General features: G+C 40.0%; 2 protein-coding genes across 7 annotated transcripts in view; both read right to left on the bottom strand.

Annotated features, from left to right (window-relative positions):
• Nucleotides 1-34,853: 34,853 nt before the first annotated feature.
• kpna6.S (karyopherin alpha 6 (importin alpha 7) S homeolog) lies at nt 34,854-47,845 on the bottom strand. 2 transcript variants are annotated; one of them, NM_001091013.2, is made up of 14 exons: nt 47,774-47,845; nt 45,656-45,789; nt 42,857-42,952; nt 42,651-42,750; nt 40,759-40,853; nt 40,547-40,678; nt 40,307-40,395; nt 38,178-38,277; nt 37,653-37,816; nt 36,946-37,024; nt 36,586-36,711; nt 36,236-36,363; nt 35,974-36,152; nt 34,854-35,783 (listed from the first exon to the last, which is right to left on the bottom strand). In NM_001091013.2, exons 1-14 carry the CDS (start codon nt 47,775-47,777, stop codon nt 35,596-35,598), a joined length of 1,614 nt encoding a protein of 537 aa, NP_001084482.2. In that variant the 5' UTR covers nt 47,778-47,845; the 3' UTR covers nt 34,854-35,595. The 2 variants fall into 2 exon arrangements, with proteins under 2 accessions (NP_001084482.2, XP_041438990.1); XM_041583056.1 differs by lacking the exon at nt 47,774-47,845 and adding an exon at nt 47,696-47,732.
• Nucleotides 47,846-62,232: 14,387 nt separating this feature from the next.
• Nucleotides 62,233-71,706, bottom strand: part of tmem39b.S (transmembrane protein 39B S homeolog) — a 15,108-nt gene continuing 5,634 nt past the window's right edge. For all 5 annotated transcript variants that reach the window (XM_041583071.1, XM_018248185.2, XM_018248188.2 and 2 more), the window contains 7 exon segments: nt 69,903-70,122; nt 68,268-68,351; nt 68,030-68,184; nt 65,498-65,816; nt 64,716-64,903; nt 63,332-63,452; nt 62,233-62,558 (listed from right to left, as the gene is read on the bottom strand). In XM_041583071.1, the coding sequence (XP_041439005.1) occupies nt 62,340-62,558; nt 63,332-63,452; nt 64,716-64,903; nt 65,498-65,816; nt 68,030-68,184; nt 68,268-68,351; nt 69,903-70,122 (1,306 nt within the window). In that variant the 3' untranslated portion in view covers nt 62,233-62,339.

The raw sequence follows: 71,706 nt of genomic DNA, 5'->3' as shown, positions 1-71,706 counted from the left end.
TAAAAAGTATGCTCAGCTTGGCGTCTGAGCCGGCTACCGTTTTTTACCTACTACTTGTTAGAGAGAGAAAAATCAAGTTAAAGGTATGCTCAGCTTGTAGTCTGAGCCGGCGAGCGCTTTTTACCTACTACTTCTTAAAAGGGAAAAGTCAAATTAAAAGGTATGCTCAGCTTGGCGTGTGAGCCGGCTAGTGCTTTTTACCTACTACTTGTTAGAGAGAGAAAAGTCAAATTAAAGGTATGCTCAGCTTGGCGTCTGAGCCGGCGAGCGCTTTTTACCTACTACTTGTTAGAGAGAGAAAAGTCAAATTAAAGGTATGCTCAGCTTGGCGTCTGAGCTGGTTACCGTTTTTTACCTACTACTTGTTAGAGAGAAAAAAGTCAAATCAAAAGGCATGCTCAGCTTGGCGTCTGAGCCGGCTAGTGCTTTTTACCTACTACTTGTTAGAGAGAGAAAAGTCAAATTAAAGGTATGCTCAGCTTGGCGTCTGAGCCGGCTAGTGCTTTTTACCTACTACTTGTTAGAGAGAGAAAAGTCAAGTTAAAGGTATGCTCAGCTTGGCGTCTGAGCCGGCTAGTGCTTTTTACCTACTACTTGTTAGAGAGAAAAAAGTCAAATCAAAAGGCATGCTCAGCTTGGCGTCTGAGCCGGCTAGCGCTTTTTACCTACTACTTCTTAGAAAGAGAAAAGTCAAATTAAAAAGTATGCTCAGCTTGGCATCTGAGCCGGCTACCGTTTTTACCTACTACTTTTTAGAGAGACAAAAGTCAAGTTAAAGGTATGCTCAGCTTGGCGTCTGAGCCGGATAGCGCTTTTTACCTACTACTTCTTAGAAAGAGAAAAGTCAAATTAAAAAGTATGCTCAGCTTAGCATCTGAGCCGGCTACCGTTTTTTACCTACTACTTTTTAGAGAGAGAAAAGTCAAGTTAAAGGTATGCTCAGCTTGTAGTCTGAGCCGGCGAGCGCATTTTACCTACTACTTGTTAGAGAGAGAAAAGTCAAATTAAAGGTATGCTCAGCTTGGCGTCTGAGCCGGCTAGTGCTTTTTACCTACTACTTGTTAGAGAGAAAAAAGTCAAATCAAAAGGCATGCTCAGCTTGGCGTCTGAGCCGGCTAGCACTTTTTACCTACTACTTCTTAGAAAGAGAAAAGTCAAATTAAAAAGTATGCTCAGCTTGGCGTCTGAGCCGGCTACCGTTTTTTACCTACTACTTATTAGAGAGAGAAAAGTCAAGTTAAAGGTATGCTCAGCTTGTAGTCTGAGCTAGCGAGCGCTTTTTACCTACTACTTGTTAGAGAGAGAAAAGTCAAATTAAAGGTATGCTCAGCTTGGCGTCTGAGTCGGCTAGCGTTTTTTACCTACTACTTGTTAGAATGAGAAAAGTCAAATTAAAAAGTATGCTCAGCTTGGCGTCTGAGCCGGCTAGCGTTTTTTAACTACTACTTCTTAAAAGGGAAAAGTCAAGTTAAAGGTATGATCAGCTTGTAGTCTGAGCCGGCGAGCGCTTTTTACCTACTACTTGTTAGAGAGAGAAAAGTCAAATTAAAGGTATGCTCAGCTTGGCGTCTGAGCCGGCGAGCGCTTTTTACCTACTACTTGTTAGAGAGAGAAAAGTCAAATTAAAGGTATGCTCAGCTTGGCGTCTGAGCTGGTTACCGTTTTTTACCTACTACTTGTTAGAGAGAAAAAAGTCAAATCAAAAGGCATGCTCAGCTTGGCGTCTGAGCCGGCTAGTGCTTTTTACCTACTACTTGTTAGAGAGAGAAAAGTCAAATTAAAGGTATGCTCAGCTTGGCGTCTGAGCCGGCTAGTGCTTTTTACCTACTACTTGTTAGAGAGAGAAAAGTCAAGTTAAAGGTATGCTCAGCTTGGCGTCTGAGCCGGCTAGTGCTTTTTACCTACTACTTGTTAGAGAGAAAAAAGTCAAATCAAAAGGCATGCTCAGCTTGGCGTCTGAGCCGGCTAGCACTTTTTACCTACTACTTCTTAGAAAGAGAAAAGTCAAATTAAAAAGTATGCTCAGCTTGGCATCTGAGCCGGCTACCGTTTTTTACCTACTACTTTTTAGAGAGAGAAAAGTCAAGTTAAAGGTATGCTCAGCTTGGCGTCTGAGCCGGATAGCGCTTTTTACCTACTACTTCTTAGAAAGAGAAAAGTCAAATTAAAAAGTATGCTCAGCTTGGCATCTGAGCCGGCTACCGTTTTTTACCTACTACTTTTTAGAGAGAGAAAAGTCAAGTTCAAGGTATGCTCAGCTTGTAGTCTGAGCCGGCGAGCGCATTTTACCTACTACTTGTTAGAGAGAGAAAAGTCAAATTAAAGGTATGCTCAGCTTGGCGTCTGAGCCGGCTAGTGCTTTTTACCTACTACTTGTTAGAGAGAAAAAAGTCAAATCAAAAGGCATGCTCAGCTTGGCGTCTGAGCCGGCTAGCGTTTTTTACCTACTACTTGTTAGAATGAGAAAAGTCAAATTAAAAAGTATGCTCAGCTTGGCGTCTGAGCCGGCTAGCGTTTTTTAACTACTACTTCTTAAAAGGGAAAAGTCAAGTTAAAGGTATGATCAGCTTGTAGTCTGAGCCGGCGAGCGCTTTTTACCTACTACTTGTTAGAGAGAGAAAAGTCAAATTAAAGGTATGCTCAGCTTGTCGTCTGAGCCGGCTAGCGCTTTTTACCTACTACTTATTAGAGAGAGAAAAGTCAAGTTAAAGGTATGCTCAGCTTGTAGTCTGAGCCGGCGAGCGCATTTTACCTACTACTTGTTAGAGAGAGAAAAGTCAAATTAAAGGTATGCTCAGCTTGGCGTCTAAGCCGGCTAGTGCTTTTTACCTACTACTTGTTAGAGAGAAAAAAGTCAAATTAAAAAGGCATGCTCAGCTTGGCGTCTGACCTGGCTAGCACTTTTTACCTACTACTTCTTAGAAAGAGAAAAGTCAAATTAAAAAGTATGCTCAGCTTGGCGTCTGAGCCGGCTAGTGCTTTTTACCTACTACTTGTTAGAGAGAAAAAAGTCAAATCAAAAGGCATGCTCAGCTTGGCGTCTGAGCCGGCTAGCGTTTTTTACCTACTACTTATTAGAGAGAGAAAAGTCAAGTTAAAGGTATGCTCAGCTTGTAGTCTGAGCCGGCGAGCGCTTTTTACCTACTACTTGTTAGAGATAGAAAAGTCAAGTTAAAGGTATGCTCAGCTTGGCGTCTGAGCCGGCTAGTGCTTTTTACCTACTACTTGTTAGAGAGAGAAAAGTCAAGTTAAAGGTATGCTCAACTTGGCGTCTGAGCCGGCTAGTGCTTTTTACCTACTACTTGTTAGAGAGAAAAAAGTCAAATCAAAAGGCATGCTCAGCTTGGCGTCTGAGCCGGCTAGCACTTTTTACCTACTACTTCTTAGAAAGAGAAAAGTCAAATTAAAAAGTATGCTCAGCTTGGCATCTGAGCCGGCTACCGTTTTTTACCTACTACTTTTTAGAGAGAGAAAAGTCAAGTTAAAGGTATGCTCAGCTTGGCGTCTTAGCCGGCTAGCGCTTTTTACCTACTACTTCTTAGAGAGAGAAAAGTCAAATTAAAAATTATGCTCAGCTTGGCGTCTGAGCCGGCTACCGTTTTTTACCTACTACTTCTTAGAGAGAGAAAAGTCAAGTTAAAGGTATGCTCAGCTTGGCGTCTGAGCCGGCTAGCGCTTTTTACCTACTACTTGTTAGAGAGAGAAAAGTCAAATTTATGGTATGCTCAGCTTGGCGTCTGAGCCGGCTAGTGCTTTTTACCTACTACTTGTTAGAGAGAAAAAAGTCAAATCAAAAGGCATGCTCAGCTTGGCGTCTGAGCCGGCTAGCACTTTTTACCTACTACTTCTTAGAAAGAGAAAAGTCAAATTAAAAAGTATGCTCAGCTTGGCATCTGAGCCGGCTACCGTTTTTTACCTACTACTTTTTAGAGAGAGAAAAGTCAAGTTAAAGGTATGCTCAGCTTGGCTTCTGAGCCGGCTAGCGCTTTTTACCTACTACTTCTTAGAGAGAGAAAAGTCAAATTAAAGGTATGCTCAGTTTGTAGTCTGAGCCGGCGAGGGCTTTTTACCTACTACTTGTTAGAGAGAGAAAAGTCAAATTAAAGGTATGCTCAGATTGGCGTCTGAACCGGCTACCGTTTTTTACCTACTACTTATTAGAGAGAGAAAAGTCAAGTTAAAGGTATGCTCAGCTTGTAGTCTGAGCCGGCGAGCGCATTTTACCTACTACTTGTTAGAGAGAGAAAAGTCAAATTAAAGGTATGCTCAGCTTGGCGTCTGAGCCGGCTAGTGCTTTTTACCTACTACTTGTTAGAGAGAAAAAAGTCAAATCAAAAGGCATGCTCAGCTTGGCGTCTGAGCCGGCTAGCGCTTTTTACCTACTACTTCTTAGAGAGAGAAAAGTCAAATTAAAGGTATGCACAGATTGTAGTCTGAGCGAGCGAGCGCTTTTTACCTACTACTTCTTAGAAAGAGAAAAGTCAAATTAAAAAGTATGCTCAGCTTGGCATCTGAGCCGGCTAACGTTTTTTACCTACTACTTTTTAGAGAGAGAAAAGTCAAGTTAAAGGTATGCTCAGCTTGGCGTCTGAGCCGGCTAGCGCTTTTTACCTACTACTTGTTAGAGAGAAAAAAGTCAAATCAAAAGGCATGCTCAGCTTGTAGTCTGAGCGGGCGAGCGCTTTTTACCTACTACTTGTTAGAGAGAGAAAAGTCAAATTAAAAAGTATGCTCAGCTTGGCATCTGAGCCGGCTACCGTTTTTTACCTACTACTTTTTAGAGAGAGAAAAGTCAAGTTAAAAGTATGCTCAGCTTGGCTTCTGAGCCAGCTAGCGCTTTTTACCTACTACTTCTTAGAGAGAGAAAAGTCAAATTAAAGGTATGCTCAGATTGTAGTCTGAGCCGGCGAGCGCTTTTTACCTACTACTTCTTAGAGAGAGAAAAGTCAAATTTATGGTATGCTCAGCTTGGCGTCTGAGCCGGCTAGCGCTTTTTACCTACTACTTCTTAGAAAGAGAAAAGTCAAATTGAAAAGTATGCTCAGCTTGGCGTCTGAGCCGGCTACCGTTTTTTACCTACTACTTATTAGAGAGAGAAAAGTCAAGTTAAAGGTATGCTCAGCTTGTAGTCTGAGCCGGCGAGCGCTTTTTACCTACTACTTGTTAGAGAGAGAAAAGTCAAATTAAAGGTATGCTCAGCTTGGCGTCTGAGCCGGATAGTGCTTTTTACCTATTACTTCTTAAAAGGGAAAAGTCAAGTTAAAGGTATGATCAGCTTGTAGTCTGAGCCGGCGAGCGCTTTTTACCTACTACTTGTTAGAGAGAGAAAAGTCAAATTAAAGGTATGCTCAGCTTGTCGTCTGAGCCGGCTAGCGCTTTTTACCTACTACTTCTTAGAGAGAGAAAAGTCAAGTTAAAGGTATGCTCAGCTTGTAGTCTGAGCCGGCGAGAGCTTTTTACCTACTACTTGTTAGAGAGAGAAAAGTCAAATTAACGGTATGCTCAGCTTGGCGTCTGAGCCGGCTACCGTTTTTTACCTACTACTTATTAGAGAGAGAAAAGTCAAGTTAAAGGTATGCTCAGCTTGTAGTCTGAGCCGGCGAGCGCTTTTTACCTACTACTTGTTAGAGAGAGAAAAGTCAAATTAAAGGTATGCTCAGCTTGGCGTCTGAGTCGGCTAGCATTTTTTACCTACTACTTGTTAGAATGAGAAAAGTCAAATTAAAGGTATGCTCAGCTTGGCGTCTGAGCCGACTACCGTTTTTTACCTACTACTTATTAGAGAGAGAAAATTCAAGTTAAAGGTATGCTCAGCTTGTAGTCTGAGCCGGCGAGCGCTTTTTACCTACTACTTCTTAAAAGGGAAAAGTCAAATTAAAAGGTATGCTCAGCTTGGCGTCTGAGCCGGCTAGTGCTTTTTACCTACTACTTGTTAGAGAGAGAAAAGTCAAATTAAAGGTATGCTCAGCTTGGCGTCTGAGCCGGCGAGCGCTTTTTACCTACTACTTGTTAGAGAGAGAAAAGTCAAATTAAAGGTATGCTCAGCTTGGCGTCTGAGCCGGCTACCGTTTTTTACCTACTACTTGTTAGAGAGAAAAAGTCAAATCAAAAGGCATGCTCAGCTTGGCGTCTGAGCCGGCTAGCGCTTTTTACCTACTACTTCTTAGAGAGAGAAAAGTCAAATTAAAGGTATGCTCAGCTTGGCGTCTGAGCCGGCTAGTGCTTTTTACCTATTACTTGTTAGAGAGAAAAAAGTCAAATTAAAAAGTATGCTCAGCTTGGCGTCTGAGCCGGCTACCGTTTTTTACCTACTACTTATTAGAGAGAGAAAAGTCAAGTTAAAGGTATGCTCAGCTTGTAGTCTGAGCTAGCTAGCGCTTTTTACCTACTACTTGTTAAAGAGAGAAAAGTCAAATTAAAGGTATGCTCAGCTTGGCGTCTGAGTCGGCTAGCGTTTTTTACCTACTACTTCTTAGAATGAGAAAAGTCAAATCAAAAGGCATGCTCAGCTTGGCGTCTGAGCCGGCTAGCGCTTTTTACCTACTACATCTTAGAGAGAGAAAAGTCAAATTAAAGGTATGCACAGATTGTAGTCTGAGCCGGCGAGCGCTTTTTACCTACTACTTCTTAGAAAGAGAAAAGTCAAATTAAAAAGTATGCTCAGCTTGGCGTCTGAGCCGGCTACCGTTTTTTACCTACTACTTGTTAGAGAGAGAAAAATCAAGTTAAAGGTATGCTCAGCTTGTAGTCTGAGCCGGCGAGCGCTTTTTACCTACTACTTCTTAAAAGGGAAAAGTCAAATTAAAAGGTATGCTCAGCTTGGCGTCTGAGCCGGCGAGCGCTTTTTACCTACTACTTGTTAGAGAGAGAAAAGTCAAATTAAAGGTATGCTCAGCTTGGCGTCTGAGCCGGCTAGTGCTTTTTACCTACTACTTGTTAGAGAGAGAAAAGTCAAGTTAAAGGTATGCTCAGCTTGGCGTCTGAGCCAGCTAGTGCTTTTTACCTACTACTTGTTAGAGAGAAAAAAGTCAAATCAAAAGGCATGCTCAGCTTGGCGTCTGAGCCGGCTAGCACTTTTTACCTACTACTTCTTAGAAAGAGAAAAGTCAACTTAAAAAGTATGCTCAGCTTGGCATCTGAGCCGGCTACTGTTTTTTACCTACTACTTTTTAGAGAGAGAAAAGTCAAGTTAAAGGTATGCTCAGCTTGGCTTCTGAGCCGGCTAGCGCTTTTTACCTACTACTTCTTAGAGAGAGAAAAGTCAAATTAAAGGTATGCTCAGCTTGTAGTCTGAGCCGGCGAGCGCTTTTTACCTACTACTTGTTAGAGAGAGAAAAGTCAAATTAAAGGTATGCTCAGCTTGGCGTCTGAGCCGGCTACCGTTTTTTACCTACTACTTATTAGAGAGAGAAAAGTCAAGTTAAAGGTATGCTCAGCTTGTAGTCTGAGCCGGCGAGCGCATTTTACCTACTACTTGTTAGAGAGAGAAAAGTCAAATTAAAGGTATGCTCAGCTTGGCGTCTGAGCCGGCTAGTGCTTTTTACCTACTACTTGTTAGAGAGAAAAAAGTCAAATTAAAAAGGCATGCTCAGCTTGGCGTCTGAGCCGGCTAGCACTTTTTACCTACTACTTCTTAGAAAGAGAAAAGTCAAATTAAAAAGTATGCTCAGCTTGGCGTCTGAGCCGGCTAGTGCTTTTTACCTACTACTTGTTAGAGAGAAAAAAGTCAAATCAAAAGGCATGCTCAGCTTGGCGTCTGAGCCGGCTAGCGTTTTTTACCTACTACTTATTAGAGAGAGAAAAGTCAAGTTAAAGGTATGCTCAGCTTGTAGTCTGAGCCGGCGAGCGCTTTTTACCTACTACTTGTTAGAGAGAGAAAAGTCAAGTTAAAGGTATGCTCAGCTTGGCGTCTGAGCCGGCTAGTGCTTTTTACCTACTACTTGTTAGAGAGAGAAAAGTCAAGTTAAAGGTATGCTCAACTTGGCGTCTGAGCCGGCTAGTGCTTTTTACCTACTACTTGTTAGAGAGAAAAAAGTCAAATCAAAAGGCATGCTCAGCTTGGCATCTGAGCCGGCTAGCACTTTTTACCTACTACTTCTTAGAAAGAGAAAAGTCAAATTAAAAAGTATGCTCAGCTTGGCATCTGAGCCGGCTACCGTTTTTTACCTACTACTTTTTAGAGAGAGAAAAGTCAAGTTAAAGGTATGCTCAGCTTGGCGTCTGAGCCGGCTAGCGCTTTTTACCTACTACTTCTTAGAGAGAGAAAAGTCAAATTAAAAATTATGCTCAGCTTGGCGTCTGAGCCGGCTACCGTTTTTTACCTACTACTTCTTAGAGAGAGAAAAGTCAAGTTAAAGGTATGCTCAGCTTGGCTTCTGAGCCGGCTAACGCTTTTTACCTACTACTTCTTAGAGAGAGAAAAGTCAAATTAAAGGTATGCTCAGTTTGTAGTCTGAGCCGGCGAGCGCTTTTTACCTACTACTTGTTAGAGAGAGAAAAGTCAAATTAAAGGTATGCTCAGCTTGGCGTCTGAGCCGGCTACCGTTTTTTACCTACTACTTATTAGAGAGAGAAAACTCAAATTAAAGGTATGCTCAGCTTGGCGTCTGAGCTGGCTACCGTTTTTTACCTACTACTTGTTAGAGAGATAAAAGTCAAATCAAAAGGCATGCTCAGCTTGGCGTCTGAGCCGGCTAGCGCTTTTTACCTACTACTTCTTAGAGAGAGAAAAGTCAAATTAAAGGTATGCACAGATTGTAGTCTGAGCCGGCGAGCGCTTTTTACCTACTACTTCTTAGAAAGAGAAAAGTCAAATTAAAAAGTATGCTCAGCTTGGCGTCTGAGCCGGCTACCGTTTTTTACCTACTACTTGTTAGAGAGAGAAAAATCAAGTTAAAGGTATGCTCAGCTTGTAGTCTGAGCCGGCGAGCGCTTTTTACCTACTACTTCTTAAAAGGGAAAAGTCAAATTAAAAGGTATGCTCAGCTTGGCGTCTGAGCCGGCTAGTGCTTTTTACCTACTACTTGTTAGAGAGAAAAAAGTCAAATCAAAAGGCATGCTCAGCTTGGCGTCTGAGCCGGCTAGCGTTTTTTACCTTCTACTTATTAGAGAGAGAAAAGTCAAGTTAAAGGTATGCTCAGCTTGTAGTCTGAGCCGGCGAGCGCTTTTTACCTACTACTTGTTAGAGAGAGAAAAGTCAAATTAAAGGTATGCTCAGCTTGGCGTCTGAGCCGGCGAGCGCTTTTTACCTACTACTTGTTAGAGAGAGAAAAGTCAAGTTAAAGGTATGCTCAGCTTGGCGTCTGAGCCGGCGAGCGCTTTTTACCTACTACTTCTTAGAGAGAGAAAAGTCAAATTAAAAAGTATGCTCAGCTTGGTGTCTGAGCCGGCTACCGTTTTTTACCTACTACTTCTTAGAGAGAGAAAAGTCAAGTTAAAGGTATGCTCAGCTTGGCGTCTGAGCCGGCTAGCGCTTTTTACCTACTACTTGTTAGGGAGAAAAAAGTCAAGTTAAAGGTATGCTCAGCTTGGCTTCTGAGCCGGCTAGCGCTTTTTACCTACTACTTCTTAGAGAGAGAAAAGTCAAATTAAAGGTATGCACAGATTGTAGTCTGAGCCGGCGAGCGCTTTTTACCTACTACTTCTTAGAAAGAGAAAAGTCAAATTAAAAAGTATGCTCAGCTTGGCGTCTGAGCCGGCTAGCGTTTTTTACCTACTACTTATTAGAGAGAGAAAAGTCAAGTTAAAGGTATGCTCAGCTTGTAGTCTGAGCCGGCGAGCGCTTTTTACCTACTACTTGTTAGAGAGAGAAAAGTCAAGTTAAAGGTATGCTCAGCTTGGCGTCTGAGCCGGCGAGCGCTTTTTACCTACTACTTCTTAGAGAGAGAAAAGTCAAATTAAAAAGTATGCTCAGCTTGGCGTCTGAGCCGGCTACCGTTTTTTACCTACTACTTCTTAGAGAGAGAAAGTCAAGTTAAAGGTATGCTCAGCTTGGCGTCTGAGCCGGCTAGCGCTTTTTACCTACTACTTGTTAGAGAGAAAAAAGTCAAATTAAAGGTATGCACAGATTGTAGTCTGAGCCGGCGAGCGCTTTTTACCTACTACTTGTTAGAGAGAGAAAAGTCAAATTAAAGGTATGCTCAGCTTGGCGTCTGAGTCGGCTAGCGTTTTTTACCTACTACTTGTTAGAATGAGAAAAGTCAAATTAAAAAGTATGCTCAGCTTGGCGTCTGAGCCGGCTAGCGTTTTTTAACTACTACTTCTTAAAAGGGAAAAGTCAAGTTAAAGGTATGATCAGCTTGTAGTCTGAGCCGGCGAGCGCTTTTTACCTACTACTTGTTAGAGAGAGAAAAGTCAAATTAAAGGTATGCTCAGCTTGGCGTCTGAGCCGGCGAGCGCTTTTTACCTACTACTTGTTAGAGAGAGAAAAGTCAAATTAAAGGTATGCTCAGCTTGGCGTCTGAGCTGGTTACCGTTTTTTACCTACTACTTGTTAGAGAGAAAAAGTCAAATCAAAAGGCATGCTCAGCTTGGCGTCTGAGCCGGCTAGTGCTTTTTACCTACTACTTGTTAGAGAGAGAAAAGTCAAATTAAAGGTATGCTCAGCTTGGCGTCTGAGCCGGCTAGTGCTTTTTACCTACTACTTGTTAGAGAGAGAAAAGTCAAGTTAAAGGTATGCTCAGCTTGGCGTCTGAGCCGGCTAGTGCTTTTTACCTACTACTTGTTAGAGAGAAAAAAGTCAAATCAAAAGGCATGCTCAGCTTGGCGTCTGAGCCGGCTAGCACTTTTTACCTACTACTTCTTAGAAAGAGAAAAGTCAAATTAAAAAGTATGCTCAGCTTGGCATCTGAGCCGGCTACCGTTTTTTACCTACTACTTTTTAGAGAGAGAAAAGTCAAGTTAAAGGTATGCTCAGCTTGGCGTCTGAGCCGGATAGCGCTTTTTACCTACTACTTCTTAGAAAGAGAAAAGTCAAATTAAAAAGTATGCTCAGCTTGGCATCTGAGCCGGCTACCGTTTTTTACCTACTACTTTTTAGAGAGAGAAAAGTCAAGTTCAAGGTATGCTCAGCTTGTAGTCTGAGCCGGCGAGCGCATTTTACCTACTACTTGTTAGAGAGAGAAAAGTCAAATTAAAGGTATGCTCAGCTTGGCGTCTGAGCCGGCTAGTGCTTTTTACCTACTACTTGTTAGAGAGAAAAAAGTCAAATCAAAAGGCATGCTCAGCTTGGCGTCTGAGCCGGCTAGCACTTTTTACCTACTACTTCTTAGAAAGAGAAAAGTCAAATTAAAAAGTATGCTCAGCTTGGCGTCTGAGCCGGCTACCGTTTTTTACCTACTACTTATTAGAGAGAGAAAAGTCAAGTTAAAGGTATGCTCAGCTTGTAGTCTGAGCTAGCGAGCGCTTTTTACCTACTACTTGTTAGAGAGAGAAAAGTCAAATTAAAGGTATGCTCAGCTTGGCGTCTGAGTCGGCTAGCGTTTTTTACCTACTACTTGTTAGAATGAGAAAAGTCAAATTAAAAAGTATGCTCAGCTTGGCGTCTGAGCCGGCTAGCGTTTTTTAACTACTACTTCTTAAAAGGGAAAAGTCAAGTTAAAGGTATGATCAGCTTGTAGTCTGAGCCGGCGAGCGCTTTTTACCTACTACTTGTTAGAGAGAGAAAAGTCAAATTAAAGGTATGCTCAGCTTGTCGTCTGAGCCGGCTAGCGCTTTTTACCTACTACTTCTTAGAGAGAGAAAAGTCAAGTTAAAGGTATGCTCAGCTTGTAGTCTGAGCCGGCGAGCGCTTTTTACCTACTACTTGTTAGAGAGAGAAAAGTCAAATTAACGGTATGCTCAGCTTGGCATCTGAGCCGGCTACCGTTTTTTACCTAACTACTTATTAGAGAGAGAAAAGTCAAGTTAAAGGTATGCTCAGCTTGTAGTCTGAGCCGGCGAGCGCTTTTTACCTACTACTTGTTAGAGAGAGAAAAGTCAAATTAAAGGTATGCTCAGCTTGGCGTCTGGGTCGGCTAGCATTTTTTACCTACTACTTGTTAGAATGAGAAAAGTCAAATTAAAAAGTATGCTCAGCTTGGCATCTGAGCCGGCTACCGTTTTTTACCTACTACTTTTTAGAGAGAGAAAAGTCAAGTTAAAGGTATGCTCAGCTTGGCGTCTGAGCCGGCTAGCGCTTTTTACCTACTACTTCTTAGAAAGAGAAAAGTCAAATTAAAAAGTATGCTCAGCTTGGCGTCTGAGCCGGCTACCGTTTTTTACCTACTACTTGTTAGAGAGAGAAAAATCAAGTTAAAGGTATGCTCAGCTTGTAGTCTGAGCCGGCGAGCGCTTTTTACCTACTACTTCTTAAAAGGGAAAAGTCAAATTAAAAGGTATGCTCAGCTTGGCGTCTGAGCCGGCGAGCGCTTTTTACCTACTACTTGTTAGAGAGAGAAAAGTCAAATTAAAGGTATGCTCAGCTTGGCGTCTGAGCCGGCTAGTGCTTTTTACCTACTACTTGTTAGAGAGAGAAAAGTCAAGTTAAAGGTATGCTCAGCTTGGCGTCTGAGCCAGCTAGTGCTTTTTACCTACTACTTGTTAGAGAGAAAAAAGTCAAATCAAAAGGCATGCTCAGCTTGGCGTCTGAGCCGGCTAGCACTTTTTACCTACTACTTCTTAGAAAGAGAAAAGTCAACTTAAAAAGTATGCTCAGCTTGGCATCTGAGCCGGCTACTGTTTTTTACCTACTACTTTTTAGAGAGAGAAAAGTCAAGTTAAAGGTATGCTCAGCTTGGCTTCTGAGCCGGCTAGCGCTTTTTACCTACTACTTCTTAGAGAGAGAAAAGTCAAATTAAAGGTATGCTCAGCTTGTAGTCTGAGCCGGCGAGCGCTTTTTACCTACTACTTGTTAGAGAGAGAAAAGTCAAATTAAAGGTATGCTCAGCTTGGCGTCTGAGCCGGCTACCGTTTTTTACCTACTACTTATTAGAGAGAGAAAAGTCAAGTTAAAGGTATGCTCAGCTTGTAGTCTGAGCCGGCGAGCGCATTTTACCTACTACTTGTTAGAGAGAGAAAAGTCAAATTAAAGGTATGCTCAGCTTGGCGTCTGAGCCGGCTAGTGCTTTTTACCTACTACTTGTTAGAGAGAAAAAAGTCAAATTAAAAAGGCATGCTCACCTTGGCGTCTGAGCCGGCTAGCACTTTTTACCTACTACTTCTTAGAAAGAGAAAAGTCAAATTAAAAAGTATGCTCAGCTTGGCGTCTGAGCCGGCTAGTGCTTTTTACCTACTACTTGTTAGAGAGAAAAAAGTCAAATCAAAAGGCATGCTCAGCTTGGCGTCTGAGCCGGCTAGCGTTTTTTACCTACTACTTATTAGAGAGAGAAAAGTCAAGTTAAAGGTATGCTCAGCTTGTAGTCTGAGCCGGCGAGCGCTTTTTACCTACTACTTGTTAGAGAGAGAAAAGTCAAGTTAAAGGTATGCTCAGCTTGGCGTCTGAGCCGGCTAGTGCTTTTTACCTACTACTTGTTTAGAGAGAGAAAAGTCAAGTTAAAGGTATGCTCAACTTGGCGTCTGAGCCGGCTAGTGCTTTTTACCTACTACTTGTTAGAGAGAAAAAAGTCAAATCAAAAGGCATGCTCAGCTTGGCATCTGAGCCGGCTAGCACTTTTTACCTACTACTTCTTAGAAAGAGAAAAGTCAAATTAAAAAGTATGCTCAGCTTGGCATCTGAGCCGGCTACCGTTTTTTACCTACTACTTTTTAGAGAGAGAAAAGTCAAGTTAAAGCTATGCTCAGCTTGGCGTCTGAGCCGGCTAGCGCTTTTTACCTACTACTTCTTAGAGAGAGAAAAGTCAAATTAAAAATTATGCTCAGCTTGGCGTCTGAGCCGGCTACCGTTTTTTACCTACTACTTCTTAGAGAGAGAAAAGTCAAGTTAAAGGTATGCTCAGCTTGGCTTCTGAGCCGGCTAACGCTTTTTACCTACTACTTCTTAGAGAGAGAAAAGTCAAATTAAAGGTATGCTCAGTTTGTAGTCTGAGCCGGCGAGCGCTTTTTACCTACTACTTGTTAGAGAGAGAAAAGTCAAATTAAAGGTATGCTCAGCTTGGCGTCTGAGCCGGCTACCGTTTTTTACCTACTACTTATTAGAGAGAGAAAACTCAAATTAAAGGTATGCTCAGCTTGGCGTCTGAGCTGGCTACCGTTTTTTACCTACTACTTGTTAGAGAGATAAAAGTCAAATCAAAAGGCATGCTCAGCTTGGCGTCTGAGCCGGCTAGCGCTTTTTACCTACTACTTCTTAGAGAGAGAAAAGTCAAATTAAAGGTATGCACAGATTGTAGTCTGAGCCGGCGAGCGCTTTTTACCTACTACTTCTTAGAAAGAGAAAAGTCAAATTAAAAAGTATGCTCAGCTTGGCGTCTGAGCCGGCTACCGTTTTTTACCTACTACTTGTTAGAGAGAGAAAAATCAAGTTAAAGGTATGCTCAGCTTGTAGTCTGAGCCGGCGAGCGCTTTTTACCTACTACTTCTTAAAAGGGAAAAGTCAAATTAAAAGGTATGCTCAGCTTGGCGTCTGAGCCGGCGAGCGCTTTTTACCTACTACTTGTTAGAGAGAGAAAAGTCAAATTAAAGGTATGCTCAGCTTGGCGTCTGAGCCGGCTAGTGCTTTTTACCTACTACTTGTTAGAGAGAGAAAAGTCAAGTTAAAGGTATGCTCAGCTTGGCGTCTGAGCCAGCTAGTGCTTTTTACCTACTACTTGTTAGAGAGAAAAAAAGTCAAATCAAAAGGCATGCTCAGCTTGGCGTCTGAGCCGGCTAGCACTTTTTACCTACTACTTCTTAGAAAGAGAAAAGTCAACTTAAAAAGTATGCTCAGCTTGGCATCTGAGCCGGCTACTGTTTTTTACCTACTACTTTTTAGAGAGAGAAAAGTCAAGTTAAAGGTATGCTCAGCTTGGCTTCTGAGCCGGCTAGCGCTTTTTACCTACTACTTCTTAGAGAGAGAAAAGTCAAATTAAAGGTATGCTCAGCTTGTAGTCTGAGCCGGCGAGCGCTTTTTACCTACTACTTGTTAGAGAGAGAAAAGTCAAATTAAAGGTATGCTCAGCTTGGCGTCTGAGCCGGCTACCGTTTTTTACCTACTACTTATTAGAGAGAGAAAAGTCAAGTTAAAGGTATGCTCAGCTTGTAGTCTGAGCCGGCGAGCGCATTTTACCTACTACTTGTTAGAGAGAGAAAAGTCAAATTAAAGGTATGCTCAGCTTGGCGTCTGAGCCGGCTAGTGCTTTTTACCTACTACTTGTTAGAGAGAAAAAAGTCAAATTAAAAAGGCATGCTCACCTTGGCGTCTGAGCCGGCTAGCACTTTTTACCTACTACTTCTTAGAAAGAGAAAAGTCAAATTAAAAAGTATGCTCAGCTTGGCGTCTGAGCCGGCTAGTGCTTTTTACCTACTACTTGTTAGAGAGAAAAAAGTCAAATCAAAAGGCATGCTCAGCTTGGCGTCTGAGCCGGCTAGCGTTTTTTACCTACTACTTATTAGAGAGAGAAAAGTCAAGTTAAAGGTATGCTCAGCTTGTAGTCTGAGCCGGCGAGCGCTTTTTACCTACTACTTGTTAGAGAGAGAAAAGTCAAGTTAAAGGTATGCTCAGCTTGGCGTCTGAGCCGGCTAGTGCTTTTTACCTACTACTTGTTAGAGAGAGAAAAGTCAAGTTAAAGGTATGCTCAACTTGGCGTCTGAGCCGGCTAGTGCTTTTTACCTACTACTTGTTAGAGAGAAAAAAGTCAAATCAAAAGGCATGCTCAGCTTGGCATCTGAGCCGGCTAGCACTTTTTACCTACTACTTCTTAGAAAGAGAAAAGTCAAATTAAAGGTATGCTCAGTTTGTAGTCTGAGCCGGCGAGCGCTTTTTACCTACTACTTGTTAGAGAGAGAAAAGTCAAATTAAAGGTATGCTCAGTTTGTAGTCTGAGCCGGCGAGCGCTTTTTACCTACTACTTGTTAGAGAGAGAAAAGTCAAATTAAAGGTATGCTCAGCTTGGCGTCTGAGCCGGCTACCGTTTTTTACCTACTACTTATTAGAGAGAGAAAACTCAAATTAAAGGTATGCTCAGCTTGGCGTCTGAGCTGGCTACCGTTTTTTACCTACTACTTGTTAGAGAGATAAAAGTCAAATCAAAAGGTATGCTCAGCTTGGCGTCTGAGCCGGCTACCGTTTTTTACCTACTACTTATTAGAGAGAGAAAAACTCAAATTAAAGGTATGCTCAGCTTGGCGTCTGAGCTGGCTACCGTTTTTTACCTACTACTTGTTAGAGAGATAAAAGTCAAATCAAAAGGCATGCTCAGCTTGGCGTCTGAGCCGGCTAGCGCTTTTTACCTACTACTTCTTAGAGAGAGAAAAGTCAAATTAAAGGTATGCACAGATTGTAGTCTGAGCCGGCGAGCGCTTTTTACCTACTACTTCTTAGAAAGAGAAAAGTCAAATTAAAAAGTATGCTCAGCTTGGCGTCTGAGCCGGCTACCGTTTTTTACCTACTACTTGTTAGAGAGAGAAAAATCAAGTTAAAGGTATGCTCAGCTTGTAGTCTGAGCCGGCGAGCGCTTTTTACCTACTACTTCTTAAAAGGGAAAAGTCAAATTAAAAGGTATGCTCAGCTTGGCGTCTGAGCCGGCTAGTGCTTTTTACCTACTACTTGTTAGAGAGAAAAAGTCAAATCAAAAGGCATGCTCAGCTTGGCGTCTGAGCCAGCTAGCGTTTTTTACCTTCTACTTATTAGAGAGAGAAAAGTCAAGTTAAAGGTATGCTCAGCTTGTAGTCTGAGCCGGCGAGCGCTTTTTACCTACTACTTGTTAGAGAGAGAAAAGTCAAATTAAAGGTATGCTCAGCTTGGCGTCTGAGCCGGCGAGCGCTTTTTACCTACTACTTGTTAGAGAGAGAAAAGTCAAGTTAAAGGTATGCTCAGCTTGGCGTCTGAGCCGGCGAGCGCTTTTTACCTACTACTTCTTAGAGAGAGAAAAGTCAAATTAAAAAGTATGCTCAGCTTGGCGTCTGAGCCGGCTACCGTTTTTTACCTACTACTTCTTAGAGAGAGAAAAGTCAAGTTAAAGGTATGCTCAGCTTGGCGTCTGAGCCGGCTAGCGCTTTTTACCTACTACTTGTTAGGGAGAAAAAAGTCAAGTTAAAGGTATGCTCAGCTTGGCTTCTGAGCCGGCTAGCGCTTTTTACCTACTACTTCTTAGAGAGAGAAAAGTCAAATTAAAGGTATGCACAGATTGTAGTCTGAGCCGGCGAGCGCTTTTACCTACTACTTCTTAGAAAGAGAAAAGTCAAATTAAAAAGTATGCTCAGCTTGGCGTCTGAGCCGGCTAGCGTTTTTTACCTACTACTTATTAGAGAGAGAAAAGTCAAGTTAAAGGTATGCTCAGCTTGTAGTCTGAGCCGGCGAGCGCTTTTTACCTACTACTTGTTAGAGAGAGAAAAGTCAAGTTAAAGGTATGCTCAGCTTGGCGTCTGAGCCGGCGAGCGCTTTTTACCTACTACTTCTTAGAGAGAGAAAAGTCAAATTAAAAAGTATGCTCAGCTTGGCGTCTGAGCCGGCTACCGTTTTTTACCTACTACTTCTTAGAGAGAGAAAAGTCAAGTTAAAGGTATGCTCAGCTTGGCGTCTGAGCCGGCTAGCGCTTTTTACCTACTACTTGTTAGAGAGAAAAAAGTCAAATTAAAGGTATGCACAGATTGTAGTCTGAGCCGGCGAGCGCTTTTTACCTACTACTTCTTAGAAAGAGAAAAGTCAAATTAAAAAGTATACTCAGCTTGGCGTCTGAGCCGGCTACCGTTTTTTACCTACTACTTGTTAGAGAGAGAAAAATCAAGTTAAAGGTATGCTCAGCTTGTAGTCTGAGCCGGCGAGCGCTTTTTACCTACTACTTCTTAAAAGGGAAAAGTCAAATTAAAAGGTATGCTCAGCTTGGCGTGTGAGCCGGCTAGTGCTTTTTACCTACTACTTGTTAGAGAGAGAAAAGTCAAATTAAAGGTATGCTCAGCTTGGCGTCTGAGCCGGCGAGCGCTTTTTACCTACTACTTGTTAGAGAGAGAAAAGTCAAATTAAAGGTATGCTCAGCTTGGCGTCTGAGCTGGTTACCGTTTTTTACCTACTACTTGTTAGAGAGAAAAAAGTCAAATCAAAAGGCATGCTCAGCTTGGCGTCTGAGCCGGCTAGTGCTTTTTACCTACTACTTGTTAGAGAGAGAAAAGTCAAATTAAAGGTATGCTCAGCTTGGCGTCTGAGCCGGCTAGTGCTTTTACCTACTACTTGTTAGAGAGAGAAAAGTCAAGTTAAAGGTATGCTCAGCTTGGCGTCTGAGCCGGCTAGTGCTTTTTACCTACTACTTGTTAGAGAGAAAAAAGTCAAATCAAAAGGCATGCTCAGCTTGGCGTCTGAGCCGGCTAGCACTTTTTACCTACTACTTCTTAGAAAGAGAAAAGTCAAATTAAAAAGTATGCTCAGCTTGGCATCTGAGCCGGCTACCGTTTTTTACCTACTACTTTTTAGAGAGAGAAAAGTCAAGTTAAAGGTATGCTCAGCTTGGCGTCTGAGCCGGATAGCGCTTTTTACCTACTACTTCTTAGAAAGAGAAAAGTCAAATTAAAAAGTATGCTCAGCTTAGCATCTGAGCCGGCTACCGTTTTTTACCTACTACTTTTTAGAGAGAGAAAAGTCAAGTTAAAGGTATGCTCAGCTTGTAGTCTGAGCCGGCGAGCGCATTTTACCTACTACTTGTTAGAGAGAGAAAAGTCAAATTAAAGGTATGCTCAGCTTGGCGTCTGAGCCGGCTAGTGCTTTTTACCTACTACTTGTTAGAGAGAAAAAGTCAAATCAAAAGGCATGCTCAGCTTGGCGTCTGAGCCGGCTAGCACTTTTTACCTACTACTTCTTAGAAAGAGAAAAGTCAAATTAAAAAGTATGCTCAGCTTGGCGTCTGAGCCGGCTACCGTTTTTTACCTACTACTTATTAGAGAGAGAAAAGTCAAGTTAAAGGTATGCTCAGCTTGTAGTCTGAGCTAGCGAGCGCTTTTTACCTACTACTTGTTAGAGAGAGAAAAGTCAAATTAAAGGTATGCTCAGCTTGGCGTCTGAGTCGGCTAGCGTTTTTTACCTACTACTTGTTAGAATGAGAAAAGTCAAATTAAAAAGTATGCTCAGCTTGGCGTCTGAGCCGGCTAGCGTTTTTTAACTACTACTTCTTAAAAGGGAAAAGTCAAGTTAAAGGTATGATCAGCTTGTAGTCTGAGCCGGCGAGCGCTTTTTACCTACTACTTGTTAGAGAGAGAAAAGTCAAATTAAAGGTATGCTCAGCTTGGCGTCTGAGCCGGCGAGCGCTTTTTACCTACTACTTGTTAGAGAGAGAAAAGTCAAATTAAAGGTATGCTCAGCTTGGCGTCTGAGCTGGTTACCGTTTTTTACCTACTACTTGTTAGAGAGAAAAAAGTCAAATCAAAAGGCATGCTCAGCTTGGCGTCTGAGCCGGCTAGTGCTTTTTACCTACTACTTGTTAGAGAGAGAAAAGTCAAATTAAAGGTATGCTCAGCTTGGCGTCTGAGCCGGCTAGTGCTTTTTACCTACTACTTGTTAGAGAGAGAAAAGTCAAGTTAAAGGTATGCTCAGCTTGGCGTCTGAGCCGGCTAGTGCTTTTTACCTACTACTTGTTAGAGAGAAAAAAGTCAAATCAAAAGGCATGCTCAGCTTGGCGTCTGAGCCGGCTAGCACTTTTTACCTACTACTTCTTAGAAAGAGAAAAGTCAAATTAAAAAGTATGCTCAGCTTGGCATCTGAGCCGGCTACCGTTTTTTACCTACTACTTTTTAGAGAGAGAAAAGTCAAGTTAAAGGTATGCTCAGCTTGGCGTCTGAGCCGGATAGCGCTTTTTACCTACTACTTCTTAGAAAGAGAAAAGTCAAATTAAAAAGTATGCTCAGCTTGGCATCTGAGCCGGCTACCGTTTTTTACCTACTACTTTTTAGAGAGAGAAAAGTCAAGTTCAAGGTATGCTCAGCTTGTAGTCTGAGCCGGCGAGCGCATTTTACCTACTACTTGTTAGAGAGAGAAAAGTCAAATTAAAGGTATGCTCAGCTTGGCGTCTGAGCCGGCTAGTGCTTTTTACCTACTACTTGTTAGAGAGAAAAAAGTCAAATCAAAAGGCATGCTCAGCTTGGCGTCTGAGCCGGCTAGCACTTTTTACCTACTACTTCTTAGAAAGAGAAAAGTCAAATTAAAAAGTATGCTCAGCTTGGCGTCTGAGCCGGCTACCGTTTTTTACCTACTACTTATTAGAGAGAGAAAAGTCAAGTTAAAGGTATGCTCAGCTTGTAGTCTGAGCTAGCGAGCGCTTTTTACCTACTACTTGTTAGAGAGAGAAAAGTCAAATTAAAGGTATGCTCAGCTTGGCGTCTGAGTCGGCTAGCGTTTTTTACCTACTACTTGTTAGAATGAGAAAAGTCAAATTAAAAAGTATGCTCAGCTTGGCGTCTGAGCCGGCTAGCGTTTTTTAACTACTACTTCTTAAAAGGGAAAAGTCAAGTTAAAGGTATGATCAGCTTGTAGTCTGAGCCGGCGAGCGCTTTTTACCTACTACTTGTTAGAGAGAGAAAAGTCAAATTAAAGGTATGCTCAGCTTGTCGTCTGAGCCGGCTAGCGCTTTTTACCTACTACTTCTTAGAGAGAGAAAAGTCAAGTTAAAGGTATGCTCAGCTTGTAGTCTGAGCCGGCGAGCGCTTTTTACCTACTACTTGTTAGAGAGAGAAAAGTCAAATTAACGGTATGCTCAGCTTGGCATCTGAGCCGGCTACCGTTTTTTACCTACTACTTATTAGAGAGAGAAAAGTCAAGTTAAAGGTATGCTCAGCTTGTAGTCTGAGCCGGCGAGCGCTTTTTACCTACTACTTGTTAGAGAGAGAAAAGTCAAATTAAAGGTATGCTCAGCTTGGCGTCTGAGTCGGCTAGCATTTTTTACCTACTACTTGTTAGAATGAGAAAAGTCAAATTAAAAAGTATGCTCAGCTTGGCATCTGAGCCGGCTACCGTTTTTTACCTACTACTTTTTAGAGAGAGAAAAGTCAAGTTAAAGGTATGCTCAGCTTGGCGTCTGAGCCGGCTAGCGCTTTTTACCTACTACTTCTTAGAGAGAGTATTGATCAATGCACATTCCCTTTTCCACGGTGTCACTAGTAATGTGTTCTATGCAAATAGATACTGAATTACTAGTAAAACAGGGTACAAAGGGAAGAAGGAATAACCCTGTGAAACCAATGATTGAGTAATTGCTCTCCTTTAAAACAATAAGCAGGGGAGGAAGGTGTAAGCCTGTAAAACCAATGTTTTGGTATTGGCAAACTCCCTCCTGATTGGAATAATGGCATGAGGGAAAAACAAGTCCAATGAAACAAGTGCCTTAGTCAGGATGCATTTTCTCAAAAAATGCTAATACGCAGGGAGGTGCCAATCCATGAAAAATATGACCGCAGATAAATAGTTAGGATTACCATATGGGGTTTACCTTAATGTGGTATGGTCACTTGCCAGTTTTTCTGATCATACTTTAGTACTAAAAACTCCTGTCTTCTAAATGCATGCATTTGCATTGAAACTAAATTACAGAGTGAAACAGAAGACCAGCGAATGTGCATGTTTATACCCTCTCTTTTAGATGTTTGTAGCATTGCTGCTCACTGCAGCCCATCCTTAGAGGGGAACTAATGCAAAAGTGAAAATTTAATATAAGCTTCAGCATACTGAAAAAAGCGTCTGTTTCTCTTTATCTGGCACCCAACTGCCGCATGAAGAGAGAATAATCATAACCAATATATCTTATAGGGGGGCTCCTTTTGCCTAGAAGGTGTATTGTAGCTCACTCTATTAAGATCATCCCCCCCAACTGACCCTTCCAATTTCCCTCTTCACAACATTTACTTTGTTAAAAAGCTCCCTGGGGTATGAACCTGCCATAAATCTGCAGTGTTGGGCATTGGAGTTCAAAGGTGCCATCTTCCCCTGTCTTCTGATCATCCTCAGTCAGTTCTCCAATACAGATCTTGCAGGACTATGCACAGTCAAAGCAAATTCAGGACATACATTTAACTGTGCATGATCCTGCAAGGTTTGTGCTAGCAAACTTACAGAAGAGCATCCAAACAAAGTGCAAATTGGTGTCTTTGAACTCCAGAGTAAGTCTGCAGATTTACTGCAAGTTGCCACACAGGGACACTTTAAAACAGAATAGCTATTGTGGGGAGGGAATAGCTATTGTGGGGTGGGAGTATGGGGGTGCAGTGGAGGGGGCTGAGGATGGGCTAGGGTTGGGTTCTTCGTTGAAGTACATATTCATAAAGATGCTGTGCGAAAATTATATTAATGTTTCCATTAAATTATATATGGAAATGTTTTGGTGTGCATACTAATAAACCACATATGCTAATATTTTGTAATACAATGTACGTTGTGAATTGTTTCTGTATATAACACCTTGTATGGACTTTAAATGGTAACCCAAAATTTTGAAATGAATATGGAGTTTAGTTGCTCAGTTTGCTCAATGTTGATATTTTATATCTTATTTTGTATGTTTACAGAAGATGTTTTTAGTTGGGGGGCTAGAATATGACAAAAATGCTGCACTAAACATGCACGCCAACTATTCTTAGGCCACAACCATCATAATATAATGTAATAAAGAAACATTCAAATGTGGCAAGTTCTATGCCACTACCAGAAAAAGATTTGAGGGGCACACACCTGGTTAATTACTTCGGTTGATTGGGTGCACCTCCCGTGGTGTCCTTCCACACCAGATTGCCAAAGCCAGAGAAGAGATGGGCAGCACTCCAGGATAAGATAAAAAAGCCTTTATTCACATACAGCAGGGCAGCATAGCAACGTTTCGAGCCTCGCACGGCTCTTTGTCAAGCTCAAGCTTGACAAAGAGCCGTGCGAGGCTCGAAACGTTGCTATGCTGCCCTGCTGTATGTGAATAAAGGCTTTTTTATCTTATCCTGGAGTGCTGCCCATCTCTTCTCAAGTTCTATGCCACTCCCAGCTCACCGTAATAACTGGGGAGGCTGCAAGGTCCTCAAGTGTTCTTCAGAACTTCCAATATGTTTCCCAAAATATGTTTTTAGACTGAGCGGGCAGAAAAAGTATGGCACCTAAAAATGCTGAAAGGCTTGAGCAATCGTAAATCAGTCCCCAAGTGTCTGGATTGCTGAATATATGTGGTTAACAATTAGCCTTCCTATAAAACTATTCATCCAGATTGTAATCTTAGTCAACACAATGGAGAACACAGGGATCAAAGGTGTTAAAGTGGTCATAAAATAATATACATTTACGAGAAAAAGTGAAATAATTCACCATATACATAAAAGGAAAATATTTTTTTTTTAATTGTATCTTAATTGCTAAAACAGAGCTGGGAGACATTTACCAACATTCAAAATGGAAAATGTGCCTGTTTCCAAAATTTCACATGTCTACCGTGGCAAATAAAATGGCTTAGATTGCGCGTGTGAAACAGCACCTAGCCCCTTCTTCAGTAACAAAGATTTCTATGGTTTCTATGCTATATGTATTTATTTGTGGCAAATAAAATGGCTTTGCAGTGCCCGTATGAATCAGCAACTAGCATCTCCATTAAAAACAAGCATATACATCTCATTGCTGCACTTATGTAGCTAAACAAACCATCCCTCCCATTCATTGCAAAATGATATATCCCAACTGTAAATGTAGTCAACAAAAAGAATAACCCCAAGAATGAAAAAAGTTGTTAAAACAAAAGCTGTCATAAAATCACTGTGGAAAAAAGCAGTAAAATGAATTCCACCCTAGGGTGTAATGAAGTCACTCTATACATAAACAGAATAAATCAGCTATTTAAAATTGGATCTCACTTGCTTCAATCATCTGCCTGTTAATCTCCTCTCAAATGCAGCTGGTCAGTCTCACTCTTTAACTGTGCATTTAGCATGGCAGTTATAAACGGTCACTTTTGCAACACATGCATCCCATAATATTACACACAACATCCCATAATTAAAAATGTGCCTATTTGCTGAATTATCCCATCTCAGAAATCTTCCCTGCCAAATGAAATGGCTTTTATTGCCCATATGTAACAGCACCTAGCCCCTTCTCCAGTAACACTGATTTCTATGATTGATGTGCTTTGTGTATTTAGTTAATCAAGCCAAATCTCTTATTTACTGACAAATGCAGACTTAGTCCAGAAAAAAAAAACTGTTCTCAAAACAAAAGCTGCTGCAAAATCACAGTACAAAATATAGCTAATTAACAAGAAACAAAAAAACACCAAATGTATAAAATCAGCTTTTTGAAATTGGATCTTACTTGCTTCACTCTCCTGTCTGCTCATCTGCTTTGATTACTTCTTGATAATCTCGCTTTTCTGCCGAGCGTTTTCCCCATCTTTGACATCTTCTCTCCTTTATCCAGTTTTTTAAGTGCTCTTTCCTCAGGTCCAAACACTTCTCACATCACTTGATATTCTGCTTACCAAACTGACACAAAATGTCAGTTGGAGACAACTTGGTCATGTGACCATGGGGCATGTGATCATGGCTAAGTCTCTTTCTCTATAGTTTATATACGCATATATTTTTAATCCAAGGTACACAATGTTAATCAGCAGGTATAATAACCCCTTCCAAGCCATGGCTCAGGCTCCTGGCATCTCAACAGAAAGTTCCCAGGAGTCTCTTTAGTCAATATATTTTATCCCTGGGTCTGACAGAGAAATGTCAGTTGGAGCTGAGAGAAATGGCAGTTGGAACATGTGACCACTGGTCATGTGATCATGGCAACTTTTATCTCACTTAAAGTTTAAATGCTTGGATGTTTTTAATCCAAGGTACCTGATGTTAGATTGCAGGTATATACTCCCCTTTCAAGCCATGGCTCAGGTGCCTCCCCAATAATAATTACAATAAATCACATATATTATTAATAACTTCTGATGTAGTTCAGCCAGTTCAATAAAGACATATTCGGTCACATGACATTCTTTGACCACTGAGCTTCACAACTCCCGACTGCACTCCCTGACAGCCAGCCTGTTGCATGTGTACTTAGTTTTACCTTTATATGTTTGTTATAGGTTTACGGTGATGAAAAACATTACTGACGTGAGTGAATCTTTCAAGGTGTTAAACAACTTCCTTGCAGTTCTAGTCATATCCCCCCCCCCCTTGCCATTACCCGATGGTACCGTTCAGCTGAATGAAAAGGTGATCAAGATCATTCGCAGACATTTCCCAGCAACAGCGGCGTGAGCTGCAGACACTGACAGCACGTCAATAGAGGTCGCTTGCCTCAGATAAGGACGCAACAAATCGATGGCACATAAGTCAAATACCAGAGACTGGAGTGAGGGGGAGCGGCTAGACTGCTGTAAATTACTCAGGCTTGAGGGGAAGCCGCAGCCAATCAGGACGTGACTGCTTCAGTAGAGCAGTTAAGCTCCGCCCAGGGACACGCTCATTGGTGGGACTGTGGCGTGCTAGTGTTTTGCTCTCCTAATATGGAATGTTGTCTCCAGAGGAATTATAAACAGGACGTTTAGAGAAAAACTGCCCCTATGTGGACCCGGGGTGTGTAGAAGTTACACTACATGGAGAGTAGTAGTTCAGCCATTAATGGGTGTATCCAATCAGTGTGGCATCAAACAGACTGGCCCATTCGCTTGTATAATCAACGATATAGCAACGCTGCCCATTTCTTCTCGATACATAATATTCCGGATAACCTAGATCAGGGGACACCAAACACTGGGCCACTATGTCAGCAGTACTATTTGCCTTTCCATTATCCCAATATCACTGCCTCCCCATGTTCTTCTAATAAGCCCGATACAGCCTATATACCTCCCAACATTTTGGAAATAAAAAAAAAGAGACAAAAACATAATTTTTTCACCATGTCCATTTTTGTGGCCACACCCCCTAATTACCATGTTCATTTTACAAAATTTGGCAGGTTATGAAAGCTTGAACATATTTATGTTTAATCCAGTTATTACAATTTTGCTAATGAAGGTGCATTGCCCTTTCAGTTGTTAGTCTAACTTTTCCCAAGGGACCTCCTTATCTAAATTGTTACAATTACTTATTTGCTTATCTCAAAATTGTTACAAAGTATCTTAGTTGCACCTGGTGGCTGTTCTGGGCTCTCTGCCAAAAGCCAATTAAGTTAGAAACTTTATTTCTTTTTCTGGCTTTTCAGTGCAAAGAAAGTCAGGACTTTTCAGTACAAATGAGGGACTATGGGTTGAGCTGTTCAAAGCAGGACTGTCCTGCTGAAAACGGGACAGTCGGGAGGTATGCAGCCACTCCACATGCCAGGCCTGGTCTGGGAGTCAAAATAGGCCCTTCCATTCCAAGTACAAAGAGGCCCAAACAGCCCCCTACCAGACCACTATATGGTAACTTTCTATGGAACCATACAGCAGCCCCTCTGGCATTTGCCAGAACCCACAGATTGCCAGTCCGGGCCTGCCACATGCCCTTAGGTTCAGCCAAACATCTCAGTTCCCCTTGCTGGTTCAGGGTGCTTTATCATTTCCATGCTCTTCTGGCAAGTGTTTGAGCAACTATAGTGAGGTTTTAATAACATACATGAGAATTGGGGAATATTAGACCATGGGTGGAGCAGGGTGAGCTTAAGAAATGTGTTATCATGGAACCCACTAACATGTCCGAAACAGAGAGGGTGGACTCTTTTGTAAGCTGTATGGCATGGGTGGCCGTATTTAAAACTGAACTACAACATGGAAAGTTAATATGCAGAATACTCTGAAGCACCTACTACTGCTGATAAAGTTCTTTCACAACTAGGTGGGGTTTAATTAACTAGTGGGCTCAGTTAAATCAATACTTTATATTCGTCACAGTTTTGGTCTTATCCCAGGTGCTTGATAACGTATTCTATTCATTAATTTGTGTGAGCAGGCCTGGATTTGTGGAAAGGCCACCTAGGCCCATGCCTAGGGTGGCAAGATTTAAGGGGGGCGGCGGTCTGCCCAACCACACCCACATTGGTTCAAAAACACTGGGTACAAGAATTTTTTAAATTTCACGTGCGACAATCCCCATTGCTCCAGTCCAGATAATGAAAATTTGCACGATTAAAGGGGAGGGGGACAGGGGCAACGAACGGCAGTGGGCCTAGGGGCGCCCACTATGTAAATTCGGCCCTGTGTGTGAGTATTGTATTTTGCTGTCCGCAGTTTTAGACACCATACACTAATTCACCATGGCTAGTTACATTTTTTCTTTGGAGGAATATGGTTGACACAAACTGTAGGAGAGCTGCTGGGGACTGACATAAAATGATGACAACATAAAATTGTGATTTATCAGTGACTAAGTGATCAGATTTATGTGCTTTAATATTGGAGGGAACACAGTCCTTGGCTGTATGAATTTACTATTTTTTTGGTTGTGCTGTATCTGTTAAGATTTTATAAACATCACAAAGACATTAGGGACTTTTTGGTTTATATTTTTCATCTGCTGGCCAGTAGAGCAATATTTCCAGAGAAAAGTGAGAGATGTCTAGAGGAGAAGTTATGCTAAATAATGTAAAAGTTCAGGAGGGAAACTTCTGCCATAGTGGCAATGATTGAATAGGAGTTGTTTAATTTGGAAAAAAAAAATTGGCTGCATTTTACACTATTCTGGGTCAAATAATTGAGGAATGAAGCAAAGAGGTTTACTGGACAGAGTCAAGAATGAAGAAGTTTTGTTGAGCTGCATTACAACAATCACACCAGTCAAAAAGTGTTTAACAAGTTGAAAACTGTAGAAAGCATCTTGTAAAATACAAAGAAGCAGTTTGATGTTGCCAATAATAAAGCTAAGCAGCTCTACACAGTCATGCAGTATCATTGTCCAGGAATGCTGAAAGACTGGGAGAAGTGAACAAGAGGGTCAACATTTTGATTTACAATGCAGATACAGTTAGAACAATGCAAAGCAAAAACTGGATTTGTTTGCCATGGTTCACAATCCAGGGGCAAATTACAGAGCCATGTAAGGTGAAAAGGATGAAAACGTTTCACCACTATGCATTAGTCAATTTGTTTTTTTAAAGTTCTGGCTTCCATATCAAAAACCGTTTCCCATTGTTTTTTTTTTTCAGCTGACTGAGGTAAAAAGTCATGAAACATTTTTTAATGCTGCTCTAAAGTTTAACAAGTCCATTGGGAATTCACACAACTCCTTTAGATTCTCTCATCACATTCTTCCCTCAGGAGATAATCCTAGAAACGAATGAAAAAAGAGAAAATGTATAAATGTATTCACTGACAAATAATTTTTTTTTCAATGGTGATCTGATAAGGAGTGTATAACTGCTAGGGAAGGATCTAAGTTTTAGGTAAATCTTATGGTACAACCCCAACCAAAGCAAAAAGGTATGCTCATCTTCTGATTTTATGCAATGATTATGGCATATCAAGTACCCAGTGCTTGAAACTTGATCCCTCCTCCTCCTGCTATACCCCTCCTCTGTAGGACACTTAGTTCGTACCAAAGGAGAAACAGGAGGTTATTAATAATCAACAGAAAAAACTAATTCCAAGAAGAACAGATGGTTGAGTCAACCAAGTCTGAAGCCAAGAGAAGGCCTCTATCGAGCCCTGTGTCCCTCAAGCGACGGAAGAGAAAGAGATTTAACGGTGAGTACACAAAATCTCCTTTTCTCTAGGTCTGCTTGGGGGACACAGGGACAGTGGGGACGTACCAAAGCTGTCCCCTGAATCAAGGGCGGGAAGTAGAGGCCTACATGGAACCAGCCACTGCAGCCTGAAGTACCTTCCTGCCGTAGCGGGTGTCAGATGCTGCAAACGTGCCAAACTGGTAAAATTTGGCAAAAGTATGGATTGAAGTCCACGTTGCAGCCTTGCACAATTGTTCCGCTGAGGCTTGGTTTTCGAAAAGCCCATGACGCACTCATTCCTCTGGTGGAATGTGCCCTGATTGAGTCTTGGGGGAACCTGACCCTGTGATGAATAGGATCTCTGGATGGCCTGTTTCATACAGCAGGATATGGTAGTCTTAGTAGCTGGTGTGCCCCAGAGAGGGCCTGAGGGAAGGATGAACAAGGAGTCCGATTGACTGATGTCCTCGACCCGGTGCAGGGAAAACTTGAGGGCCCTAACGGGGTCGAGGGTGTGCAGTGCCTCTTCCTTCACATTGGAAAGGGATGGGCAGAAGGTAGGAATCGTAATTTCCTGGTTGAGGTAGAAAGTGGAAACCACCTTGGGAAGAAAAGAGGGAGAAGTATGAAGTACTGCCCTGTCGTTGTGGGAAGTAAACAGAGGAGACCTACAGGAGAGGGCAGGGATCTCAGATACTCTCTGTGCTGAGGCAATAGCCAGCAGAAAAACAGTTTTCCATGTGAGCCACTGAAGTGGATAGAACATGGGCACGCGTTGCAGGGCACGTAGGACTAGGGTTAAGTCCCAATCGGGCACCAGTGAATGTACCGGGGGCTTTATGTGGGCCATTCCCTGAAGAAAAATCATAACATCAGGGAGATTTTAGCAACCCGAGGGACATGTCCAGGGATAGTCCCTCCTGTATAAAGGCCAGAAGGTGTGGAGTGGAAAACTTCAGTGAATTGAAATCATTACGTTTGCACGACCCGATGGTACATCTTGGCGGAGACCGGTTTGCGGGTGGCACGCATGGTGAATGACAGCGTCAGAGAACCCCTTCCGTCTCAGGATCGCGGTTTCAGTAGCATCCCCCATCTTGTGGAAGTGATTTTGTGGAAGATGTTGTCCTTTAGAGACCACTATCCGGGATCTAGGTATTGTCTGCTTCCCAGTTTAAGAGACCTGGAATGAAGATGGCTGACAGGCTACTCGGATTGCCCGTATCTCAAGAAGGTTGATGTGAAGACGTTGTTCCGATAGAGACCATCGACCATCGCTGACAGAACCTCCAGCACTGTTCCTCAAGAATCTTGCATCTGTGGTGAGCAGTCACCATTGTGGATCCCCTAGGGGTCTGCCCCTGGTCAGGTGACTGGTTTACATCCACCAGAGAAGAGAGACAAGTCCTGCGGGATAGACGAAATTCCAGGAGAAGGGATTTGTGCCTCCAGGCCGCAAGAATATTCCACTGAAGCTCGCTGAGGTGGTGCTGGACGAAGGGAACTGCTTCTATCGTCGAAACCATGACTCCCAACACCTTCATTTAGAATCTCGCGGTGTGGGACTTCGAGAGGAGAGACCGCACGAGGGTCCGTAAATGCTGGACCTTGTCGCTGGGACAGTTTGTGTCTGGGTGTTGAACTGCATCCTGAGGAAGACCATGGATTGGCTCGGGGTTAACAAGTACTTGTCCAGGTTGATGAACCAACTCCTGTAATCGAACCATGGTGAAGTGCAATGCCTGCTGGGCCTCTGCGAAGGAAGGTGCCTTGATCAGGAGATCGTCCAGATAAGGAGTTATGGAGATCCCCCTGGTGCGGATTAGAGCAGTGGCTACCGACATGATCTTGGTAAAGACACGAGGGGCCGAAGTCAGGCCAAAGGGAAGGGCCATGAATTGGAAGTGGCGATTTTGCAAGGCAAGAATCTCTGATGGGGACCGAAAATTGGGACATGAAGGTAGGCGTCCTTTATGTCCAGAGAAACCAGGAATTGGCATGGGGACATGGCTGCAATGACAGACCTGAGGAATTCCATCTTGAACCTTCGCGGTCGAATGAATGTATTGAGTTCCTTGAGGTCCAGGATTGGCCGAACAGATCCATCCTTCTTGAGAACCGGTAACAGGTGTCAGAAGTAGGTCGAATCGATGCAACACAGATGCGCAGCAGTTCTCAGAAACCCTGGTTATACAACTAAATATTAGTTTAGTGATTCAAAGGAAAGAAAAAATCTTGAAACATGCTTCAGTTTATACAGTGAATGTTTCAGTTTGTAAAGAAGAATGCAGACACGGCTATTGTTTAGAACAAACCTTATATTCCATTTTCTTCAATTTCTGTTTAGGAATAACATCAATTTGATACATTTTTCTTCATGTTTTGACTTGGAATATTGTGTATGGAAAGATATTATAAAGATTTTGAGCTTTATTCATACATACATTCTATATCAACGTGAAAGATTGCACTTCACATTGACATATATGGCTTCTTAGTTGATATGGGTTCATGCAATGAAACTTCAGCCTATTTCACATTTGTATCATTATAAATCTCAAAATAACAGACGTTTTGATCACAAATGGGCAGTCAGTGGTTTAAAATTAAATAAAGCAGGTTTACAAACTGTTCACAATAGCCCAATACAACCTGCAATTATGCAGTTAAGCAGCTATAAATATTACCTTATGCATTGCGGAAACACCCAAAGTAGCAGTAGATAGACGGGAGCCTTAATAACCACGGGTAGTTTTAGAATAAAAAAAGTCTTTATTTCCAAGCATCTTTAAAAACACAAACGGGTATCCTCCTGGAGCTCTTTAACTAAACCATGACGTGTCTAGTCACCAAGGTGACTAGACACCCGTGGTTATTAAGGCTCCCGTCTATCTACTGCTACTTTGGACGTTGTCATTGTGTCTGGAGCGGAGTCCGGCCGATGGAGGGCCACCACGAGGGTAGATGCGGACCATTCACATGTAAGTTACTCGTATGCCTACATTGCGGAAACACTGCTGATCACCCTGAGAACACATTCCCAATGGTGAAGCATGGTAGTGCTAGCAATGGGTTTGCATTTTGTCAGCAGAGCAACTAGTCAGGATTAAGGACAAGTTAGATCAAGCGCACTGCAAGAGACCTGTGACTGGAATATACATTCACCTTCTTGCAGGACAATCACCCTAAACTAAACCAGATTGGTTAAAACACAAACATTTTTAGAAACAACCAGTCAAATCCCCTGCTTCAATCCAAATGAGAATCAAACTTAAAAGAGCTTTAAGAGTTTAGGCCGTATACTGCATGATTCAGATGTACAATGCTCATACAAGACTTACTTCAAAAAACCTGCAGCTGCTATTGCAATATTGGCTCTACCAAATATTGACTTTGGGTGAAGTCTTCTGCAACCAACACGTGTTTCAGTAACTTTTTATCTCAACAAAAAAAAATATTTTGTACAATATTTTGTATATTTTTAAGTTTTAAAGGGGATGCTTCTGAGAACTCTTATAATCACATTTGCAATGCGCATTCATTCTTTTAAAGTATCAAGTAGAATTAAGTCAATAGGATATTTAGAGTTTTTCTTGAAAACGTTTCACCAGTCATCCGAGTGGCTTCTTGAGTTCAACTGAAGTGGTAGGGAATTCCCTCCGCATTTAAGCCCCTTTAGGGTAGTAAAGTCACAGACATCCAATCGCAATGGTTAAATTGAACTTCAGTGAAACATTTTCAAGAAAAACTCTAAATGTCCAAATGCCTTAGACTTCATTCTACTAGATACTGTATATCATGACCTGGATAAATGAGAATCTTCATAAGACATTCATCCACCACCCTATGGATATACAGTAATAACACTTTGTGGTAAAATTGTATAATGTACAGTATATTTTCACTTCAGGAAAAAAAGTATTTAGGTAGTCACTTGCACAATATAATATTTTTTTTTTTTTACAAAGTTTGCATGCACACCTGTACAAAGAAGGAAGAAGAGATCAATCTGCGGTGCTTGCTGATAAGTACTCAAGGCCGGTGCAGTTTCTGCTAACAGGGGCAATGAGCCCAGCGTATCACAAGAGGCGCCTTGGCAACCCCATTAATTTAATCTTTTATTGTCCTATAAAAAAAAAGTCCCTACACAGACTAAAACATCAGGTATAACAGGATAATACTCCAACGTAACACTTAATTTGCACATATATTGGCAAAATCATGGCTGGGTAAAAAAAAAAAAAAACAACTACTCACAGAATTAAAAAAAATAATATAAAAAATTAGGGTTCAATTTCATTTAGCAAGGTACTCAGATATGGCTGAATCCTGTAAAGAAAGTGGTAGTTTCAGCTGAATCCCTAATACACACAACAGTGTTTAATGTAGTGACAGCTGCCATAAAGCAACCAATCAACATTTATGAATATCGAACAATCGATATTCTGGTTTGTATAAATTTGTATGAAAAACTCAGCTATACAGATATGGTAATTATAAATACAGGGACAGTTTTTACTGGATATTTACCAAGCAAAGGCTCTTCAACCTCTCTTAGCCAGAGGGAAAGCATGTGTGTACATACCCGAAAAGAATGTAGAGAGTAAAGTCTTCTATTATCCAAATGATTTAATTTTTTTACATACAAAAGATACAAGATTGTTGCAGGAAGTCTGGATCACAGTCTCAGTAAAGAGTGAAGTGCCTCCATAATACACATTAGTCTTCTCACTCAGTTTTGATCATTGCCACAGCCTAGGCTCTGGATAGCCATGCAAGTGTTTGTTCAGACACTTCAACAATATCACCCCCCCTTTCTTCTTATGAAGATGCTAATAATACCACTATACCAATGAACAGATAGTCTTGAGTTTGTAAATAGGGAAAGAAAGAAAAAAAACCTATACTTTGAACAAGTTGCATAGGGTAAAAATAATGTGTCAAGTAGACTGTAAATCAACATTACACTAGCCATGTCTTCATTGTTTGATGTAGATGATGCAAGGAAGCAATATTCTATTTCTGGAAATGCCACCACTGCACTTAAACCCCATAAAAAAAAACCCCATAGAAACCTAAAGCAGTGGGTGAGCTCACACGGTAATAATTTAAAAAAATAGGTACAAACGGGAGAATGATTCCCAGCCTAAGTTAATTTTGTATGTATAGAAAAGTGCAATTTGGAGAAGAAAATATGAAGTTATTTAAATCAATTAAATGATGTTCATCTATAGGTACCGTACCTTTTAAAGGAGAGAGCAAGCTAAAAAAAAATATCAATCAGGGGTGCCAAGTTGTTAGGCTCTTCCATAGTGATTCTAATAGCTTACCTCCTACCTCTCCTATGTGCCTAAAAAATGCTTTATTTTACAATCTTTCAGGCATCTCAGCTGGGCTTGAGCAAGCACGTGCACAACAGAAAACTTTGATCTGAGATTTATGTACTGCAAATACTGCTGACTAATATAAACACAGGAGGCACCTGAGAGACCAGAAACTGTGGTGTGGTACTCAGCAAACAGTAGGTGTAGGGGGCATGTGACTAGAATCATTGGGGGGTGCCTAACCACTTAGCACTCCCCCAGTGAGTATACATTTTCATTTCCTTCAAGCCAGTGCAACAGTAAAGCATTTTCTCTGTAGAAGGAAAAAGTAGATGTGTTTCCCTTGCTCTGCTGTGTCTCTGCACTGAATGACACAGCATTGGTCTGTATGCAGACACACACTGTGGATAACAGATAATACATAGTTTCAGGTTTCACACCTATATGATCCGTGTGTGCACACAGGTCAGTGCAGATACACAGCACAGCACCTAAGGGGAGCACCTAAGCATTGCATCAGAAGTAGTGATACTGAATAGTTTTTTTTTTTAAAAAAAGCCCCAACAATTTAAAACAAGTGTGAGACTACACACAGGAGGTAATGTTTTTCAGCTAAACATGGCTTTAATTCAAGTAGGCATATGGCCATCTCATATGGCCATCTTTATGTCAATTCAGCACTGGACACAGTAGGTATATGGCAGAAGTAAATTTTGGATGCAAGCAACACTACTAATTGTCTTTCAAATTGTACATATCTAGTCATTATCTGTGTGCCTAAAGTAGCTCTTATAACGTGCATGAATCACACACTCTTTCTTGATGAAAATAATTTAATGTTATTGTTCTGATCTGCAATTAACAGGCAGTTCCGAAAACTGGTTACCTTTAATAAAGCTAAGCACAGGAAGGAAATTTAAGGCAATTAGGAACTTGCACTGTAACCTCTGTGCCACACGAAACAAGCCTTTACAATCAATTTGCTCCTGAATGTCCACACTGTGTAGTGACACTTGCCACCTTTAATAAATAGCAGCAAGTATTCTCTTATAAATGAAGGTTATACTCTAAAGATAACAGATTGCTCTTACCAAGTTACACTCCCTTTCACTTGTTTATTTTTTTAAATAGATCTATATTCTTTTTTCCCATCAAAAAAAAAAAAAAAACCAAGAGAACAATTCCTTCTGCATCTTACCCAAAATCAAGGGCAACATGTTAAACGCACTCATTTCTGATGAGTTTGATTCCAATCAGTCTCTTTTTCAAACAGAAACAAAAAGAAAAAACTCAAAAAATAAAGACTTTCAAAGAAGTATGTAAGTTTCAGCACTAGGTCAGTGTGGATTTTTATACACAGACCTTGCAAAAAAGAGTTGGTTGACTCTGGAGTTCATATGCAGATGACCAACAGAATCACAGCTTTCTCCGCATGAATAAAGCAAGAGTGTAAGAGGTGAAGGAAAGACTTTGTCCTGATGAATTTTGCTGACCTCCCTCTCCTGTTGGCAGGGAGAATATGGAGGCAAGGGCTTTACTTGTCCAAAGGACCATGGTTTAGAGCTGAAATCCTTCCATAGGCGCTTCTGTCTGCTGAAAGATATATTGCTGCTGAGATTCATCAACAGAGGGGACCAGCTGAGGGTCATCTTCCTCCACTCCAAAGTAATGTTCTATCAACTCAAATGCTTTTTGGTAGATTTCCTGGTTCTCATGGCTCTGCAGGAACTCTATTTTGTCCAAACCTAAACGCCATGGGAAAGAAAAATAATCACTTAATGATATGGCTAGAATGTTACTTTGTATATATAACTTGAAAGAAGAAGAAAAAAAAAAAAAAAAGGTTGTTTACTAGCCTCTAGTTCTTCTCTGCTCTAAATAATGTTGCACTTCTGTAGTGGAACAGTTAAGTCTCACCCACAGATGCAGTCTTACCATATGCCTCTTCAATCAGTCCACAATATGGGTTGACACCATTGCCTCCATGCTTTGCTTCTTGCTCACCAAGCCGTAGTATATTTTCCAGTCCATTTAGGGCAACCTGAACAATCTTTGAATCCATGACTGTGAGAAGGTCACACAAAGGTTTAATGCATCCAAGGTTCACCAGGTACCTAACAAAAGATTGCACCAATAAAATCCTCTCTCTCATCTGCTTGAATTTCTTTTTAGAAATGTATATGGCTTCAAAACATACTTAATTTGCTCTGGTGTGCCTCCAGATGTTGCATTAGTGATTGCCCAAGCGGCCTCTTTGCGAGTCCGAAATTCAGCTTTTTGCAAAATCTCAATCAAAACTGGAAAAATGTTTGCATCAGCAACAGCCTTTAAGAAAAGTAGAGACAATGACAGAGACCAAGATGAGAGACATGCACTGCATACATAATAATGGGCAGTGAAAAAAAGCTAAAAATAAATTGGCAGTTGGTATGGGTGAACTGGGTGGTTATTGTTAAGAAAGCAAAATAACAAGTTATTAAATCCAAACACATGTTTTGAATTCAAGAGATCTTTTCATCTGATTTCAAGGTCAGTCATTCTTGCTACCTGTATTTGGCCTCTGTTGCCAGCAGTAATGTTTGAAATCGTCCAGCAGGCCTCCTTCCGGATGGACTCTTTTGGGCTACTTAAAAGATGAAGAAGGCAGGGGAGAGCTGAACAGTTTAAGATGACCTGCAAAACAGTATTAAAATGAATTGTGAAAGTTTTAACCATGGAAATAAAAGGATATAGAATAGTGATACAAATGTAAAATAGGTATGCTACTCATTCAGTCACTGCAGTTACCCAATGAAAACCTTTTTTGCCATAACAATATTGGCAGCAATGGTTTCACTTAACCGATTATATGTAAAACCAACACAATACTTCTTTATGGCAACAAAGTTTTTTTCAAAGCTTCTTTACCTGTGTCTGGATATCATCTCCAGTGACAATATTTCCTACAGCCCTGAGTGCCGGAGAAGCCACCTTGTAATCATTGTGCCTAAGGAAGAAAAATTTTTATTAAACCTCATGGTAGATGAATATTTGAATAACACAGTAGAAAAAAGTAACATGAATGTAAATATAGTGCCATATGCCCGCCTTGTAAAATATCAGAATATTTTAAGTCACCAAGGAGTTCAAATACATATGTAATAAAAGGACAAGGTCAAAGACTTCCAATATCCTCATATTTTACAACAGGGAGTACTTTAATAAAAATAAACAAGTTTAAGTGAGTCACATGACACGAAATTACATCATTAAGCACCAATAACTGATGACATCACTAAGCACCCTTTATAAGGATATAATTTACAAGGTATTCATAGCTTGTGTGTATTATATATAAGTAATTGAATATCGGTTTTGTTTTACATTTCTAAAGGCAGCAATATAACATAGTGGACTAGATTAGAAAAAAATATGTCAAAAACAGATTTATATTTACCCTTACATGCTGTGGCATAGGAATACACAAGTCTTAAGCAAACACTTATTATTTTAAATAAACAGGTTAATGTGAATTAAGCATAACTACAATCAACCTTCAGCAATTGCCACAATGTAGTCACGTCACATCTATGTACGTGGCTCCTTAACTAAATCACCGCCATTTACATACTAACATTAGGAGCTCCACCAGCCTGCGGCAGACTCCTGAGTCTATGACTGCCTGGATCTTCTCATTAGGACCATCAGAGAGATAAGAAAGTGCCCAGCAGGCGTCGGCTAACAGGTCTGAATCACTGCTGAATAGAAGGCGAGACAGCACAGGAAGACACTGAGACACCTACAGATAGAGCACACAGTAAGATAACATGCAGAATTAAGACATGTCTGTTAAAACACACACTGCAAGATTAGGGGTACAGCCATATGTTTTTCGGCAGGCAGAAAAACAGCTTCTATTAGTCTTCTCGAGTGCCTGTATCTGGAGCCATTGCATCAACCTGGGTGCAGGCAAAGAGCAGATTTCGGTGCTGAAGTGCATACTCTCACATTTCAATGGCAAAATGCCAGCAGAGGGGCATTACCTTAGGGAAAGTATAAGAAACAATAGAACCAATACCAAATAAAGATTGCATGCAAATCCAGAAACATTACAGGATAGAAATCATAAAAAGAAAAATTAAAACTAGGAGGCAGAGAACCTTATCAAACTCTGGAGGCGGGTTCTTTCCTCGACAAAGGTTAGATAAGGCCCAGACTGCATTCCGGGTCATGGTGAGACGGGTCGATTTTGTAAGGAGGCTGTAAGAAAAAAAATTTGTGAAGTGACATACTATATTTTCATTAAATTAAAAAGCTAGCCTGCAAGCAAATGCATTACACATACACTCTCAACTCTGTTTACCCTTCATTCTACCGTTAGTGGCTGTGGGGCAGATTTACCTAGGGTCGAATATCGAGGGTTAATTAACCCTCGATATTCGACTGTCGATTAAATCCTTTGAATCATTCGATTCGAAGGATTTTAATCCATCGATCAAACGATTTTTCTTCGACCAAAAAAAGATTGCAAAGCCTATGGGGACCTTCCCCATAGGCCAACATTGACTTCGGTAGGTTTTAGGTGGCGAACTAGCGGGTCGAAGTTTTTTTTTTTTTTAAAGAGACAGTACTTCGACTATTGAATGGTTGAATATTCAAACGATTTTTAGTTCGAAACGTTCGATTCGAAGTCGTAGTCGAAGTAGCCAATTCGATGGTCGAAGTTGCCTGCAGATCGTAGTGTATAAATAGACATGGAAGGTCATCCTAAGGTTGTTAAATAACAATTGACCCTGTGCCGAATGATTGTCCCATGTTGCCCCCCAGCCTTGGAGGCTTTACACTACACATTACACCAGGGATCCCCAACCTTTAGAACCCGTGAGCAACATTCAGAAGTAAAAGGAGTTGGGGAGCAACACTAGCATGAAAAATGTTCCTGGGGTGCCAAATAGGGGCTGTGATTGGCCATTTAGTAGCCCCTATGTGGATTGTCAACCTACATTGAGGCTCTGTTTGGCAGTACATCTGGTTTTTATGCAACCAAAACTTGCCTCCAAGCCTGGAATTCAAAAATAAGCACCTGCTTTGAAGCCACTGGGAGCAACATCCAAGGGGTTGGAGAGCAACATGTTGCTCGCGAGCTACTGGTTGGGGATCACTGCATTACACTCTGGAGTTGCCCACGACTGTCCTATAGCTAGGTTGTTCAGGGTCAGCCACCACTTGGTCGTCTGTGACAAACGGAGGGGTCAAGCTAGTGATTCCCCTTTCCATGTGGATAGGATATTGGCTTGAAGAGGACGCAGATGGATCTGTGCAAATGGGACTGCCTCTATAGCAGATACCATCGTTCCTAGCACCTGCACTGCTTTGTGCATTGTCGCTGTTTTGTTGGCTAGTAGGGATTGGACTTGGCTCTTGATTCTGATCTGCTTGCCCCAAGGGAGATTTACAATCTTCCTCACCGTACAGAATTTGAGGCCTAGGAATGTCATTTGATGGCTTGGATGTAGGTTGGCTTACGCTTACTACCTGTTCTGTAGTGAAGTTTTGCTAGGGCCTTGTCCAAATTATCTGCAATGGCCGGTTGTCCCTGCAGATATGCCAGGGACTAAGAGAGATGACCTGCCCAGAGAGGGGCGGGGTGGTTCTGTTGAAGACCCCAGGCCCAGTTCTTGGGAAGTGCTGTGCTGAAGTCCCAACGCAGTGTGCGTTTCATTCTGCACTTGTCTAACTGAGGCCCCAATGTCTTTTTAAGGTCTATTTAACATGAGTGACCCAAGTATTATGAAAAAGAGAAAAATCTTAAGCGAGCAATAGATTTAGAACAAGAAATTTGGACATGGGAATAACCCAGCATTTCTTAAAAAGAAAAGTCATACATAACTGGTAAGCATAATGTCCCTCCAAGGTTCCACAAGACACTGCAAAGGGTCACAATTACCCAGGCCAGGCCTGGTCTTTTCAAAGTTTTATCAGTTGTAGAAATAATTAATCTAGGAAGTACACATGTATGCTCTTACTATTTCTATGTACCTTGTCTTTGTTGCAGAAAATAAAATCAGACACTTGATTAAAAGAACATTAATATTAACCTTTTTACTCTAGTAAATACAGGGTCACTTTTAAACATTTCCATAACATTTCTTTACTTCAGACAACTGGGCATGTAACATATTTCCACTTTTTTTTTTTCTTAGAGTACCCAAGAGTTAGATCCACTTCTTGCCTTGAATCTTGTATGGCCCACAACATATTTCACATTCTAAGTACTCTCAGAACTCACTTGAGAAGAGGAAGAAGGATGTCACAGCTTAGAACATAGTCTCTGCACACTGAACTGTCACCTGCGATGTTGCCCAGAGCCCAAACAGCCTAGCAAACAGGGAAGAAAACTCATGTCACCAGTTAAAATGTTAAATGAACAGAACATGTATACAACAGAAAACAGAATATTTTACAGAAAAGATCCCAGAAAGAAGGGATTATATTACATAGAACATAGAGGATACGTGAGAAATCATACCTGTTCTTGCACATCTTCATAGTCAGAGTTTAGTAGCTGAATGAAGATTGGAACTGCTCCTGCTTCTATTACAATCTTGGTTTGTTGGGAGGTGCCAGAAGCTATATTCGTAAGGGCCCAGGCAGCTTCAAACTGCAAATGGAACCATTATAACTTTAAAAACGTTTTTAAAGTTTTCCCACATTTTCTTCAACTAAATATGATTAACACACCTGTAGTGTATAGTTGTCACTCTTCTTCAGAAATTCTACAAATCTCTCTACTACTCCTGGGGAACTGATCACCTCATCTATCGGTGGATTTGGCTCTGAAACACAAAAAATGAGGTTCAAGGCAGTCTTTTGTGTTGCTGCAAACTAGCATAGCACAGTATAAAATGATGGTTTAAAATATATCAAAAGCACAACAAGCCACGTTTATGTAACTACAACAAACACAAACAACCATTTTGCATAGGGGGTAATGACAAACTTCACAGACTGTCAGTGTTCTCTCTCTAACATTTTATCTGTTACCAAGTACACTCAGTCAGTTGTTAAAGGAACAGTAACACCAACAGAGTAAAGTGTTTTAAAGGCATCACAATATAATGTACTGTTGGCCTGCAAAGGAAAACCTGGGGGGGGTTTGCTTTAGAAACACAACTATACATTTATATAAACAGAAAGATGTTTAACAAAGTTACAAGATGACAGCCCCCTGTGGCCAACTTTGAAAGCATAAATCATTTGTTTGATTAGGGTTGTGGTGCAGTAAGTTCATGTTTATGTTTAGTATACAAAATACAGCATTTCTAGCCTTATTCTATTTTAGACTTTCCTTGTCCTTTAAGAATCTCAGTGTATACTTCAGGGTTTATCTGTTATCTGCTATGTTTCCTGTGCCTTTTCTCCCTTGTCCGCTGTGAATGGCTTCCCCCATGGCTACACAGCAGCTTGTTTATATAAACTATTGCCAAGTTTCTGAAGCAAACGCACCAGGTTTACCAGTGCAGCACAACAGTATATTATAGTTTCATTACTTTAAAAGACTAATTTTTTGGTGTTACTGTTCCTTTAATACCCTCAAAATAACAATACACTACCTGGAAAAGGACTTCGATACCGTCTCTTGGCAAGATCTACTCCAGACTATCCAGGCGTATAATTTCCCCATTGCGTTTAGCAATGTCATTAAAGCCCTATACCACTCTCCAAGAGCACATTTAGACTTTCTATCCAAGAAATTCCATATCAAGAGAGGCACCCACCAGGCTAAAGCCTGGAAAGCAAAATCACGACATCCAGGAAGTTAAAACCAGGTTAGATAACTACTTAGCCATGGAAAGACTCTCAGCAGCAGCCAGGGGTGATTTGCATTCCTGCATTGAAATCTGGAAATCCTGGATTTAATATAGAGGGTTAGCAGCAATAAGCGAAATGAGGAATTACACGATAGCAGCCAAAACTCAAAGACTTATCCCCTAAAGACCCCTATAGAAACATAGCCTGATCCGAGTGTACGCTGCCTTACGGATACAATTTTTGTTAATTGTAATAGTTTTGCCTTTTGCTTTTGTTCTTTTCTTTCCTATACTTTTACTATTGGAGTTCCTTTTCCCCTATAACAAGCGATATATGTAAACTGCATTACAGCCTTATTAACATATCTCTATACCATTGTGTGCAAACTAAGTACATATGGAAAACAGGAACAGCAACTGTAACTCGATTTCTTTTGTTTTATTGTAAAACAAAAAAAAACAAAAAAATCAACAATACACTAACAATCGTGGCCATCTAGAGGAGGTAGGGCATTCATTGACTTTGCCTTTTAATTGCTTAACTTGAATAAAATGTCAAGGGTAGCCTTCAATACTATATGTAGATGGCATTAGAAATATAAAACACCCAGATAAACAGGCAAAAAGTATCTTCCACACAAGCCCTATTCATTGAACAAATATTGAAAAAGTGCATGTATTTAATAGATGGCAAACCATTTCTGGTTTCCAGCATCCAAATTTTGAGCAGAGCTTATTGTTGCTTGTCCTTTTCTCCCATGGTCCACATACAGCACCTTTAGAGAGGTTTAACAAAATTATTTAAATACTTTCACTACCAACCTTTGGATAAGAGCTTTCTGAATTTCTGTGTAGTAGCTAACTGTAGGTCAGGGTCATCAGAGAGAAGCAATGCTACCATCTCGTGGGTAATAACACCATCCTAAAGAGGCAAATTACACAAAATGACAACATAGAAAACATGTGACTTTGAACAATGTTACAATAATAATGTTACAATAATCTATTATTAATATATTATAATCTACCCCAGGGGTGGTGGAGCTGACACAAGAATCCATCAGCGGTCCATCAAACATGGCGGTATCTTCTGGAGCCAACTCCACATTACGTCGTTTAAAGAGCTACACACGAGAAGAAAAAAAAAAAACTCAGTTACAATAGATGCCCACACACTACTATTTGTGCAATCAAGTCAGAATACAACAGAGTGCAAAACAGATTTAAGAATATGAACACACCGATATCTAACTGCATGTTTGTAATTGTAAACACCACAATTTTTTTTGATGCATATTACACACAGTGACACAACATGTATTTTTGTACATAAAAAAAAAATAGATACAAGCAGTACTACTGGGACATCAGGCTGGCAGCCTTCATTTAGAGACTAGATATCATCTATGATAACTTAAAAGAAGATCCTGTCAGCCAATTAGGGCAATGCCAGGCAGCGTGATTCCAAGTGTTTTCACTCTCAAGCGCTTTGCAGTAGGGATGCACCGAATCCACTTTTTTGGATTCGGCCGAACCCCCGAATCCTTCACGAAAGATTCGGCCGAATACCGAACCGAATCCGGGTGGGAAGGGGAAAACATTTTTTACTTCCTTGTTTTCTGACAAAAAGTCACGCAATTTCCCTCCCGCTCCTAATTTGCATATGCAAATTAGGATTCAGATTCGGTTCGGCCAGGCAGAAGGATTCGGCCGAATCCGAATCCTGCTGAAAAAGGCCGAATCCCGAACCGAATCCTGGATTCGGTGCATCCCTATTTTGCAGCAGGACTGAGTTCTCAGACTAGCCCTGCATTTATTTGGATGGCAATCACATGGACCCCTGCAATGCACTGCTCCTATACGTCAGATTACAGAGTACTAGACAAAAGAGTGTCAAATAAAAATGTTTTCTTACCAGGTTTTATGTTAAATTTATTGACCCTTAAAGGGGTGGTTCACCTTCAAACAACTAGTTGTTATCAGATAGTGGTTCCAAATTGTAGGTATGGATACAAAACAGCGCAGAGGTTCTGCTGCAAATGTGCCTTTATTCACAAACACGACTGATAAAGAGCTTAGATGCTCGAAACATGTCGTGTTTGTGAATAAAGGCACATTTGCAGCAGAACCTCTGCGCTGTTTTGTATCCACACCTACACTTTGGAACCAGTATTGATGGCTTTGGATGGAAGCAAGAATTAATACACAAAGGAAAAAGTACCAGTTTATTGCATTTACCACTTGTTAGCAGATAGATCACCAGAAAGACTTTTTCCAATTACTTTCTATTTTCTATGTGTGACTGTTTTTCAAATATGGAAGTGTGAAGTGTAAATTTTCACCTTCTGAAGCAGCTCTGGGGGGGGGGTTGCCGACCCTGTAAACTATTCTAAATTGAAACATTTAGTTCAGGGGTCCCCAACCACCGGGCCGCAGCACAGAACCGGGCCACGGACAGTCCTGAACTGGGCCACCGAACAATGAACGCGGTGCGCCGAATTTGATGGCAGCGCACCCAAATTGGACGCCGACCCCTCCGACAACCTCCCCGACCCCCCCGGTCCCTGGAAAAAAAATTGCCTCTTTTTTGGTTCCTGGGTCAAAAAAGGTTGGGGACCCCTGATTTAGATACATTTCTTATCTTTGTCCCTGCTGAACAGGTCTCTGGGTTTCATTACAGGCAGCTGTTAGAATTGATACAATAGTTACTAATACTCCAGAGATGCTGCTGAGAAATGTACATTTTGCAAAATTGTAACAGTTTAGAGTCTGCACCTGAATTACTGAGATGCCAGACTCAAACAGAGACATGAACATTCAACTCTAAACTTTTGGAAAAACAGTAAAGAATAAATAATGGAAAGTAATTGAAAAAAGTCTATTTCTGGGGAACAATCTAAAAACAACTGAATTAAAAAAAGAGTTTGGAAGGTGAACAATTCCTTTAATCAAAACATATTACAGGCATGGGATTAGTTATTCGAAAACCCATTATGTAGAAAGCTCCAAATTACGCAATGGCCATCTCCCATAGACTATTTTATCTAGGGATGCACCGAATTCAGGATTCGGCCTTAGCAGGATTCGGCCAAACCCTTCTGCCAGGCTAGACGGAATCCAAATTTGCATATGCAAATTAGGGACGAGGAGGGAAATTGCGTGACTTTTTGTCCCAAGGAAGTAACAAAATGTTTTCCCCTTCCCACTCCTAATTTGTATATGCAAATTAGGATTTGGTTAGGTATTGGGCCGAATCTTTCGCGAAGGATTTGGGGGTTCGGCCGAATCCAAAATAGTGGATTCGGTGCATCCATAATTATATCCAAATACTCCAAATTTTTAAAAATGATTTCCTTTTCTCTGTAATAATAATAAAACAGTATCTTGTACTTGATCCAAACTTCGATACAATTAATCCTTATTGGAAGCAAACCAGTCTATTGGTTTTATTTAATGCTTACATGATTTTCTAGTAGACTTAAGGTATGAAGATCCAAATTACGGATAGAACAGTTATCTGGGAAACCCTAGGTACAGGGCATTTGGATAACAGGTCCCATACCTGTAGTAGGGGGAACTGTGAATATTTGTATGTGTAAGGAATATCTTTTCTCTGGGTATAATGGCTTATACAAATGGGTTGAATGCTTCAGTAGAAGTATATTCTATAGTGTTAACTTGAAAAGCAAATTAAAATAACTAGTTATTTGCTAAACTATATTTCAAAAAATAAAGCATAAAATGTAGTAAGTACAAAAGTTTGGGTACCCGCTCAGTCACCCCCTTTGCCAAAATTAACCTTTTGAACTGTAAGATGTGATCTGTACCTGTTGCTCCCTCTTCTGTTTGCGGAGCTGGATGCCTTCCTCCTCACGACGCCGGCGCATCTCTTCAGGGTTCAGAGCCTTGTTCTTGTAGCTCTTCATCCGACTGTTGTCCTTTCCGGGGCTTGCCATGGTGTCTGGATGGTTAGAAGCATAGGACTGTTTACATTTCTCTCCTACTTCATTTATAGCTTAGCCAAAAATGCATAGGCGTAACAGATGCTCTGGTACCTAGAACCCACTCCAGATTATTGATGAGAGCACTTTTGCTCTATGCCAGGAAAACAGTAGCCCTACACTGGATGGGACCAATACCTCCTCCACTTAAAAAATGGATTAAACTCATAAATTCCCAGCTGGAACTTTACAAGTAAACTTATCTTGCCAGAGGCTGCCCACAAAAATTCGAAAAGATATTGACTCCTTGGCTGGATTTACCCGCAACAACGGTCAAATAAGTCTATTTGAGAAAAGTCCACTATATCTTCTCCATGTTTACCTTTCTTCTTCCTTCTATCTTGTTTGTTAATGAAAACGTAATAAAAAGTTACTATTAAAAAAAAAAAAACTATTACAAAAATAAAATAAGGCTAATTGAAAAGTTGCTTAACGTTAGCCATTCTAACATATTAAAAGTTAACTTAAGGGTGACCACCCCATTCAAGAGTAGCCAGGCAGCATTTTGAACAAAGCTTGCTAAACAGTTACAATCTTATAACAGTACAAATCAAGTGGAACAAAACATGAGGCAGTCATACTGTTTGCTTTTCATTGTGCAGATGAGGTACATTTTTGCATGTATTTTGTTCAGATGTTTCCTCTGTTATAATAAATGTGTTCATTAAAGCACAGCAATACAACTACTGATATCTCAAGTGTCATACATTGCAGAACTATCCAAACTACAGCTACCGAGCAGTTGAAACAAGCAATCGTAGATTTGTAGGGTCTCGGGTAAGAAGCCATTAACTATTACATCATATATACACAGCTATCCAATAGATTCCATGACTAAACACTGATGTTACAAATTGTAACAACTTCTCCACAGCTTACAGACAGCATGCAGGAACTACATAACCCACAATGCATTGCACTATGATGTTCCGTTCCTTATTGAAATCACGTGTGCAGGGAATTGTGGGGTTTGAAGGATGCAGGCTAAGAACAGCTGGCTGATGATACAAAGTAACAGTAGTCAGCCAGCTCAGAAAAGTAGTCAGAGAGATCAGCAGGAGAGCAGGGGGCTAGGCTTAGGGAACTGTCAGAAACCATTAAAAATCATGAAAAGTCTGCACATTTTTTAAATGATGTATATTGCAAAGTTGCTTGAAATTATGTTTACTTTCCAGTAAGCTTAAATTCTGTTTTTGTGGAGTTCCTCTTTAAAGAATTATTGAAATGTCCACTGGCTTGATTCCAGGCATACTAGTTCTCCTCAAGATCTGTTAAATCCCATTGCTTTTGTTACAGCAGAATATAATACAGCCAGATAGATACAGCATTCAATAAAATAACTTAAGAACAATTGAAAAGGTTTAATAAATGTATATTGGGAAGTTGCTTGGAATTATATTATTTTTCATTAAAAAAAAAAAACCCACACACATTATAGGGGAAGATTCACTTTACAAATGGCAAAAGTAGGTTTTGGAGAAATCACAGATATTCTCTCTCTTTGTGTTACTGGAACATTTCAGTTGCTCAAAAATCTAGAATTGCTGGTCTAACACACACACACAAACTAAACGATACTAGTAAACATGCAGGTACAGAGGACGACTCATGGGTAACAGCACGACCCCCTCCTCCCCCAGCATTAACTTTAACACCAAAATACAGTGGCCACTGGTATTATACCCTATAACTTATACCGAGGGGCGTTACAAACGAAACCAGAAGGACGTCGGGAAACATAAAACATTCTGACTCTTCTTACAGCCATGTCCCCACTTCTGGCTTTCTCAGGGTGGGGTCACATTTACCCCGAAAGGTATCCCTGCGATTTTCCTTTCACACACACGTTCGCCCAGGCCAAATCACCTTTGCTCAGGCATGTATCCATAATACCCACAGTACTATTAATACTCCGCCCGAATATTACATCTACTAGGGTCTCACCCATGCTGCACCCGGTCTGTCAGGGCCTCTCCCGGCTCCTCTGGGACAATATGTCTGACAGACGGAAGCTGCTCAGGGACAATCTAAGAAAAGCGCTCGGACAGGCGCACGAAAACGTCTAGAACGCGAGCCTGCGCGTCAATAAGAGATGACGTTACTCTTGCTAAAAGGAAAGTGTACATACGTTTATAGACGATTTTGTTAAAGCTATTATGGCTGATGATGAGGCGGTGTCTACTTCTTGACTATCCCTGTGGAAACCATATCAATAATCAAGTTGTGAATGAACTGGTGTAGATAAGAATTATAGTCCTGGCTGCACTATTGGGGGCAAAGCAGGCGCATAGGCAACTTGTATCACAAAGGCATATACATACCTCCTAACTGTCCCTTTTTCAGAGGGACAGTCCTTCTTTTGACAGCTCAACTTGAGGTCCCTCATTTGTACTGGAAAGTCCCTCTTTTCTCTGCACTGAACAGCCAGAAAAAGAAACAAAGTTTCTAACTTAATTGGCTTTTGGCAGAGAGGCCAGTACAGCTAACAGGTGCAACTAAGATGCTATATAACAATCTTGAGATAAGAAAATAAGTAATTTTAACAGTTTAGATAAGGAGAAATATTTTCAAACTTTTATAACCTGCCAAACTTTGTAAAATGAACATGGTAATTAGGGGGTGCGGCCACAAAATGGGTGTGGTCAAAAAACATTTTTGTCCCTCTTTTTACTTCCAAAATGTTGGGAGGTATGTCATATATTATTTATTGATGAAATATAAACATCTTCACTCACATTCCCTTTTGTTGCTACGTGATTTCTGCCTTGCATTATTCTTATTTGCCTCACTTCTGTTTCCTACATTTTTTTTACTGCATTTTTGTGCTCCTACTTTTTATTTAAATCCCAGATATTTTTTCTTTTATTACATTTTGCTTCCATGTCTCTCACCTCTGCCTGTGTGTATAGCCCACCTTTTCCCAATCTACTTTCCTCTATTCCACATTATTCTCAAATGTTCTATATTTATTACAGTATCTGCCATTCTTTATAATGAATCACATATTCCTCTTCCATTAAGCACCTTTTTATTCCTCTTCCCAAACTATATCTCATAATGTCCTCACCAGTGGTGCTGCTAGATGTTTTTGGAATCTAAAGCAAAATTCAGTTTAGGGTCCCAAAACATTTTTATTCTGCCAAGATACAGGGGCCTTAAAAATTTTATCACTTCTTATATTTTTAGAATTAACAATCGATTTGCTAAAAGTTCACTTGTCTAACTTAAAGGAGAAGGAAAGGTTTGAAATGATAATGTCTTCAAAATGTTTACCTCACATGCGCCTCCTGAACCGCTATATTTTCACTTCTGAATTCCTATACTGCCTCGCAAGCTCTCTCAATCTTCAAGCGTTTGCCAGCACCATTTTAAAAGCTCCAACGTCAGTTTCCCCGCAGCTCCTCCACATTGCGCAGGCGCGTCATCATCACTGGGAGAAAGGCAGCTCCCCAGTACATGCGCAGTCCAACTAAATTATGCCCAATGCACCTCAAGGCTGCCTCGGGCAGCAGGGAGGAAGATGCTTAAAATGTCACCCGAGTCACACGCTGCAGTGTTCAGAGAGTGTAGCTGCTTCTACCTGAGACCACAGAGAAATCTTTGAAAACGGTCAGTAAATTTTATGTCCACAAGACTTTGTTTAGAAGCCTACAGGTATTCCTGTTTTGCCTTTCCTTCCCCTTTAAGAAGTGATATTTTAAAGTTCATTTTAGCTGAATTGTGTGTGGTATTTTATAGCATGCGTTATTTTGTGCGATATTTTAAGGCATATGATATTGTCACACGTTATTAGTGCAATCTATAGCACCGAAGACATTCGGGATGCCACTGACAGAGTAGAAGTCTCATTTTACAGTATTCTAGTCATTCCCTTCCCTGGGAAACAATATAATTCCATGACACAGAAAGTAGTACATTCTGGATCTGCCCATGGTATCATGAAAATGTGTTAGTGGCTGTAGGTAAGGCTCCAGTTCCTCATAAAGGTCTTTAATTGCTGCCCTACAGCTCCTCAATACATCTTCCTCTATTAATCCATCTGATTTGTTTAGTAACACCTACTCCTGTAAGGTGTTAAATCTCACAGTAATTATAAATTTTATGCTTTTATCGCTTAAAAGATGTTTGTGAATAATGCGTTCGGATTAATTCTATTCTATAAGTATCGCAATGCGGTTAGAATACCGCTGTGCAGAAATGTAGAATTAGTGCTTGTGATATGTCTATTAACGCAAGCGAAAATACTTTGATGAATCGTTCCTTAAATAACGCATCTTAAATAACGCACAAAATTGTGCGTTACGTAATATCGACCTTTTGTGAATCAGCCCCACAGTATATTAAAATTGCTGATTAATTAGGGCAGGGGTCCCAACCTTTTTTTGCCTGTGAGCCACATTCAGATTTAATCATCAGAGACACAGCATCATACGTATGCAAAAAGTTCCTGGGGGGTGCCAAATATGGGCACTAATTTGCATCCTACAGGGGGCTCTATTTGGCAGAACACCTACTTTATGCAGCCAAAACTCATCGTCAAGCCAGGAATTCAAAAATAAGCACATGCTTTAAGGCCACTTGGAGCAACATCCAACGACGGGTCCAGGGGCCCTGTACTCTCCTGAAACCTCCTGCAACTTTTTCTTTTGTGGTCCCCAGTTCAAGCCTGCAATCACCAGTGATGCTGGTTTTGCCCTCAAAGTGCCAATACAGCTGCTCTGGAATTGGATTGGCTGGAGGGAGATTCAGAAGTTTTCCCTCCAACCAATCCAATTCCAATAAGGCTGTTGAGGATTTTGTGTATAGCAAAAAATGCTTGTGCTGCATCCTGTGGCAATTCAAGAGGCATAGTGAAACTGAGGTAGCGTTTTGAACATCAGCAACATACGAGGTAGGCTTTGGACCCATTGCTGCCAACAGTAACTAATAGGGGTGTGGTGAGTGCACAGGCTGCGGGGTCTGCTTTCTATATAGTTGTAATTATATTTTAAAAATTTTGATCCATAGTGCAATAAACCTCATGTTTCAGCCTTGGCTGATCTGTTCCAAAAAAGTGTGACAATGCTGCTCATTTTGTTTCAGTGAAAGCCACATAGAGCTGTGGATGGAGTGGAGGAAAGACTTCTGTTGTTCAAAGAGTTCCTGATCCAAGTTTTCTTCCAGATTCAAGGTATACACAGAGCAGAATTAAATTAAATGCCCCGAAGAAGTAAGAAACTTCATGTTTTTCTATCTTTTTAATTGTTAAGCATTTACTTATGTTTTTTCATACAGTAACTTATTAGGCTAATTGGATATGAATTGTTTACTCTACTGGAGTATATATATTACCTCCTTCAGCTTTCTGTTCTGTTAAGAAACGATTTCTGCATCTATCTACTCCTGAGTATAATTATTCTATTTTGTGTAAATAGAGTAAATGGATCTAAGCATATGCTGAAAAGCAGCTAGGTTCTGCTACAGAGTAATTGGTCTTTTGTACAGTTGGCTGAGCACCTCCTTTAAAACTGAACTACAACAAGGTTAGCTGCATTGCTAAGTAATGGTTCTCCAAGGAATTATGAATTTGGGAAGGAGGGTAAAGAAACTTTAGTTCAGGCTTCTTCCACCACTAGAAAGAATTCTACGGAAAGTTAAAACCCTTACATAAATCCTTGTCTGCACATGCTACTAAAACAGGAGAAATTTAATGAAGAGGAAAACAATAGTTTAATTTCAAAAACAAAGGATAAATAATATTTTAAACCACAATCTCCCTGGACATGTACAGTGGTGTGAAAAACTATTTGCCCCCTTCCTGATTTCTTATTCTTTTGCATGTTTGTCACACAAAATGTTTCTGATCATCAAACACATTTTACTATTAGTCAAAGATAACACAAGTAAACACCAAATGCAGTTTTTAAATGAGGGTTTTTATTATTTAGGGAGAAAAGAAATCCAAACCTGTGTGAAAAAGTAATTGCCCCCTGAACCTAATAACTGGTTGGGCCACCCTTAGCAGCAATAACTGCAATCAAGCGTTTGCGATAACTTACAACGAGTCTTTTACAGCGCTCTGGAGGAATTTTGGCCCACTCATCTTTGCAGAATTGTTGTAATTCAGCTTTATTTGAGGGTTTTCTAGCATGACCCGCCTTTTTAAGGTCATGCCACAACATCTCAATAGGATTCAGGTCAGGACTTTGACTAGGCCACTCCAAAGTCTTCATTTTATTTTTCTTCAGCCATTCAGAGGTGGATTTGCTGGTGTGTTTTGGGTCATTGTCCTGCTGCAGCACCCAAGATCGCTTCAGCTTGAGTTGAAGAACAGATGGCCGGACATTTTCCTTCAGGATTTTTTGGTAGACAGTAGAATTCATGGTTCCATCTATCACAGCAAGTCTTCCAGGTCCTGAAGCAGCAAAACAACCCCAGACCATCACACTACCACCACCATATTTTACTGTTGGTATGATGTTCTTTTTCTGAAATGCTGTGTTACTTTTACGCCAGATGTAACGGGACGCGCACCTTCCAAAAAGTTCAACTTTTGTCTCGTCGGTCCACAAGGTATTTTCCCAAAAGTCTTGGCAATCATTGAGATGTTTTTTAGCAAAATTGAGACGAGCCTTAATGTTCTTTTTGCTTAAAAGTGGTTTGCGCCTTAGAAATCTGCCATGCAGGCCGTTTTTGCCCAGTCTCTTTCTTATGGTGGAGTCGTGAACACTGACCTTAATTGAGGAAGTGAGGCCTGCAGTTCTTTATATGTTGTCCTGGGGTCTTTTGTGGCCTCTCGGATGAGTTGTCTCTGCGCTCTTGGGGTAATTTTGGTCGGCCGGCCACTCCTGGGAAGGTTCACCACTGTTCCATGTTTTTGCCATTTGTGGATAATGGCTCTCACTGTGGTTCGCTGGAGTCCCAAAGCTTTAGAAATGGCTTTATAACCTTTGAAATTGAACTCAGGCGTGATAAACCACAGTTAAGTTATTTTTTAACAAGGGGGGGCAATCACTTTTTCACACAGGCCCATGTAGATTTGGAGTTTTTTTTTCTCCCTTAATAACGTAAACCTTCATTTAAAAACTGCATTTTGTGTTCAATTATGTTATCTTTGACTAATAGTTAACGGTTTTTGATTAGCAGAAACATTTAAGTGTGACAAACATGCAAAAGAATAAGAAATCAGGAAGGGGGCAAATAGTTTTGCACACCACTGTATGTCTTCTTGTAGTAGCTGGCTGCTGGCATAAAATGCAGAGCTGTGGAGTCAAAGTCGTAGGGGGTTACTTATTAAAGATAAAATGGAAGCAGAGCTGACCGGCACTCAAACGGATCCACAGGACCAGAGATGTTGAGTTAAAAAATATAATTTTATTGGTAGAAAAGTTAAAAATATAGCTGCATCTCCACCCACCCTACGAGTTTCACCTCCTTTTTAGGGCACTTAGTCATGGGCTCTTATTAAAACACGATTTTTTTCTAGTGGAGGTTTTTGGAGGTTTTTTTATGTCCCAAAGCCCAAAGTCAGAATCCAAAAATACTCAACCTAAAACCTGTTGAATTCATTTAAAAGTCAATAGCAGCTGCCCCTTTAAACATTTGAAGATGTTTTTAACCTTCATGAAGTTTTGATGCTGTGTTTGTGTGTTTGACGCTGGTTTTCGCTTGAAAACTTGAATAATTCGAATTTGAGAAGCGCAACAATTCTCGACCCAAATTCTTCGACCAGATTACTTTATAAATAAGCTAAATTTATGGATGGTAGGTAGGTTGCGTTTGTTTTTATTAAAAATGGGAAAAAGTTGGTAAATAACCCCTGTGGAGTCGGAAGCTATTTTGGGTATCTGGAGTACATTTTAACTAGCTTTGATACAAGCATTGAAAAGAATCAAAACTGATGTTTACAGCATTATGCCAGTTTCTATTCATATGTAAGTTGTTTTAGGTTTCCCAATTGTTTTTGGTTATTTAGTTTAACTTTTTGGTATACAATTACCAAAAGATGTGGTTTACATTTTTGAACTTTGGCAATGAAAAAATGCCTTGCGTGCTGTGTACTTAACTTCTTTCAATCAACATGGAAAATACATTAGTTTATTAAAAGAACAGTAAGACCAAAACATTTAAGTATTTAACATATAATATACTGTTAGCGTGCACTGGTAAAAGCTATGTGTTTGCACACGTTACATAACAAATAAGAGATAGTATTGGACAGGGCTTATCTGTTATGTGCTATGTAACCTGTGCCTTTTCTCCTTTTTTCCAGTTTGAAGAGCTGCCCCCATGACTACAAAGCAGCTTGTTTATATAAACTATAGTTGTCTTTCTGATGCAAACGCGTTAGTTTTACCAGTGCATGCTAACAGTATATTATATGTTAATTACTGTGACGCACTTAGAGTTTTTGGTGTTAATGTTCCTTTAAAAACAGAGGAACATTAAATGTATGTACCGACTCCATGGCCCTGATTAAATTAAAAAAACTGCTCGTGGTTCCCCCCACCACTGAATCTGGTCCATGTCAACCCAGACCAAAGTTATGAGCTCCCAGATGAAGATGTTAACAATAGCAAAGGTAACTATCAACAGCCACAAAATTATCACCCCTATTCCTAGCAAATTTGCAATTGGTCTTCATTGATTTTTTAATAGTTTTTTCCTCTTCTACATCTTTTCAGCTTTCAAATGGAGTTCACTAACCCCGGAAGCAAAAAAAAAAAAACTATTGGTCTGTGAGCTTACAATGGTATAAGAATTGTTACTTGTTTCCCTCTCCTATTCATATTTTGGTTTCTGATTCAAACCACTGCCTGGTTGGTAAGGTAAACAAGACCCCCAGCAACCAGTATCTGCTAAAATTGCAAACTGGAGAGCATCTGAAGAATAAGCTGAATAGCGGAAAACCACAAAAAAAGAAAAAATAGACTATAAATAGAATATCAATGTATATATCATACTACAAAAATAATTTAAAGGTGAACAACCGCTTTAAAGTTAAATTGTGCTTAAACGGCCAAAATTACGTCATTACCATCAAAATCATTCAATTAGTGCAATTACTTAAGAACATGATAAAAGACCATAGTAAAAAAACATTATAAAAATCCATCATGAATAAGTGTAATAAATAATTCCATTCTTAATTAATTGCACTAATTGAATGATTTTGATGGTAATGACATCATTTTGGCGCCTTTTTTGGAGGGTTTATGGGTATTTAAACAACTGATGTATCACTCAGTACTTTATCCTTGAAAAAGGCCCCAATGCGGGCCAAAACGTTGGAGGAACTGTGATGTATTAAATAAATTTGTCACTTTTTTGAAAATCGGAGTGCTAGTCCTCTTCAGCACCCCAAAGCCAAATCTTGTGACGGAGTACGGGTACCATCCATTTTATCATATATATATATATATATATATATATATATATATATATATATATATATATATATATATATATATATATATATATATATATTCCACCATAGTGTCGGCACTCACGAAAAACGATCTTCATATGCCTGGGTGCAGAGACAATAATTTCATCTACAACAATCCAAAGGAATCCGCACTCACAGGTCTTAAATAAAATTAAAAATATTTATTAGAACAGATGACTAACGTTTCGGCCTCGCCGAGGCCTTTCTCAAAGTATTCATTGTACAGAAAACATGCCTTATATACACACAACATGGCGGGAAACAATGGCAGCTCTGACGTTTATTACTCGTCAGAACCAGAGCGACTCCAATTATACTAGATAATCACAAATCCATTGCACTACGTAATAAGGTATGCATTCCAGTTAAATCTAATAATATATTTAAATTAGATACAATATTAAAACAAGTCTAAAACCATTATAAAACCAATACATCAGGGCACTGTGCCTTAATAACTATTTGGTAACAATATACTAATTATTTGTACTCAAATTTATAACTTTGTTATCAATGGCACAGATGTAACATTCTTTAAGGATGTCTAAAAGGTCCTGACTGCAACGCTTCCTGCTACTTCACTTGTTGCCCCCTAATGCTACAAACTTAGCTATGTGTACCCCTACAGTAAATAGTCCTCCCACTCGCTCTCAGTAGTGTGTAAACTCCATCTTCCAAGTTATGTAGAAATTAGCTAGGTGCTATTTAATAGATGCTGCCCGCTCTGGTGCCCTACTGGAATTATATCATATACACCCCCTCTCGTGGCACTACTCATCGTGCATCCCTATATCTAGACCCTCATACTCAATTAATATGTGGTTAGTCCAAATCCTATGTGCTATCTGTCGTCAATACTTACTTACTGTCTATAGTCAACCTTCAAGCAAAAAATAAACACATTCCCTTATTATCAGCAAGAAGTAATATCATACATTCTTGAAAAACCCAAAATGCAAAATTAGAGAAAGGTGAATAAACAAAAAATAAATATAAATAAAAATAGAAATAGCAATAAAATAAGCCCCCATCCAATGTTCAAGTCCTGTGATAAAGTCAATAAGCGTATGACCACACCTGTGTTCCGTGTGTACGCTCATCCAGTGTGCACCATCAGCGGGACAATAAAATAAAACATTTAGTTCATTTAGAACTTGCACCGTATATTTAAAGATAATAACAACTGTAAGATAGTAGCAGATGTCAAATATCCATACTCAGCCAGCTCATTCAATGGCATTGTAGCTGCCGGTGAGTCACTCATGGCCTATGGTCGGAGCTCCTCGGTCATGAAAAGCAATGGTTATAAAATATCACCGCCTCGCCAGCTCGATTAGCGGAGTACCCGCTGCTGATAAGTTACAGAAGGCTCTTTGATGGCACTCACCATGGCGGGCATCCCTCTCTCCAAAGTTACCGGGGACCGGCGGGGAACTCATGCTGCCGTCATGGCGTTCCACAGTCAGGCTCACTGTATCACCGGTTCCGGGAATCAGACTTCACAAGGGCATCGCTACATCACAAGCAGGAGTAGACGTTCACACACCGTCGCTATTCCTTCCACTCACCAATTTCAGTCTAGCAGACGTTTATGCGGTAACTCCGGTTAATTGACTTCGGTGGTTCCAGATGGTAAGTCGGTGTAGCGGCTACATAGCGGACATCATTCTCACCACAATTACCCAGGACGGGCGTGGTACTCACACTGCCTTTATGGTGCTCCGCAGTAAGGCTCACTATATCAAGGGTTCCAGGTTACCGATGAATTCAAAAGGTCAGGGAATCAACCTCACGAGGGCATCGCTGCATCTCAAGCTGGGATAGTCGTACAAACCCCCTCGCTATTCCTTCCACGCACCAATTTCAGTATCGCAGAAGTGTTTACGGCAACCCCGGTTACTTAACTTCAGTGATTCCAGGTGGTTAATTAGTGTGGTGGCTGTTCGTGTCAGGGCAAGAGTAAAAGTATATATATATATATATATATATATATATATATATATATATATATATATATATATATATATATATATATATATATATATATATATTGTATAAGCTGAAAAAATAAAGTTATGATTTATTTGAAAATAAATCATAACTTTATTTTTTCCCCTTGGAGTGCGGTTTTCTTGGTAATATATGAATCGTTGTTGTGACCAGCATCCAGGCAGTTGCCATTTAGGGGTTGCGAGTGCACCACACATGATTGAATTTATATATTATCTGCACTCCAAGGCAATTTTACTTGTATTGCCGGGGTGCACGGTTATAGTGTTTGTATATCCACGAATATCAAGGAACCGGCACACGCATTTAAAAAATCTTCACGTTTTTATTTTTGTTGTATCAAGCTCCAACGTTTCGGTCCTCATAAGGAACTTTTTCAAGGATGATACAAAACCATTTCAACAACCTTTAGATAATCTTTTGAGTTTGAACTAACCAATCAGAGCTCGCTGTGCAGTTCAGTCAATATAAAATATAAAATTTCCACCCAGCTAATGTTACATAATTATATAATTATCATAAGTGTTCATCATAAATATTATAAATTAGTATATAAAACAGTATATAAAACTGTGAAATAAATCAGTGCATATATTATGTAAACATATAAAAATTAATTTGTATCCACAAGATGTCACCAGTCTACCTCATAAGCTCGTGTTACAGTGTCCATTAAAAATCAATTTGTTACAAAAAAAACCCAGAACAAATACCAGGTTTATGTTCCACAGGCAGATCAGGGCACACAGGCAGAGTATGTCACACACAGGCAGAGCGGGGCATGCACAGGCAGAGTGGGGCATGCACAGGCAGAGTGGAGCATGCACGGGCAGAACGGGCACGCAGGGGCAGAGTATATTGCACACAAGCAGAGTATGTCACAAACAGGCAGAGTATGCCATACACAGGCAGAGCAGGGCATTCACGAGGAGAGTAGGGAATGCAGAACAGAGCAGGAGACAGTGAACCCCATCAGGACCACTCTAAGATGTACTACAAACAGTGATACAGTGCTGGTGCTCCATTAGCATTTTGTATAAAGTGTGAACAGATGAACAATGTGGGCAGTTTCAGTCTGGGTCTCAGGTGTGAACAGTACAGGGTTTTAGGGTGTGAAAAATAGAGGTGTCACAAGTATGAAAAATGCAGGGGGATCACGTGTGAACAATACAGGGGATTAGTCTGAATTTGAGGTTTAAACAATGCAGGGGCCAGTTAATCTCTGTAGTGATACCATTTAAATTTTACACATGGTAAACAGACACAGCAGTTAGAAGGGGGGGGGTCACAGGCCGCCGGTTGGACTGCCCTGCTTTATTTAATGAAGATCTCTGGTGAACAGTAGAGGGAGTGTATAGAAGAGAGAGAGAAGTATAGTGTATAGAAGTAAGAGAGGAAAAGCATCGGATGGTATAGTGAGAGATGGATGAGCTCAGATAGGGATGAGAGGGTAAAAGGGGATTAAAATAGCAGGAGGGGGTAAAAATCAACTGGAGCAGGTAGTGAGTGGTAAGTGTAGGGGCATGTATATGGGTGACATAAGCATATGGAATTAAAAGCAATTAGGGGGATGAATAGTCATTTGGGGGGGGGGGGGGGTTTAAAAAGTTAAAAGCAGAAAAAAAGGCCAGAAAAAAAGAACATGAAAAACAGATGAATGTTGAAAAGAGCAACCCGAAAACTGCAGATTGGGCAAAAAGAAATCAATGGGAATACAATTCTGCAGAGTACAGCGCCAGACATTAATAACTGTAGGAAGAAAACGGAAGGAAAAGGAAGAACTACTGATACTATTTCTCAATAGATTAGCCCCAATATTGCACAACAGATCACTATATTTGTTGTTTGTAAAATGTTTTACCATACCTCCGTAAACAGCCATCGAAATTCTCTCTGTTTCATTAAAGGGAATTTAAGATTATTTTTATGGTATCATTTTTATCACTAAAATACTCTGTGTACATTGCTGTTAAATGAACAGCCCCAAATTATATTATTTACAGGGAATGTGACATGTGGGCACTAAGTGCTCAAAGGGCAACTAGGCCATAGCGTTCTACTACTGGTTAATTATAGGAGCACAGTAATGAATAAAACAATGTTGTATTGCTTTCCCTTGCAATGTACCATATTGCCCCGGGGCATTTCAACGTAGTGTGTGAGACTTACTAATAAATGTTATTTTGCAAAAGGAAGGAGTATTGGTATTTATTTAGTTAAATATTATTGTTGATACATAAGACGCTTGTCAATACTGGGAAAGAAAATTTTGTATTTTATGGTATGGGAGAGGGATTTCAACTTCAGCTCCTTTCGTGGCTTCGGATCTTTTCACGGCTTCAAGATTTCAACTTTGGCTTTGGGTCTTTTCGGGACTTTGTCAGCTTAGACACAGCTTCGGCGCTGTCAAGAGGGGCCCAGCTATTTTGAAAAGTGCAGTACAGTCAGGCCCCCCTTTACGGTATTTATCTATGTTTTGTTTTAGAATATACCTGTACATCATGGGCGGAGGCCAAAGAAAGATATGCATAAAATATTTACAGCAGGGAACATAAGTATTGAACACGTCAATGGGGCTAATTTATAAAGTTCGTGCAGGGCAGAATGATTCGCTCATTGAAAATATTTGCGCTGTGTATGGTTATATTTATAAAACTGGATGAGTGGTATACTTAATGTGCAAACAGAATTGCCAATTTATTTCCATACTGCGAATGTCCATAACAGCTTTTGTGGTGGAGAAAATATTCGCAAAACCATTTCAAAAATTGCAAATTTAAGTTAGTCAATAATATTTTCTACTTTGCACACTGGGCGCACTCACGCAAATACCTGTCTCATTTACGAAAATGTATTCACAATGTGAATACGCAAAAAACCAGAAAGACGGGCACAGCAGTGCAATATTTTAGTGTTCAGGAAAAAGCATGGGCAATACAACCATTTGCGAATAAATATGCGATGCACAAACTTTATAAATGGCCCCCAATGTTTTTCTCAGTAAATATATTCTCATGGGGCTATTGACATAAAAATGCACACTAGATGTCGGTAACAAACCAAGTAATCCACACAAAGGACTAAATAAATATGTCCATAAATTGTGTTTTATTGTTGCTGAAAGGAATCCAACTATTTAAACCAATTGCTTAAGGTTAAGAATTCCACACTTTTGCAAATTTGGTTAATAAGGCATCAGCCAGTTTATTGTATTGATAAGCAGCAAATCGCTGCATATATTTATATATTTTAATCATATTGCCCCTTCCATATTCTTTTTTTCACTTACCGTAGCTGCTCTTCTCTAGATGTATTTGTTGGCCCAGTGTTTGTTTGGTTTGTGTAACAGTTATTATGACAGAACTATGATCACTTTACCAGGTGTCCTATAACTTACATTTCCGATTTGCAGGTAACTGGATTTGTTTAATAGCTAGCCACTTTTGTGTGTTTATTCAAAAATTAAGCATCAAAACATTCAAGGGTTAGTATATCCCCTTGTTCAATACGAGTGCATATATGAATTACTGGTTTTGTAACCAGTAGTCTTTTATCTAGGGGGATTATCTGAATAGTTAATCTAATTATTGATCTTGCTAGGTCCAAACATGGATGATCTTAATTTCCCTGTGTAAAAGATATAGAAACAAAAACCATAATTTTTTATTAAAACAATAGGCAAAAAAGTATGTTCAAGTCCTATCTATTGAGCAAGGAGTATACTGCTCAAGCTAAAGAACTGGTGTTTTATGCTTTTAATTCTTTCCATAACTAACTTCTAGAGTGTGAGTAGACTGGGGGAATTGCTTTCTGGTCACTTCACATCTCTCTGCATATAAGGACAAAAAAACACTGTAAAGGTAGCCATAAACAGTCTAATATGATTAACTTTTTTTCATATGATATTCATTGCGTGTATGGTTGGAGAGGAGGCAACCAATCATCTTGTCTATTGGCCAGGATGGAAAATTTTTAAGGGCCAAGGGTTACTACTAAATCATCAGTCAGGGAATTTCTTCTGTTTTTACTTGGGTATCTGACAATTCAGATCTTAATATTTGTAGTGAAAATAAACAATCTTTCCTGCGACCAAGTAATTGTAATTAAGTGTATGGCCACCTTAAGGAATTCAAAAATAGGGTCAGACAGAAGATATAGTACCTACCAGGTTACCCTTGATATTAGACAACAGAGAGCAAACAAGTTACTCATTCCCCATTAGGCTACAAAATTATCTCCTCCCCATAACTTGCTTCCTTAGACTAGTGGTTTTATGGCTATACATAGATTCCTGTAATAATCCAATTATTCTGGAGCTGTGGCTCCTCTTCACTTTGACATCTGCAGATAGAATGTAATAAATTGCACTTTGTTGTCCAGTCTCCCACGCTCTACTTTGAAGTATACTAATCTAGTTGCATAGATGACAGAGCATGATGGGAGTAGAATTTGACTCTGGTGTATTTTGAGTACGAGAGATAAATCGTGAAATTTGAATTAAAACTTGAATCAAGTTTGAATAATTCTCAATTCAAATTTTTTTTAAAAAAAAAAATGTGAATACACGAATTTTCACTTCGACCCTTAATAAATCTGCCTCTTAGTGTACAATTTTACTAAACAGTATCGCTGGCACCCATATATATATAAATAAATGTACAGAATTGAAACATTGCGTTGCTGCAAAATGCTATAACCTTATATTGTACTCTCTAAAAGAACAAATTATCTGTAATATAGCCCTTCTCTAATCAAGAAATAAAATAACGTACAGTATATATGGATATTTTGTTTAAATATTTTTTATAATACTGTACAGTTACATGTACAGAAAATTTTCTTTTTACTATGTAAGCTGTATCATACTGTACTCACTCAAGGAAATAATATTGCAACTTACATAGGCCTTTCTAACACAACTCCTTACAGTGCAGGTCTCAGAAATAATGATTACCAAAACAATGTGTCACAGTAAAAAAATATGCTCTTCCTTTTAATTCCACAAAAAAAAAGTAACAAAAATACAGAGCTCTGGCATGGGGACAAGGTAAAGGAAATCAGTTTAACTTCCGTTCAGTCAGGGACCGCTGTGTAAGAATATGCTTTACCCAACACAATTCGGTCTCTGAGCAGCTTGAAGAAAGCATAGTAATTACCGAAAAGGATGAGAGCTAGGGAGATTGTGTGGTGCCACTTTTCTGAAGAAAGAAGTGAATACAGCTGGTAAAAGATCAGAACTCCTTCCAAGGTAGTCAAAATGTTCAGGACCCGCAATGGGTTACTGAAAAAGAACTAAGGGGAGAGAAATCACTTTCAGCCACTGAAATGTATAGCATCAAGAGTTAATAATTAAGAATTGTCACTGCATACTTGTACCACCCAGTTTGAGTAACCCAGTTGAGTCTAGGGCTCAATTCTCAAAAGGAGGCTATGTGCAAGACATTAGTATCGACTTCCAGTAGGTGCTCCAGCATCTCCACACAGTCCAAAATATAAAATATTAGATAAAATCAATGTTTACAGCTATTATATATCACTCTGAATGCACCTACTGCCATGCTTCTTTAATGCTGGTGTCCTCTGCAAGCTTGTGCCAAAATCATTCATAATTCTCTGAATCAAGAGATGTTAGACCTAATTTTGTTGTCACCCCCTCCCCCTGGAATGGAACATACATAGTGCTATACAACTACGGCTCACAAAAACCTAATTAGTGGGTCAGGCTTCAGAAATCGTGCATAGGTCACAAATTGCCTGCTTGACATTTTGAAAGTTTATCTCTCAAGATTGTTTCCATAATTTGGAGGAAAGGGGGAAAGAAGGGATTTTTGGACTTATATAGCAATTATGGTGGTGAAATTGTGTCCCTGTATATACTAAAATTGTTCTTTAACTACCTTCTGATGAAATTCACTATACTGTCAAGGAGTAAATAATTTAATAATTATGGTAAACATAAGAACCATTGTGCCTGGAGCCACAGAATGATTAGGAACAAAACGGTGTTCCTTCTGCACTTCGAGTCTAATTTTGCAGTGTGCATAGTAATAGCAAAACATACTTACATGAAAGCGGAAGTGTGACACATCTGAGGGGATGGCTACATTGTAGTGACCAACTGCTTTGTATACATTTTTATTATGTTTAACCAGAACTCCCTGTGGCCACATGCACTCTTCCATCCACCTGCAAAACCATTAAATCATTAACAGAATAACTGGTTTCTCAAATATAAAAATGTGTTAGAGCAAGTGGTGATTTTTTCAGGCAGATGTTCGAATTGAAGCCTAATATTGCTTCTAAGGTGCAATTTACTCTTATTAAAGGAGAACTAACAGCTGAAAGTGTCCCATTCCCTTCTCCACTGCCACACCCCCCACTTTCTCCCCACATAGTGTTGAAAAAGAATATGTGCTCCATCTGGTAACACTGACCTAAATTTGCAGACTAGCACAGCGGCATTTAGGGGCGCCATGTTTGGACACTTCGGTATCTTCTGGATCCTCTTCTTTCTTTTCAGTGATTTTCAGAGCTTACTTTACAAAGATTCGGTATCTTTCGAACATGGCGCCTCTGAGCGCCGATACTCTACAAATTTATGTAAGTGTTGCAAAATGGAGAGGGCAATGGGACATTAAGCCGTAGGGTGGGGGGTGGGGTAGTTCTCCTTCAAATAGGGGTTTTCTCCATTACACATAGGGGGGGGGGTGTCAAGGGAATCACAAATGCATCAGTGGGATATTAAAACAGTTACCCATATAAACAGGACATCTGCAAGGTAGCTAGACACAGTTAGTGTATTTGTATTGGTCAGATCAAGGTCTGACATTTGGAGCTTGATATCCAGTTTAGGTTGAACAGTCCTATATAGGCTCTCTTCTTAGGTTTTGCCCATCTGAATAGTCTCCTTTCCTACCTATGGCAAGGTTAAAAGATCACGGAAAATGCAAGGATACTGGATTTCCCGAAGGGGCACCGCCAATGGCCCCTCCCTTTTACCTTTGACTTTCTGGAAGTAACAGCAGGGGGAGGCCTGTCCTAAGACCTAATTCTATAATAATTCTGACATTTCATATAGCTTTTCAGCAACTATTTTAGAGCAACTATACTCAGTCTTATCAGTCTTATTTTAAAGCTTCAAAGCTATAAGGGAAAAATAAGTTACAGATCTCTACCAACAGTTAAGACCATATATACCAAATAGCAAGGGTGGGTTGGGTAGACATTGGACCAGAATTTTGTGATGACAAAATATCTACCTAAGTTCAGCTAAAAGAATGAGCTGGTATTAAACTTTTAAGAAGAATTACTTTGTTGTGCGCTACTAGCTACATCCTTGATGAACTGAGCAGTCTCTTGCCCGTGGATCTGGATTCGCCATCAAGCAGCAGTATGTATTGACATTAAACATACAGTTTAACATAGATCAGTGTGTAAAAAGTTTCTTACGAGTGCTGAAGCATATTGGAGCAGAGTGCGGGGTCCACCTTCTGCCAGCATCCAAGATGGGCGGCTGCCTTGTGCAGGAGATCACAGTATTGTGCAGGCAGGAGGTGCTGTGTGAGGATAACTGATGTACTGAGAGATACTTGAAGAAAGAGTTCGCATGACCAACACTTGTCATAATACTGTGTGCTCTGTGTCGGGAGAAAGAAAGCACAGTATATTGTGAACAGGTTATCTGGGTACATGGTAAAAAGGAATAGAGTGGAGCTGAGCGCCATCTGGATTAGACTAAGGACATGGTTGTTGCCTTTCTGACACCTAAGAAGCATCTATAAACTAGAAGGTGGAGTTTAAATACAACTAAGGTGGATGTTGGTGGATGTTTTGGCATGGGCGTTCTGTATCTTAGACTACTGCTTAATTTGCAAGGGCATGACTGTTTATATTCCATTTGTGATCCCCAAAACATCTGTATTATAAGCACCAAGTCTTGTGTCAAAAAAACTTGTATTATGACATGGTATGTAAAAACCGACGTTTCGGTCCCTCTTGGGACCTTTTTCCCCCAAGAGGGACCGAAACATTGGTTTTTACATAACATGTCATAATACAAGTTTTTTTTGATGCAAGACTCTTGGTGCTGGCATTTTTGTTATTTTTGTATATGAAATTGGTTCCGTGCACAGGGGCAGAAATAATCTAGCCGTTGGGAGAGAGGTGCTGTCCATACAAAAAAAAAAAAAAACTATAAAAATAATATGGGTTTTATGGTCAGTAGTTCATACCTTAACAAACCAGACAGGTACAAATGCCACATAATATGCAGACAGCATGGAGCTAAGTAGCACCTCTCGTACACGCCAGTTGAAGTCCAGCTTCAAGTAGTGCACCTCACTGCGAATAAGGTCAGGTGACAGGCAGCAGGCATGCGTAGGAAGGGGCTCTGCACTGGGCATGTGGTGCCTTAGAATATGCTGCAAAACATGCAAGTAATCTTTGCTTCCCCGATCCATAGAGGCAAGATCTCGAGTGTTGGGCATGTGGGAGAGGCCTGGGCGGCGGAAGTCCCATCCTAGCTGTAGGAAAGGGATGTACATCCCAAATCTGATGAGAGAATGGGGAATGGTAAGAATTTTAAAATACTATGATGATTCCTCCCTGTGACCAATTTATTATATAAAAGGTTCTCTGTACGACGTAAGATAATGTTAAGTAATATAGTTATGCTAACATTCACGGGTTGTGCAAAACTGTGATAGAATAGGATTTCACTGCACATACAGCAAACCAATTCTAAAGCGTTATTCTGTCTGTAAAACACAGCACTTTAATGGACACACAAACAGAATGCTGGCCCAACAACCATCAGTTTTCAAATGATTTTCTTTCAATCTGATTGTTTCCAAAAAGACTTTCAAGTCACAGGTGCAGTGTATCTACAACAAAGTTAAAATTTGGTAAATGCTTGGTATGCCATAACCATAATTTAACAGTATTGTTGGAGGTGATGGTTATTTTGAAAGCTTTTAAATCGTTGGTGTAGTGTAAAAACTTACTGAAAATATTGTGAAGTCAAGTCATGACTGCATAATCAACTGACTGCAAAGTCCCAGAAATAATTCTTCTGTGGTTATCTATATAGTGAGGGAAGTACTATTTTAAAACATGTTTTATCTTAACGGTATTAATAAAGGATGTGTTTATATGTTAAATGTATATATAGGATGATTATCTGGTCAAACAAGGGAAGCTAATAAGTGAACAAGTGAATTATGTCATATATTGAATGTTTATGGATAAACATCCTGTACTTGATGTTATGTATACTAATGTTTTTACTTTGTGGAGCATGTTTTAACATCTCAGTCTACTAGGGAAGGGGAAAAAGTAGAAAAATCAAACAAGACTAGCAGTGGACAAAATAAAGAGGGGAGGAAAAATTTAAGTCATAATTAAGATCTCTTTAAACAGGTTATATTATGTTGCCTGATCAGTTTTATCAGCAAATGTCATATCTTTATCAGAGTGCATTTGAAAGCTTGATAATTTTGTTACTATTTGCATTTCAGGTTTTATTTTGTTAACTAGGGATAAGTGAAAGGTTAACCTGCTTTCCCCTACTTCATAAAGACCAAATATACAAAATTAAGCAAACTTACTTTTCATTCACTGTTCTTTAATGTTTCCTTTTGTACAATATCTCACTTTGTATACCAAGTGTAAATCGTGGGATGCATTCCAGAAACGTTCATTTACTGGAAGGTTAAGTTAATGCCAAAGATCTACTTCTAAAGGTGACCAGAGTATTCGTGCAATCAGAATTGATGCACAAAGACTTCAATTGGGATAAATCAATATATAATTTCCATCCTCAGCCCATAGCTCTTAATATACCATTAAATAGTTGCAACTACAATTGGCATTCAGGGCACCAATTTACTACCCTCATTCCCTAATCTACCTTTCTCACAAATGAGGAAACTATTCACTCCTATTACCAAACTAATCTCACTTCAAGTTTATTTTCAAAACCTGCTTTTCACAAGCTCCAAGTCTGTTTACTCTGCATGGGAATGGTGGTCTTTCCATATAACTGCTTTATCTCCAGTAAAGATTTATCTCCAGTAAAGACACCATCTTTACACAAGGTGGCCTACACCTGACAGACCACAGATGTGAGCAAGATCCGCTAATTTCTTTCACATTATATTGTCCTCACATTTCCAGGTTTTGGACTACGGTAATGAATTACTTTTCAAATAATCTTGCTTTCCCTACTGTAACTGCACCTGCCACCTCTTTTTTAGGAGTCCTAGAGAGTATAATCCCACATAATAACTGCCAACTATGTTTAGATAATTACTAAAAAAAAAAAAGTGCCATGCAACCTTGAAGGCAACTGAAGTGCCACATACCCACATTTACTCCCTAACCCCCAAGTCGGAACTTACCCCCCAACTTGACGCTTGCTATGCATCTACCTTAACTGGTAATTAAATCTATTGAGCCTGAGCATCTACCAAAACTAAAGTGTGCAATGCTGCACTTACTAATTTTCTGCCTGCAATATGCTCCAGAGATACTGCCTCTCACAGTTGTATATTTCGACCTGGAATTGACTACTTAGGTTTTATTGCATTACTTTACTTAGTGTTGTTTTAGGTTATATATAAAATAATACAATTCACAAAAACAAATCATGATAGCATCAGATTAACATCATTGTCTGCCCATCTCTGCATGAACCAATGGTATGTTAGCTTAGATATGAATTGCATTAGGACTACTGCTGTATTCAAGTCAGTGTTCTCACTCACGGGTAGCAAAGAAACAGCAGATTAAAGAAAGAGTGCGTCCTAAACAAGAGGATAATGGATCGGCACAAACTCCAGCCGGTTCCAGTCAGCACAGCAAATCGTGTTGCCACCAGGAGCAGTGATTGTGGCATAGAGGACTTCCCTCCCTGAGAAGCCTGAACAAAGAGAAAGTTTGTTGAAAGTGCATGTCAGTTAACAAGCATCTGAAAAATTACACCTCATGTATCCGTTTACTCACCTCCCTTACAATGGCACCAATCAATCTTCGTGCAAGCACAATGGTTGTGAGGGTCAACACATTAAAATCAATCAGGTGAAAGTTCTGTAGAATTCATGACAAAATATAATGTTTAGTGTCGGTATTTGAATTATGCTTGAATAATACTTATGAATGGCTTATATCTGCCTATCACACTTAAAAGGAGAAGTTAACGATTAAATTAACTTTAACATGGATGGATCGTGGTATTCATAGTTTGTTTTGTCGTTTGTTTAATTGGTCAATGGTTATATATGCCTTTTTACTAGCGTGGAACTGAAAATGCTATCTGGTTTCTGGAGTCACTGGGGGTCATTTATAAAGGTCGCGCATCGCTTATTTATTCGCAAATGGTTGTATTGCCCATGTTTTTTCCTGAACGCTAAAAAATTGCACTGCTGTGCCCATCTTTCCGGTTTTTGCAAATTCGCATTGAGAATACATGCTCACAAATGAGATGGGTATTTGCGTGAGTGCAAGGTTATTCACTACTCACTTTGCAAACCAATCGGGAAGTTTATAAATGAGCCCCACCTTATTTTTCTTAGTTATTATACTTATAATTATATTATGCAAAGCTGCTGCCTTGTTGCAATGGTAATGAAGCCCCACTTTTACTAATCAGAATGCCAAAGCATGAGAGATCCCCCCCCAAATAAACAAATTAAATATCTACACCATCAAAAAATTAAAGTGAACTAACCCTTTTTAAGGAACACCAAAAGCTATTAGAATTGTTAACCTTTGGGCCTGTGTGGATACTAAATAGCTATCCAAGTATCCATCTTATAATTGTCCTCTTTTTATTCTGAGAGCTGGCTAATAAATTAAATAATTACATCAGACATATGTTAAGTCACACTGTGGCTAAATCAAGCAGAAAGCTACTTTGTTTGTAAAACTACCAACAACCTGCTCTTTATATGTATAACAAGCATTAGTTGATTCTGTCTGGTAGCAGAACCTTTTTCTCCTCCTACAATTATTTAGAAGAAAACGTATATATGTAAGAATTTTAAATAAAGCAGCCAGAATACATTTCCAAATCAATCCCTGTTTATATTTTATGCACTGAATCCACTGTTTTAGGAATCCCCTGTTGTGTTCTAATACCCATGCCCTGGTTACATAATTATAGACACTGTAATGAGAGAGGGGAAATGTGAAGCGTGCAGTAACACATCTAGCAAGTGCAGAATAGAAAGTGAAATTAATTACTTGGCCTGTCTCTATGCCTAAAGCAGAGTTGGGGGAAGCAATATATGATGGACAGCCAAGATGGTTGAAGGAAAAAATAAAATGAAATTTTGGTTTTAGGTTTAAATTGGAAAATACTTATTATACAGATTTTTATGTCTTTGTGACGGGTCCCCTTTCCTCCTTTAACAATTTACAATTAGAAAAGGCTTTTTATTTATTTTCTTGAGGTTACAGTGGCTAAAATGCAGCTGTGTGTGCATAACTATGCATGTTTTTTGGAAGGTATGTAATGTTACCAATAAGTGTAGGTAGAACCATGAAAAAAAGAAGGAACCCAACACACACACACAGTCCCACACAATGCAAAATTAAGCTGGCTATACTTTATACATATAAAATGTGATAGTTACGCACCAGAGAGGTATGTGATGGTGGGTGAGAAGGTGGATACCACCAGACCGTCTTGTAAATGTTGATGTAGTGCACAAACAGAGCAATAAGGTGACAGAAAAACAGCTGCAACTCAAACAGGAGGTGGCGATCAGCAGGCAAATCAGGGATCTTGCAGTGTCGCAGTGGAACCACAGTCTGAGCTGCCAATGGGGGACTGGAGAGGCCAGTGCTAGAGCTACTCCTATGAATGGTAGAGAGTTATGGAAGGCATTAGGAAGAAAAGGTATGGTGAAAACTGGAATGAAAATGTAGATCTGTCACAAGATAATGCAAAAAGTCATTAGCTAACTTTTAGAGCTTTAGGGTCTAAAAGGTAAGGAATTTACGAGTGGAAATATGGGATAGTACAAAAATAACTGAAAGGGTTTTTAGTGGTGAAGGAAACATTGATTATTCTTGTTGAACTTTTCATATATTGGTCCAATTATCTGAGAATAGATGCCACTTTACACAAAATTATGTTTACAGAGCTCCTAGGTACACAAAGGGCTAAGCCAAAAGGTTGAGGGAAAAATATCCCTCATGGAAATCTTTTGATTTAGCCCCAGTGCTTAAAGGGATACTGTCATGGGGAAAAAAAAATTTTTCAAAATGAATCAGTTAATAGTGCTTGCTCCATCAGAATTCTGCACTGAAATCCATTTCTCAAAAGAGCAAACAGATTTTTTTTATATTCAATTTTGAAATCTGACATGGGGCTAGACATTTTGTCAATTTCCCAGCTGCCCCATGTCATGTGACTTGTGCTCTGATAAACTTCAATCACTCTTTACTGCAAGTTGGAGTGATATCACCCCCTCCCTTTCCCCCCCCAGCAGCCAAACAAAAGAACAATGGGAAGGTAACCAGATAGCAGCTCCCTAACACAAGATAACAGCTGCCTGGTAGATCTAAAAACAACACTCAATAGTAGAAACCCATGTCCCACTGGGACACATTCAGTTACATTGAGAAGGAAAAACAGCAGCCTGCCAGAAAGCATTTCTCTCCTGAAGTGCAGGCACAAGTCACATGACATGGGGCAGCTGGGAAGTTGACAAAATGTCTAGCCCCATGTCAGATTTCAAAATTGAATATAAAAAAATCTGTTTGCTCTCTTGAGAAATGGATTTCAGTGCAGAATTCTGCTGCAGCAGCACTATTAACGGATTCATTTTGAAAAAAAATGTTTTTCCCATGACAGTATCCCTTTAAATCTCCTGGGTCCTCGAAGTTCTATCCACTCCTTTCAACCTAACCAGAGGATCCAGACAGGGCTGCCCTCTCTCCCCCTTACTATTTGCGTTGGCAATGGAGCCCATGGCCATTGTAGTTACACAAAATCCCAATATTCAGGGCCTACTATACAAAGATTTAGAGGAAAAAATCTTCTTATACGCAGATAACACTCTACTATACTTAGCAATATGAGCGCTACAGACAATAAACCCTACAATTAACCTTAAAACAGTTGAGACATTTAAGTATTTAGGAATTCTAATACATAAGGATCCAACCAAATGTATTTCTCTTAATATACAAACTCTTATACAACTTATGAAAAGTACACTTACAAAATCTTCTACTTTACCTTTAACCCAAATTGGCAGGGTTAATATATGTAAGATCGTATTTCTTCCCAAATTTTTGTACTTCTTCACTAATTCGCCCTGCTATATACCAAAATTAATTCTGCAAATAATAGACCGCACACAAGTGGAATATGTGTGGTCCCATAAAACTGCCACAGTGGCTAGAATGAAACTACATGCCCCCACAACACAAC

This window comes from Xenopus laevis, chromosome 2S (assembly GCF_017654675.1).
Source record: "Xenopus laevis strain J_2021 chromosome 2S, Xenopus_laevis_v10.1, whole genome shotgun sequence".
NCBI classification, from domain to species: domain Eukaryota; kingdom Metazoa; phylum Chordata; class Amphibia; order Anura; family Pipidae; genus Xenopus; species Xenopus laevis.
Note: the sequence above shows the minus strand (reverse complement) of the source record. Positions and strands in the feature narration are given on the sequence as shown.

Bases quoted from the DNA above. Each gene is read 5' to 3' on its own strand.
- kpna6.S (XM_041583056.1), bottom strand. From the start codon at position 47,717: ATGGATACATGCCTGAGCAAAG. The intron at 42,953-45,655 runs GTACAGATCACA...TCTCGTGTGTAG, and splicing joins AACAGAAGAGGGAGCAACAG to CTCTTTAAACGACGTAATGT. The intron at 40,396-40,546 runs GTATGATTTCTC...CCTGTTTGCTAG, and splicing joins ATGAAGATGTGCAAGAACAG to GCTGTTTGGGCTCTGGGCAA.